At 47.0% G+C, this 60,948-nt stretch overlaps 2 protein-coding genes across 2 annotated transcripts in view; one reads left to right on the top strand and one right to left on the bottom strand.

Annotated features, from left to right (window-relative positions):
• The first annotated feature begins 16,359 nt into the window (after window positions 1-16,359).
• Window positions 16,360-30,485, top strand: RSPH1 (radial spoke head component 1). Its single transcript, XM_052647585.1, has 9 exons — window positions 16,360-16,438; window positions 18,618-18,731; window positions 18,834-18,939; window positions 20,233-20,323; window positions 20,790-20,925; window positions 25,890-25,961; window positions 28,409-28,568; window positions 29,506-29,646; window positions 30,433-30,485. The coding sequence occupies exons 1-9, from the start codon at window positions 16,385-16,387 to the stop codon at window positions 30,483-30,485; spliced, it is 927 nt and encodes a 308-aa protein (XP_052503545.1). The 5' UTR covers window positions 16,360-16,384.
• A 21,088-nt stretch (window positions 30,486-51,573) lies between these two features.
• The window catches only part of UBASH3A (ubiquitin associated and SH3 domain containing A), a 39,750-nt gene continuing 30,375 nt past the window's right edge, over window positions 51,574-60,948 (bottom strand). The window contains exons 9-14 of the mRNA XM_052647097.1: window positions 59,957-60,079; window positions 58,877-58,969; window positions 56,474-56,618; window positions 55,754-55,860; window positions 53,147-53,256; window positions 51,574-51,711 (exon numbers count right to left, since the gene is read on the bottom strand). Coding sequence (XP_052503057.1) covers window positions 51,574-51,711; window positions 53,147-53,256; window positions 55,754-55,860; window positions 56,474-56,618; window positions 58,877-58,969; window positions 59,957-60,079 — 716 coding nt within the window. The remainder of the gene's footprint in view (window positions 51,712-53,146; window positions 53,257-55,753; window positions 55,861-56,473; window positions 56,619-58,876; window positions 58,970-59,956; window positions 60,080-60,948) is intronic.

Genomic DNA, 60,948 nt, shown 5'->3' with positions numbered 1-60,948 from the left:
TGAACTGTGGTGTTAGAGAAGATTCTTGAGAGTCCCTTGGACTGCAAGGAGATCAAACCATTCAATTCTAAAGGAATTTCTGAAGCTGAAACTCCAATACTTTGGACACCTCATGTGAAGAATTGACTCATTGGAAGAGACCCTGATGCTGGGAACGACTGAAGGCAGGAACAGAAGGGGGTGACAGAGGATGAGATGGTTGGATGGCATCACTGACTCAATGGACATGAGTTTGAGCAAGCTCTGGGAGTTGGTGATAGACTGGAAAGCCTGGTGTGCTGCAGTCCATGGGGTCGCAAAAAGTTGGACATGACTGAACTACTGAACTGAACTACATGCACAATGAGCTCTATGTAGAAGCAGGGATTGCCATGAGAAATAAGACAGAGAAAAAAAAAAAAAGGACCTTCCACCAAGAAGCTCTGTCTCTGCAGGGAAACCATGAGGCATGGCAGGTGCAAATCCAGAGAGGGCAGACATTGCCTGGGGAGGGCAGAGGTGGGTGAGGGCCCCAGCAGGGAACCTTGAGGAACCTGGGCTTCAGAACACAAGAAAAGGCCTCCAGCTTCGAGGCATGGAAAGAAAGCATGAAATATTATTGGAGAGATAAGGAAAGGTAACATCAGAACATGTTTACTTACTGTGAAGGCATCTTGTTTTATCTCTACTGATCAAAAAGCAAGAATTCCAGCAGTGTGGGGTGGTCAACCAGTGCACCAGGGAGGCTTTTGGTTCAGTTACTAATGTTGTTGGTAAAGAACAGAATGAAAAACCTCCCACTAGAAGCATGTCCTGTATTGCAGGCAGACAAGAGTCCACATGCCAAGGAGTTGTGGTCCCACCAAGGACGGAGAAGCAGGCCTGCTAGGTCCCCAGGGGCCCAGAGAGAAGAAGGCCAGGCCTTCAGGCTTCCCTGGTGGCTCAGTGGTGAAGAATTCACCCGCCAACGCAGAAGACACAGATTCGATCCTTGATCCCACAAGACTCATAGCACCTAAGCCATGGCATCACAATCACTGAGCCTGAGCACTACAGCCAAGCAGCCTCACCTACTGACGTCCTTCACTCGGGATCCCGTGCCAGGCAACGAAAGGAGCCACTGCGGTGAGAAGCCTGGCACTGCAATTAGAGTAGCCCTCGCTCTCCGCAGCTAGAGAAAGTCTGAGCAGTAACGAAGACCCAGCACAGACAAAGGTAAATAAATAAAAAGAAGGCCAGGCCTTGGGGTGCTGCAAGCTGCCAATCTCTTGACTCAACCCTAGCTGACTCACTCTGTCCCCACCCGAGGCTCTCGTCTGGGATGGGAAGGGCCCAGGCAGTGGGGTTTAACAGTATTTAGAAACATTCTTAGGGAATGTCAGAGACTGAGCTCAGCTCCAAAACAAGAATGCTGAGAAGAGGTCTAAGCTGGACAGAACAATCTCAGGGAACTCATAGTTTCTTTAGAAACAGAGAAAAGGGTCAGAGTGGAGAGTTGCTGCCTCTGGGCTGTGAGAAGAGGTACAAAAAGGACCAAGCCATGTTTTTTTTCAAATGGAATAGTAATAATAATAAAATTAATGTAAAAAGAAAAAGATAGAAGGCACACACACACATGCTTAGCCTGGGCCATGACTCATTAGTGATAGGATTTTAGACCTCATGATACTGTGGTTCAGCTGGTAACGAATCTGCCTGCAATGCGGGAGACCTCGGTTCGATCCCTGGGTTGGGAAGATCCGCTGGAGAAGGGAAAGGCTACCCACTCCAGTAGTCTGGCCTGGAGAATTCAATGGACTGTATCCTCATGGGGTTGCAAAGAGTCGGACATGACTAAGCAACTTTCACATCCTGCGTTTCACACATTTTGCGGAGAGTAGCTTTGCAAATCCTGTGATAACACCTAACATGGAGGCACCTGCCCATTTGCAAGGGTGTGTGTTTTAGTCACTCAGTCATGAATGACTCTTTGTGACCCCACGGACTGGAGCCCGCCAGGCTCCTCTGTCCATGGGATTCTCCAGGCAAGAATACTGGAGTAGGTAGTTGATCCCTTCTCCAGGGGATCTTCCCAACCCAGGGGTCAAATTTGCATGTCCTGCCCTGGCAGGCAGATTCTTTACTGTCTGAGCTGTCCTGTGATAACATCTAACACTGAGGCACCTGCCCTTTTGCAAGGGTGGCCCTCGGCAAACTGCCTGTGCAAGACAGGGTCAAATGTCCCTGCTCCCAGCCCCCGGTGATGTTTCTTGCTTTTTTTCTGTGCTGTAATAAGGGGAGTGGTCCCTGGAAAATGCCTGAGAGCCCTGGGAATAGTCAGACCCTGGCTCCACAGGGGCTGCTGGATATTTGCACTGACCTATGCTTTCAGCCAGGAACCCCCCAGCCCCACCCCATGGCTAACTTGTTGCTGGAGCCTGTCTGTTGTAATTCCTTCTAGTTTTAAGCCTATAGGTAGTAGGTCAGGGAGAGGAAAACAGGAATCTGGCTCATCAACAAAGGAGTGGAGTCTTACCATGCTCCCCCCGCCCCACACCCTCTAGCTGAGCTAGTGCAGATAACAGGATAAGAAAGTTGGAATCTTTTTTTTTTAAGATTTTTTTGATGTGGATCATCTTAAAGTCTTTATTGAATTTGTTACAGTATTCCTTCTGTTTTTTTTATGTTTTGGTGTTTTTATCCCAAGGCATGGGGGACCTTAGCCTCCAGCCAGGGATTGAACCTGCGACCCTTGCATGGGAAGGTGAAGCCTTAACCACTGGACCACCAGGGAGGTCTGCAAGTTGGAATCTTTTTATGAGGTCTTCCACAAAGCTTGACATTTTTCAGTCAAGGTGTGGTTTGGTAAATTATGTGTTATAAATCACAGGGTCGAACTTTAAATTTCCCTCTGGGCCTGTATTTGGTGATTTATGAAGAGGGGGTACTTTTATTTGAAACAATACGTTAACAGCCTGGTGGGAGAATGCGGCTACAGTGGCCCTATTCACCTTTGGATTCTGCATCTATAGATTCCACCAACCAGTGGATGGAAAACATTAAAAATATTTTTAAAAAATTCAAGAAAGCTCCAAAACACAACACTTGAATTTGCTACACATCAACAACCATTTACACAGCACTGACGTTGTATTAGGTGTGAGAAGTCATCTAGAGATAACCTGACTTCAGGCTAGGCTTCAACACTATGTGAACCGAGAACTTCCAAATGTACAAGCTGGGTTCAGAAAAGGCAGATGAACCAGAGATGAAATTGCCAACATCCATTGGATCATAGAGAAAACAACAGAATCTCAGAAAAACATCTACTTCTCTTTTAGTGACTATGCAAATGGCTTTGACAGTGTGAATCACAACAAACTGAAGAATTCTTTTTTTCTTTTTTTTGAAAATTCTTAAAAAGATGGGAATACCAGATCACCTTACCTGGTTCTTGAGAAACCTGTATTCGGGTAAAGAAGTAACAGTTAGAATTGGACATGGAACAACGGACTAGTTCAAAATTGGGAAAGGATCACCCTGCTTATTTAACTTATATGCAGAGAATATCATGTGAAATGCCAGACTGGATGAATCACAACCTGGAATCAAGACTGGCAGGAGAAATACCAACAACCTCAGATATCTGGATGATACCACTTTAATGGCAGAAAGTGACGGGGAACTAAAGAGCCTCTTGAAGAAGGTGAAAGAGGAGAGTGAAAACGCTGACTGGAAAATCAACATTCAAAAAACTAAGATAATGGCATTTGGTCCCATTACTTCATAGCAAATAGAGGGGGACAAGTGGAAGCAGTGACAGACTTTATTTTCTTGGGCTCCAAAATCACTGCAGATGGTGACTGTAGTCATGAAATTAGAAGATGCTTGTTCCTTGGAAGGAAAGGTATGACAAACTTAGACAGCATATTAAAAAGCAGACACATCACTTTGCCAACAAAGGTCAGTAGAATCAAAGATATGGTTTTCCCAGTAGTTAGACCATAAGGAAGGCTGGATGCTAAAGAACTGAAGCTTTTGAACTGTGGTGTTAGAGAAGACTCTTGATAGTCCCTTGGGCTGCAAGGAGACCCAACCAGTCAAACCTAAAGGAAACCAAGCCTGAATATTCATTGGAAGGACTGATGCTGAAGCTGAGGCTTCAATACTTTGGCCACATGATGCGAAGAGCCAACTCATTGGAAAAGACCCTGATGCTAGCAAAGATTGAGAGGAGGAGGAGAAGGGGGAGGCTGAGGATGGGGTGGTTAGATAACATCACTGACTCAATGGACATGAATTTGAGCAAACTCTGAGAGATAGTGAAGGACAGGGAGGCCTGGCGTGCTGTAGTTCATGAGTTCGCAAAGAGTTGGACAGGACTTAGGACTAAACAATAGCAACAGAGATAAAGTATATGGGAGGATGAGTGTGGGTTGTATGCAAATAGGATACCATATAAAGAACTTGAGCATATTTAGAGTTTGTTATCTGCTGGAGGTGGGGTTCTAGACCCAACTCCCCACAGAAACCGAGGGGCAATTGCACTCATGTTCTCTCTACCAAACCCATCTTTTCCCAGCCAACATGGAGCCTGGGAAGGTCTGGCTGTGCACGGGGAGGCTCTCTGCCCAGGCAGCTGACTCCACCTTGCTCACCCCGGGGTGACAGTGCCAGCTGCCACCACAGCTTCCAGTGATGACCTTGGCACTCACTTGGTCACTGGAAGGCTTGGCCCTGGGCTCCCCCAGGTGCTACCTTTTCTAGACCACTAGGACATAGTTCACTCTAGTCACCCCCTGACTCTCCTCTTTGAGGAGGGAGAGGGGAATGGCTTGTTTATGTCTTCTAACGACTGCTGCGTTTGCTTTACGACTGCCGAGAGGCTTGTCCTAGCAGCTAGAACATCAAAAACTAGACCCAGGGAAGAGAGAGAGACATACAGACAAGCAGGGATGCCAGAACCATAGAGGACAGGCCAGAACCTAGAGCTGAAAAAGGGCTTTTGAGGGTCATTCCACAGCTGGGGGAAGCAGGTACCCAGAGTAGACACGTGAAACAGCATTTGCTTAGTAACCCAGTGGAGTACAGTTTCCTCAAGTACCATCTCTATATCCTTCAAATGTGTATTGAACATTTCCACTCATTCTTTTATCAAATCTTGATTGAGTCAAAATAATTTTAAGAGGAGAGTGGAAAAAAGTTGGCTTAAAATTCAACATTCAAAAAACTAAGATCATGGCATCCAGTCCCATCATTTCATGACAAACAGATGGGGAAACAGTGACAGACTTTATTTTCTTGGGCTCCAAAATCACTGCAGATGGTGACCGCAGCCATGAAATTAACAGATGCTTGCTCCTTGGAAGCAAAGCTATGACTGACTTAGACAGCGTATTAAAAAGCAGAGACATTCTTTTGCCGACAAAGGTTGATCTAGTCAAAGCTATGGTTTTTCCAGTAGTCATGTATGGATGTGAGAGTTGGACAATAAAGAAAGCTGAGCTCTGAAGACTTGATGCTTTTGAACTGTGGTGTTGGAGAAGACTTGAGAGTCCCTTGGACTGCAAGGAGATCAAACCAGTCAATCCTAAAAGAAATGAGTCCTGAATATTCATTGGAAGGACTGATGCTGAAGCTGAAACTCCAATACTCTGGCCACCTGATTCGAAGAGCTGACTGATTGGAAAAGACCCTGATGCTGGGAAAGACTGAAGGCAGGAGGAGAAGGGGACGACAGAGGATGAGACGGTTGGATGGCATCACTGACTCAATGGACATGAGTCTGAGCAAGCTCTGGGAGTTGGTGATGGACAGGGAGGCTGCCATACTGCAGTCCATGTAGTCACAAAGAGTTGGACAAGACTGAATGAATGAACTGAAGTGAACTGAACTAAGGTGAAATGCCTCCCCCATTACTCAGTGGTAAGGAATCTGCCTGCCAATGTAGGAAGCACAAGAGGTGCAGGTTCAGTCCTAGGGTCGGGAAAATCCCCTGGAGGAGGAAATGGCAACACACTCCAGTATTCCCGCCTGGAAAATTCCACTGAAAGAGAAGCCTGGTGGGCTCACAAAGAGTCAGACAGGATTGAGCATGGACACGGGCGGGAACTTTTAAGATGAAATACTATTGTTCCTGAAAACACCTTTGAAGACATTTGGGTGCGTCACCCCATAATCGTAAGTGAAAAATAAAACTACTCCAATTAAAAACAAATACATCCCCAATTAAGAAGGCTGGGAGGATAAGCAGAGGATCCAAGAAGTCTTGGAAGGCAGGGTTAGTGGTCATCTTTACTTACCTCTTTATACTTTACTGTATTTTCCCAATTTTCTAAGAGCATTTAGTAATTTTAATAACCCAAGTCTAGGCTGTGTGCTAGACTGCAGGGGTCAAGGCCCTGGTCCCCCTAGGGAGGTTGACCCAGAAACACAAGTCACAACTAGGCAGGGGGGGCAACAACCACAGCCAGAGGGGTGTCAGAAGGAGCCAGAGAGGCGTCTCGCCATCAGGAGAGGCAGTCCCAGGGGTGACATCTAGGGAAGGTACAGTAAGTCCCCTATGTATGAATGAATGAGTTCCATTCCCAGTCCAGTTTGCTCATAAGGACAAAAAATTCAGCCCAGGTACCCAATGAACACAATCAGCTATATAGTACTGTACTGGGATAGATTTATAATACTTTTCACACAAATAATCCCCAAAAGAAACAACCAAAAAATAAAGAAAAAAAGGTTAGTATTATAGAACAGTATCTTGAAAAGTACAGTAGTCCAGGACAACAGCTGACATACGGGGGCTAGCACTGAGTGAACAGACAAGAAGAGTTACTGACTGGAGGTGGGAGATTATAGAGCTTCTGAAGGGTCATCAGCAATAGGAGACAAAGGGTGAGCTGCAGTTTCACTCAGGCCTGAAGTTGATGGAATGCATGTTTGCATCTTTGAAAGTTTACAGCTTGAAGATTCGTATGTAGGGGGATTACTGTATTAAAGCTGAAGAACTATCCCCCAGGTAGAGAACATGGGTCTTGTGTTTCAGAGAACAAGGAAACAACATACAAGGATCCATGAGGGTGTCTTGGAGAAATGTGATCTAAATAGTTGGCAATAGCTAATGTAGAGGGAGAAGGAGCCCTGGGGGGGGGGGGGGAGGGGGGGAGGGGCCTTATCTCCACAAATAATCAAGGAAATACAAAGTAAAGGCACTCTGAGAAGCTGTTTTGCCCAGAAAATTAGCAGAGAAGAGAAATGACTTACAGCAGGCAGGGGAGCAGCAGCGATCAGTCACTCTGCTGGAGTGGGCAGGACTGGAGTTCTAGAAGGCAATGCGGGAGTAGTTGTTTATAGTCTTAAGGTTCCTTCCCACTGCCCAGTAACCCTTCATCCTATACAACTGAATTCTACAGTAGAGTCGGATTTGAGGTGTGGACAGAGACCTATGCACTCAGAGGGTTATGGTTTTCCTCATTTTTTCATTCATTTCTTTAGTTGGGGGAGAGGTTCCCAGGTGTTCACTGAGTGACTTTGTTATGTCACTGACATTTCTGAATATGTATTCTTCTGTATGCATCAAATATTATATAATGACTTCAAAAGGTTAGTTAAACATACATGTTACATTTCCCCAGCATCTGGCGTTTCCAGAGCATTCTCATCCTCAACATCTTACTTGACCCTTATGACCTCCGACAGGTCAGGCAGCCTGATTCTGGGAAGTGTGGACATGTCACTCAGCTTGCAGCCTCCTCCTCTGCTCCTTACTCGGAGAGACTGGTCTGGCCCTGAAAGGTGCAGCCCCTTGTCCCATGGGGTCTCCCACCACCATCACTGCTGGCCATAGCAAGGTCACAGGTAATATCAGACGCAGAAACAACCTTCTTATCTGCTAGTCGGGAAGGACATTCATTTTAGAATAAGGCATTAACATGTAGCCATCAGATATTATAGCTTCAGTAAATTTTTTAATAGCATGGATTGATCTCAAATTTGTCCCAAATAAGCCTGTACTTTTTTTTTTCTCATTTCCTCATAACCCCTAGTATTTGACTAGGGACCCAGCACACACTCAGTCATAGTTATAACTGATATACTGAGAGAGCCCCTTGAAAATGAAGTCTGATTTAAGGAGAATTTAAAAAAACAAACAAGATATAAACTAGAAGGAAAAAAGAATGTAAAATTGATATATTTTACTTTTCTTTCCTTTCCAAGTGTTGCATAAAGTACAACTCTGTTGCAAAATGCTAGCTAACACCACTGAGATAAACTTCTTCAATTGAGGGCTTACTGTGTGCCCGGGACAGCTATCAGGTGGGGGAGGGGAGCACAGTCTGTATCCTCAAGCTGCAGCCCAACATGAAATATCTGTCCAACTTCCTGATGTTTCCCGTCTCCACCCTGGCTGACTCTACTAGACTGTCTGGTTGTGATGAATTACTGCATAATCCCACGACCTGAGTGGAAAAGAATTTATTTCCTCTCTGGACCACAGTGTTCTCAATATCCTTCCATTAAACTGCATAACTTGGGTAGGTGTGTAGGGATCTGTATTTCCTTCTTGTCAACTGCCACGCTTATAAGAGTGATAATCATAGATTATAGCCTGCCAGGCTCCTCTGTCCATGGGATTTTCCAGGCAAGAATCCTGTAATGGGTAGCCATTGCCTTCTCCAGGGGATCTTCCCGAGCCATGGATTGAACCCAGGTTTCCAGTAGGGCAGTCAGATTCTCTACCATCTGAGCCACCAGGAAGCTGTACTCGTATAAGAGACATAACCTCAAACAGTTAAAAGAGCTCCTTACACATAGAAACCTACTTATCTGTGTATTTCCAGAAACTTCTGTCTCTTTCCACCTTTATGGGTATTACTGGTATTGAATATAAGCATTAAACATCATCTGTTGTTCACAGAGTAGCTTCTGACTGTCACAATTACCTGGCTGAACCATGTTTGGCAGTTTGAACCTCTCCAGGAAGACACAATTGAAAATGACCAAGATAATCTGGAGTCAAAGGGTCCCCAGAGACCTGCTGATGAACAGAATGTGTTTGTTTCTATACGAGTAACCAAAGTGTAGTTATTAACAATAATAGTGAACATTTACTATTATTGTTGAGCAACAACAATGTAATTATTAATAATAATAGCTAGTATTTACCAGGTGCTTTACTGTGTGCTGGGCACACACTAAGCTCATTATAAACATCTTATTTAGACCTCACACCAACCCTAAAAGGACAGTGAACTATTGCCTCCATTTTATTCAGAAAGAAGCAAACAAAGCTAAGATTTCAAATTTGGGTCTGACTCCTACCCACTAAATGCCATAGAAACTCTATTTAAAAAAAAAAAACCAATTGCAGTGCCTGTGTTTTTATATCTATCAGTAGGTACACTTCTAAGTGTGTGTTTGTTTAAATATAGAAGTTCAGTTTTCTTGGGTTCCAAAATCATGGCAGATGGTGACTGTAGCCATGAAATTAAAAGATGCTTGCTCCTTGGAAGAAAAGCTATGATCAGCCTAGACAGCATATTAAAAAGCAGAGACATTACTTTGCCAACAAAGGTCCATCTAGTCAAAGCTATGGTTTTTCCAGCAGTCATGTATGGATGTAAGGTATGGATGTGAGACCATAAAGAAAGCTTAGCACTGAAGAATTGATGCTTTTGAACTGTGGTGTTGGAGAAGACTCTTGAGACTCCCTTGGACTGCAAGGAGATCAAACCAGTCAATCCTAAAAGAAATCCATCCTGAATGGTCATTGGAAGGACTGATGCTGAAGCTAAATCTCCAGTACTATGGCTACCTGAAGCGAAGAACTGACTCATTGGAAAAGACTCTGATCCTGGGAAAGATTGAAGGTAGGAGGAGAAAGGGACGACAGAGGATGAGATAGTTGGGTGCCATCACTGCCTCGATGGACATGAGTTTGAGCATGCTCCGGGAGTTGGTAATGGACAGGAAAGCCTGTCCTGCTGCAGTCCATGGGGCTGCGAAGAGTCAGACAAGACTGAGCGACTGAACTGAACTAAACTGAACTGCGGAGTTCAATTCCCAAGAATACAAGTATTTTAATAAACAAACTTCCATTTCCACAGTGAAGATGGGCCTGAATTCATTATGTTGAAGTCGGTGGTTTTTATCTGAGCAGTTTGTAAACAAACAGGGAACCAACCCTATTTGCATCAGTCCTCTGGGACTTTTCTCTGCCGCCCACGGTCCCTGGTGGCTCAGTCGGTAAGAAATCGGCCCACAGCGTGGGAGACTTGGGTTTGATCCCTGGGTTGGGAAGATCCCCTGGAGAAGGAAATAGCAACCCAGTGCAGTATTCTTGCCCGGAGAGTCCCTTGAACAGAGGAGCCTGGCGGACTGCAGTCCACGAGGTCGCAAAGTCCGACACTACTGAGCGACCTCGCAGAGCACTGCACTCTCCAGTAGGGAAGGGCCTCGACTCAGCCAGTCGCCATGGCAACTGCCTGGCAGCCCGACCCCGCTAGGAGGCGAGTCAGAAGGGTGTGGAAGATTGGAAGCGGACCCCCAGGAGGCCTCCAGGGCACTTTCCTCCCCCCGGGGTAGTCCCACCCTATAAGCACAAGGCACCTTTCTCAGATCCTCAGCGCCGAACCTTCGACTGGGTTTCCATCACTCCTTTTCGCTGGGGGTGGGGGAGGTAGAGAGAGGAGGGGCTCTCATTTATACTAAAGAAGAGCAAAAAGATAACTTCTGCCTGGGGGAACGGAGCTCAGAGAAACCGTGGTCCTGGCCTTCTCCACTCACCCGAGACCCCGCCGCCGCCGAGCCCCTCCCTTCTCCCTCGGAGGCCTTATCTGCGCACGGATGGGGCGAAGGGCGGGGTGGGGGCGGGGTGGGGGGGGGGGGGGAAGGGGAGAGCACGGGAACCCTCTCCCGGGGGGGTGATGGGAGGGGCCGGTTGGCTGGGGGATTATGGAAGTACCTCCAGGGCCAGGGGAGGAAGTAGAAGAGGACTTCTTCCCTTTACCTGGGAAGAAACTCCTAGTGATGGTCTTGCTGTGTGAGCGCTCTGCAGGCCTCCATAGTTGGAAAGCTCTGCTTCTGTGATCACCAAATGCTTGCTTGTCACCTAGGGGTTAAGGGTCACAGAGGCTGGGGCTGCCTGGGGTCCCATGGACCTAATGAGGCCTTTTCTGGTCTCTCCTAGGGAGAGAGTGGGTGGGGCTCTCAGCCTGACCTGAGCGACAGCAACTTCTTTCTGGAAGCAATCTCTGGGCTAGTTGCTGCTGCAGGAGGCTGGGGGGCCAGTCCTGAAGTTTACCTCACTTTACCTTATTTGGACAACTGCTAAACCTGCAGGGTAATGAAATTACTATAGATTGACTGAAAGGTATTTTTGAGGGATGCTGGTGATTTAGTCAGTAAGTCATGTCTGACTCTTGTTAACCCATGGGCTGTAGTCCCCCAAGCTCCTCTGTCCATGGGATTCTCCAGACAATACTGGAGAGTGTTGCCTTTTCCTTCTCCAGGGGGTCTACCCAACCCAGGGATCAAACCTGGGTCTCTTGCGTGGCAGGCAAATTCTTTACCAACAGAGCCACAAGGGACTTTGGGGGGCAGGGGGGACTCTGACTTATTTGCTTAAGGCATAAATCAAATTGTAAGTTTTAGGATCTAATAACTCAATGGCTAGACATCCAGCTGCTTATGGTGTGAGCCAGAGCAGGGTGTATTTAAACCACTTTCAGGCTTTTTTAATCAAAGGATCTTTGAGCCAGTGGTTCTCCACTTGGTAGATGGTTAAGGTCACTTCCAGAAAACCATAGTTATTCCTTTAAATCAGAGATCTGGGGGGAGGGCAGTAGAGTATAGTGATTAACAGTAATAGCTTGAGTCAGATGGCATGGTTTGAATCCCACTGGCTGTGTGATTTTGAGCAATGTCTTTTACCTCTCTGTGGCTTCTTTTCCTTAGCTGTACAAGGGGGAAATGACAGTGATTATTTAATAAGACAATTCCTATAAAATTCTTCAAACACTGCCAGCACAGTCAGAACATTATTACTTCCTGGCATTGTGAGAGAAAATTTGAATTTCTGACATTTTTTTTTAGTTAACATCTAGTTGCATATTCTTGATTGTATTTCCATTTCATTCCAGATTTCTAATATTTAAAATGTTTTGATGTTTTATTATAAAAAGACATGGTCCACTGAATTAAATGTGGCATCTGTCAAATATAAAGAAGAAAATCACAATCATCGGTCCTTCTGAAGTCCCCACTTTTTCCCACAAGAAATGTTGTTCATTTGGGGTGTTTACAATGTTTTTAACTTTGCAGCTAGCAAACAATATAATTGTAGGGTCTTGCGCATTAATTTGCCTGTACATTGTTTTGTTTTTCTAAGAGTGATGGATTTGGGTCTGAGATGTGGTTAAGACTGCAACTTTCCATTATGCAGCTGTTTCAGAGGGAAAGGTCTGTGTGTTCTGGAAGACCTGGGGATTATTTGTATATCTGCTTTATGGGTTTGGGCTCTGTAATGCTGCCAGTTAGATCAAACTCTGTGTTTCCTCAGTCACTGCTTCCTGCCCCAGCAACACCCACAACATGCCTTTAGGGGGAGGTGGGTATGAGAACTTTCTATTAATGATGTGTAATACTTTTGTAATATCTTTGTTGATAGCATTATATAGCTATCATAATAAATAATGTGCTAATAAAGTGTCATCTTTGATCCCCAGGGCAGCTGTTTGAATTGGGAAGGGTTTATTCCCCTCAGTTAACAGGATAGGGATGTGAGAGTTCGACCATAAAGAAGGCTTTATGACCCATAAAGAAGGGTCAAAGAATTGATACTTTTGAACTGTGGTGCTGAAGAAGACTCTTGAAAGTCCCTTGGACAGCAATGAGATCAAATCAGTCAATCCTAAAGGAAATCAACCCTAATGTTCACTGGAAGGACTGATGCTGAAGCTGAAGCTCCAACACTTTGGCCACCTGATATGAAGAGCCAACTCATTGGAAAAGACCCTGATGCTGGGAAAGATTGGGGGCAAGAGGAGAAGGGGGTAACAGAAGATGAGATGGTTGGATGGCATCAGTGACTCAATGGACATGAGTTTGAGCAAATTCTGAGAGACAGTGAAGGACAGGGAAGCCTGGTGTGCTGCAGTTCATGGGGTCACAAAGAGTTGGACATAACTTAGCAACTGAACAAGAATAGCAGGATAGGAAACTGAGGCTCAGAGGACCGGTGAATTCCCTGAGGTCACCAAAGCTAATAGGCTGTGGGATCCCAGACTTTAAAGTTGGGCATTTTGGCTCTAGGTGAGTAATATTTCCACTAAATGAAGATGACTCTAAGACCTGTTTTCCCTCCATTGGAGAGGGCACTGGTGACCCACTCCGGTTCTCTTGCCTGGAAAATCCCATGGACGGAGGAGCCTGGTGGGCTGCAGTCCCTGGGGTTGCTGGGAGTTGGACACGACTGAGTGACTTCACTTTCATTTTTCACTTTCATGCATTGGAGAAGGAAATGGCAACCTACTCCAATGTTCTTGCCTGGAGAATCCCAGGGACAGGGGTGCCTGGTGGGATGCCGTCTATGGGGTTGCACAGAGTCGGACATGACTGAGGTGACTTAGCAGCAGCAGCAGCAGCAGATCAATTTTTTAAAGTATTAGATTTAAATAATTAAAAATTGGGAATATTATTATTATAGAAGGTATTAAACCTTAAAAGCCACTAAGAATACCATGCAATATTTAGATTTAAGATAAAACACAGTTATTTGTATAATTTGCAAAAACACATTAAGAATTAGATATACAAATGTACAGTGGCCAAGCCATAATGAAAACTGAAGTTTGATCCACAACTTGCAGCAGCAAGCCCAGGAAACCAACCCACTATCTACAGTAACCCTCCCAGGAAACCACCCTACTGTAGGCCAGACCCGCAGGAACTCAGTCCTTTTCTAACTGATCCAGGAGCAAACAAGAACCCCTTTAACAATAGGCTCCAAATGGGGCTTCCCAGGTGACTCGGTGGTAAAGAATATGCCTGCCAATGCAGGAGACACAGGAGACGATCTCTGGGTAGAGAAGACCCCCTGGAGGAAGAAATGGAAAACCACTCCAGTATTCTTGCCTGGAGAATCCCATAGACAGAGGATCCTGGTGGGCTACAGTCCACGGGGTCACAAAGAGTCAGACACGACTGAGCACACACATACCGCCAAATGGCTAGGACATGATTAATAGCTGAGAGTTTACCTAATTTTTGCCCCCATTTCCAGCTTAGGGCCGGTCAGAGAAAGCTGAATTTCTACCCTCACCAATCACATAGGATGCCTGGGTTCTCCTGAGCCCTCCAGCAGCTTCCCCATACTCTCAGCCTCCAATCAGGATACTAAATTCTTACCTTTTTTCCTATATAAAGTTTTCCCACTCCTCTGCCTGCTTCTTAGTCTCTTTCAAAATATAAGTGATCATGACTGACCGTCTTACTAGAGCAAGCCCCAAATAAAAGTCTTTGCTTGCTCTCATTGGGTGGTCTTTGTTTATTTCCACATGCAAAATAGAGATGCTTCCAAGTATACCTGATAAAGGAAGAACATATTTGCATCTCACCAGGGGAATCTAAAGGCTCACGTGGACTGGATTTCCCTGGCTTGGTTGATCATCCACTGTGTGCAAAACACTTTTCTAGGTGCTGTGGGGAGGCAGAGATGAGGGCAGTGTGGCTCCTGAGTGTCTAATAATCAGACAACCACCTGGATGACTGTGACGTGAGACAGAGCTTGTCCTGCGTGTATGATAAAGATGGTTCAAGGTACAATGGGAATTAAGAGAAAGACAGTGAGAACAACTCACTTGAAGGATCAGAAGAAGCTGCAGGTGGAAGGTGTCCAATATATAGAGTAAAAAGTTAAAAATACAGAGAAAATATGGTTAATACATACTAATGAAAACTCACTACTTTAAATTTTGCATATTGTCACGCTCAGACCTTTAAACTAGATAGACAGATGGATAGATAGATAATAGACAGATGATACAGAGAGGTGAAGTCCTTTCCTCTTTCTCCAACCCTGCCCCCCTCTTCCTCCCTGGGGGCATCCTTATCATGAATTTGGAGCGTTTTCTGGAAGTGGTTCCTTAGCCAGTCTTTGAAGAATGGCTCTGGCTATAGGCAAGGCCATCAGAAGGAAGACTTCCAGGGGAAGCATCTGGCACAGGCAAAGGCACAGACGAAGGGAAGTGAAGGATGTACTGGGGACAGTGCTCACGGTTTGCTTTATCTGAATCATGTAACAAGTGTAGGAAGGTGTTGATGGACCAGGAGGCTGAGAGGATGACTTGGGATTTGAATATGGAGATAGTGAATACAGCGGTCTGCATGCAGTCTGGTCTGCACGTGGGTTTCCGAGTAGAGGAGGAGGATGAAGTGGTTAAGAGTGCCTAAGTCTGGAGACAAACAGGCTGAACCAGAGCCTATTGCCAGAGTTAACAAGGGGAGGAAGAAGGCCTGGATCAGGGTGGTGACAAGAGGAACTGGGAAGGAGATCATGAGGGGTCCTGGGCAGACCGAGTGTCAGATAACTGGAGGGAAGCTTAAGAGAGGCCCATTTAAGAGTGGGAATGAGTGTGAATGTGCGTGCGTGTGTGTGAGGGAGCAAGCTCCACTGGGAACTCCCAGGAGACTGGTCTCACATCTGGGATGGAGGAGGGCTGTCAAACCCTGACTGGCATCAGGGTAGACTTGTATCTGCTAATGAGTTGGAGCTGACTCCTTGAGTCAGGAGAAGATGCTTACAAACACAAGAAAAGATATCAAAGAACGCATCTCTGTGGACCGCCAACCTGGAAGGGTCAGAAGAGCCCAGAAAGGTAATGAGGGGCAGGCAGGGCCTATGGAGAGACCCAAGGAACCAAGGGCCAGGGCTGAGAAGAGTCAGTGTCCACCTCTAGGAGGGGCAAGGCCCTTTCCAGAGCTGGCCTTATGAGCTTCCTCCACCCCTTCTAGTTTCAGCATCACCCAGCCGCTGGTTAAAGGGGGTATCCAGGTAAGAGAGCAGGTGGGTACCCAATACGCCTCAGGCCCCGCCCCTTCCCTCCTCCTTGGGTGACGATTGGCCGAGGCTCTCCTTACGTTGTTATGACAGCACCTGAAGGCAGGCATTGGCTGCTTCCCAAGCCGTCCCGTCCCAGGCCCCACCCCTCTCTCTTCCCGGAAGGCAACCGGCGGTTGCGTCCCATTGCTATGACAGCACCCGAAGGTTAACGGTTACTCCTCCCCTGCCTCCCAGCTTCTCGGCCAGGGCTGGGAGGGAGAGAGCCTGGCCGCGTCTCCATGGCGACGACGGACGCGGTGGTGCAGGCAGCTGGTACCTACCGACTAGAAAGGCGCAGGCGGCAGCGGGCATCCAGACTGGGGCGAAGCCATGTCGGACCTGGGCTCGGAGGAGTTGGAAGAGGAGGGAGAGAATGATCTTGGGGTGAGAGTTCCGGGTAAGGGAGGAGCTCCCAGGGTTGCGTGGACCCTTGGAAACCGGGTTCAGAGAGTGGGGCGGCCTGGAGGCCCGCCACAGTCCCTCCGGGAGGCCCAGCCAAGGACAAGGACCATGCTGGCCACAGCGGGCGCTGCGTCCTGCAAGTTGGCTCTGAAAGGTGAAACGTTATGACGTCTGCTTACCACATCCCTTCTCGCTCCCCCCTCCACCATTCCTCCTCCCGTTAAAGGCAAAGATTTCCAAATAGAAGGCTTTGAAAGCGTCCTGCTGTTACCCTCCATGGAGGCAGTTTCCTTGAATGGCTGGTCATCCCAAGCTGGACTCTTCCGACCCTTCCACGATGCCCTCTTCTCCTTCTGCCCTCAATCTTTCCCATCATCAGGGACTTTTCCAATGCTGTTCACATCAGATGACCAAAATCCTGAAGTTTCAACTTCAGCATCAGTCCTTCCAATGAATATTCAGGATTGATTTCCCTTAAGATTGACTGGTTTGATCTTCTTGTTGTCCAAGGGACTGAGAAAGGTGCCAACCTTGCGGCTTGTTTTGGGTATAATTAGGAGTCTCTGGGGAAGGAAGGGGAGTCTTTTATACATTTTGATTTAGACTAACCCTGAAACAAATTTGTAAGGTTATAAAAGTTTGCCTTATATTCTGAGCATGAATTTCTGAGCCAAACAGTGCTAGAAAAGCACAAAAACTGCAAAAACGTTTTTTTTTCTGAAGCCCTTGATTTAATGTATCTGCTGCTGCTGCTGCTGCTAAGTCACTTCAGTTGTGTCCGACTCTGTGTGACCCTATGGATGGCAGCTCCCCCGCCCCTGGGATTCTCCAGGCAAGAGCACTGGAGTGGGTTGCCATTTCCTTCTCCAGTGCATGAAAGTGAAAAGTGAAAGTGAAGTCGCTCAGTTGTGTCTGACCCTCCGCGACCCCATGGACTGCAGCCTACCAGGCTCCTCCGTCCATGGGATTTTCCAGGCAAGAGTACTGGAGTGGGATGCCAATGTGTCTGAATTTGTGCTAATGTCTATCCAGATCCAAGTCCAGGTCAGATCATGCTCTGTGCCCTTGCCATTTCATTGTTTATTATTTACATGCTGCTGTTGCTGCTGTCACTTCAGTCGTGTCCGACTTTGTGTGACCCCATAGACAGCAGCCCACCAGGCTTCCCTGTCCCTGGGATTCTCCAGGCAAGAACACTGGAGTGGGTTGCCATTTCCTTCTCCAATACACCCATGTAATTAAGTGCTTGAGAAACATGTCTTTTATGAAGGATAGAGACAATAGGGAAATGAGAAGCTAGTATTGTTTTTTATTGATTTACTCTAAAGATGTGTGTGTGTGTGTGTGTGTGTGTATGTGTGTGTTAGTCGCTCAGTTGTGTCCAATTCTTTGCAACTTCATGGACTATAGCTCTCCAGGTTCCTTTGTCCATGGAATTCTCCAGGCAAGAATACTGGAGTGGGTTGCTATTCTCTTCTCCAGAGCATCTTCCCAACTCAGGGATCGAACCCAGGTCTCCTGCATTGCAGGCAGATTCTTTACCATCTGAGTCACCAGGGAAGCCCACTATAAAGGTAGATATGTAATTATTTCCTTATTGGGTTATAAGTGTTTGAACTTTAAGTCTCTTGGGTTTAAAAATAAGTTAAACTGAATTGAGTTTGGAAACTCAAGCTGACCATTGAGCCTGGTTCATTCCTCAGCTCCCCCTGTTCCTCTCCTGACATCAGAGCTTTCCTCCTGGTCAAAGCTGTCTCCAGGCCATGGACACCCAGGGATGATTTGTATTTTAAATTATGGATTATTGGAGGAAGGTGGGTTCAGGACCTGCTCCACCTGCAAATGCTATTAATACTTCCGACATGTCCTTGTAAAGAACACAACTTGGACCATCTTGCATTTTCCCCCAAGTGGTTGGTTTTGTTTACAGTGTAAAGGATTATCATAATAAAGTGGAGGGAAAGAGTGAAAGTCCGCCATGGACAGGTACCAGCTGTGTGAGCTTGGACTGATGCTCCATGTCACCCAGGCCTGGAGCCTACCTCACCTGTAAGACAAGGTCAAGGGTTGGGAGAATTGAGTGGAATGCTGTTGAATTTATGAAATGCTTAGCACATGGTTAGTGCTTAATAAAGAGTAGCTGTGATTATCTTCTGTCCAGGAGTATGAAGGGGAACGGAATGAGGCAGGTGAACGGCACGGACACGGGAAAGCGAGACTGCCCAATGGGGACGTATATGAAGGGAACTATGAGCATGGTAAAAGACATGGCCAGGTCAGAATCGGTGACTTGAGTGGGTGGTTTTCCCGATTTAATGCTCTATTAGCAATCATTAAATTCAGGAGTGATATAAGTTATATCATCACTGTGTTTCAGGGGATCTACAAATTTAAAAATGGTGCTCGGTACATCGGAGAATATGTTAGAAACAAAAAGCACGGCCAAGGCACGTTCATCTACCCAGATGGATCGAGATATGAAGGTGAAGTGTTACCACGAAGCAAACCTTCTTGCTGGGGGGATAGGGTGTAGGGAAGCTGTGGGGTGAGGGTAGACCCGGGGTAGTAGGGTGGACCCAGGCTGTTGGTGCTTGGTGGTTTTCTTCTCCTTGGAGTTGTTTTTTTAGATGATGATTCTTTCACTGAGGGCTTCTGCTCTGGGAGGTGTTCTTACCTCTGCCGTAGCTGTAACCTCTGTGTTACATGGCAGAGTTACGTCTCAGGAAGATTCTTGCCCCCTAATATGAACCTCACTGTTGCTCCCCCCACCACTGTCACCTGTGTGATGACAAGTGAAAAGTGAAAGTGAAGTCGCTCAGTTGTGTCCAACTTTTTGCGACCCCATGGACTGTAGCCTACCAGGCTCCTCCGTCCGTGGGATTTTCCAGGCAAGGGTACTGGAGTGGGTTGCCACTTCCTTCTCCAGGGGATCTTCCCCACCCAGGGATTGAAACCGGGTCTCCCACATTGTAGGCAGACTCTTTACTGTCTGAGCCACCAGGGAAGTCAATCCCAACAACAGATGAAGGCAGTTCTGACAGGCAGGGGTGGGTGGTGAGCTTTGCAAACCGTGTGCAAAGGTTAGACTCTGGGCTGCTTTTCTGGGCAGAAATTGTCTAGTTTTCATCAGATTTCCAAAAAGGTCTGTGAGCCCAACCCTGGAGCTGGGGTGACAATAGGTGTGACCTTATCCAGGGACCTCATTCCGCTTTGTTTCTGCCTCCTTCTATTAAGTGTGAGGACCAGATGGATTCACACAGGTGAGATGCTCAGAACCAGGGCTAACCGATGGTACTTGTTCAGTAAATGCAGGCGAGGGACAATGTCACTTGTGTGACAGCGGCGTGTCTTAGCTCGGATGCCACCTTCTCAGGGGGCAGGCTGGAGCAGCCTGCCTGCTGACCACGTGAAACCAGAGCTGAGGCTGCCTCGGGACTTCTACTGGAACCCGAGACCATAGTGGAGAGTGTCACTGATCTTCCTACTAGAGATGGGATTTCTCTTTTGTTTTGTTTCATGAATCTTAGAAAACAGGCTCCAGACATAGCTCCGTCTGCTTTTTAAATCAGCTCAAAGCAATTTAATTTAGGATTTAATTTAATTCTTTCAAATCCTTACGAGCCTAATCTCATTGCGGTCATTTTGATTTCAGTGTAAATGTTAATCTAATTTGAACAACATTCTATTTGTATATGTTATTACGTATGACAAGATAAAATACGTGCATATGTGGAGATATATATGTACATACACACATGTCTGTGTGGTCCCTCCAGGGGAGTGGGCAGATGACCTTCGGCATGGCCACGGCGTGTACTACTACGTCAACAACGACACCTACACTGGAGAATGGTTTGCCCACCAAAGGTTCGATTCCCTCCTCGGACCCACAGCTCGGTTCACGTCGTGAGCACACGACCGTGACTAAGCAACAGAGTCATGACCGGAGCCCACTGGGCAGTGTGGCCCTGCCGTTCATAGCTTTAGGGTGAGCCTGTGGGCAATGCCCTGCTGGTCAGGTGCGTTCCCCGGGAAACAGGCACAGGACAACCTGCTGGGGCTGAATCACAGCTCCCGGGAGCCCTGGCCCTTGCCTGAGCCAACCAGCTGATGGGAGGAGGTCGCTGCTGCCCAGCAGGGGTGCCCAGCCGGGGTGCCCAGCCATGCCTGGACTGTGAGCAGGATGTGTTTTGAATGAGCCCAGATATAGAAGCCATTTCGCTTGTGAGCCACATCAGCCTAAGGCCCCCTGGATTTAAATTTCTGTCTCATAAACCGGGAAGGGTTTTCACTGCAGCAGAACCAAGTGTGTTGTGCTCTTCGTCTTCACCAGGCACGGGCAGGGTACCTACTTCTATGCAGAGACAGGCAGCAAGTACGTGGGTGCCTGGGTGAATGGCCAACAGGAGGGCGCAGCTGAGCTCATCCACCTGAACCACAGGTACCAGGGCAAGTTCTTGAACAAAAACGTAAGTCAATGGGCAGTGACATATGCCACCCCCGTGCAAAGCAGCAGCCTCCGTGCCCCACCCCCCGCCCTGCTTGTGACTATGTGTGAGCAGGAAAGAGGACAAACTCAGGCAAACCCTCCACCCACTCCAGACAGGGAGACAGAGCTGAGCCTCTCTGCTACCCACAGAGGACAGCGTGGGCGCGGGGAGGCTTGGCTGGTCTCTGCGTCTCAGTAACATTCACACAGCCTCCCAGCAGTGGGAATCCTTATAGCATTGGGGCATGTTGACCTTGGTCTCATAAGTAAATTGGATGTGAAATACCTACTTGTACAAATGACTTAGCAGTTGGGCATGTGATGTTTTGACTTTCTTTCTCCTGAGAGGCCCACAACCTGAGCCTGGGAAGGAAGACCCCATGAGTTCCTCCCTTGAGCTCTGCACCAGCCCACCCACTCCAGGCTGTGGTGGGATTGGAGGGCTGCTCCTGGCTTTGGGCCTGGAGGTTTCCAGTTCACAGTACCCACGATGGATCATCTCTGTTTGGAGGATTCTGTGGCCTTGCTTGTCCTACTTCCCGAGCCCTAGTGGGATACAGAGAAACCCTGAATCATTTGGAACCTACCTACCACCCTGCATTTGCTATAGCTTTGATCAGGGGTTGAACAGACACTTTCCACAAAAAGAGAGTTTTTGGAGCAAATGAAGGGTGTTAGATGTTGACATAGGGAACATCCAACTGATTTAATAAAGTTGCCCCAGATTCCAGTTTTCATTCCCATATAATTCACGCCCCTATTACAGATTCTACTTGTAGTCTCTGTAGCGCAGGCAGCTTTTCCTCAAATCTATACATTAAACATGTTTGCTGTTTTAGTCATTCAGTCGTGTCTGACCTTTGTGATCCCATGGACTATAGCCTGCCAGGCTCCCCTGTCCATGGAATTTCCCAGGCAGCAATACTAGAGTGGGTTGCCATTTCCTTCTCCACTGAATATGTCATTTTTGCAAAATTCTCCTGGGATATTTCTTTGGCACAGGGAGGTGGGTGGAGGAAAAAGAATTTAACACAAGTTGGTTGGGAGGAATCAGTGAATATGGTGAACCTAAACCAACTTGAGGAATGAGAATGAAAGTGAGACTTTGTTCTGCCAGTTAGTAAAAGATTCAAAGTTGCACAGGTAACACACCAGGATGTTCCACTTGTAAAACACTCTGCCTCTGGACTCGTCCCCACCCACCTCAAGCGGCCTGGAGGTACAGATTTACACAGACAGCTCATACAGAAGTACAGTGTGGGGATTTTAACTACACAAATAGGACCACTCTGTTCAGTTCAGTTCAGTTCAGTCGCTCAGTCGTGTCCGACTCTTTGCGACCCCATGAATCACAGCATGCCAGGCCTCCCTGTCCATCACCAACTCCCGGAGTTCATTCAGACTCGCATCCACCGAGTCAGTGATGCCATCCAGCCATCTCATCCTCTGTCGTCCCCTTCTTCTCCTGCCCCCAACCCCTCCCAGCATCAAAGTCTTTTCCAATGAGTCAACTCTTCGCATGAGGTGGTCAAAGTACTCGAGTTTCAGCTTTAGCATCATTCCTTCCAAAGAAATCCCAGGGCTGATCTCCTTCAGAATGGACTGGTTGGATCTCCTTGCAGTCCAAGGAACTCTCAAGAGTCTTCTCCAACACCACAGTTCAAAAGCATCAATTCTTCAGTGCTCAGCCTTCTTCACAGTCCAACTCTCACATCCATACATGACTACTGGAAAAACCATAGCCTTGACTTAGTCGGCAAAGTAATGTCTCTGCTTTTGAATATGCTATCTAGGTTGCTCATAACTTTTCTTCCAAGGAGTAATCGTCTTTTAATTTCATGGCTGCAGTCACTATCTGCAGTGATTTTGGAGCCCAAAAAAATAAAATCTGACACTGTTTCCACTGTTTCCTCATCTATTTCCCATGGAGTGATGGGACTAGATGCCATGATCTTCGTTTTCTGAATGTTGAGCTTTAAGCCAACTTTTTCACTCTCCTCTTTCACTTTCATCAAGAGGCTTTTTAGTTCCTCTTCACTTTCTGCCATAAGGGTGGTGTCATCTGAATATCTGAGGTTATTGAGATTTCTCCCAGCAATCTTGATTCCAGCTTGTGTTTCTTCCAGTCCAGCATTTCTCATGATGTACTCTGCATGTAAGTTAAATAAGCAGGGTGACAATATACAGCCTTGACATACTCCTTTTTCTATTTGGAACCAGTCTGTTGTTCCATGTCCAGTTCTAACTGTTGCTTCCTGGCCTGCATACAGATTTCTCAGGAGGCAGGTCAGGTGGTCTGGTATTCCCATCTCTTTCAGGATTTCGGGACACAAAAATATACCCAGAGAAACATCTTCTATCTTTGTGAACATTTGGAAGTTTTTATGTTGGTTAGGTACTGGAATTGGGGAATCTACAAGTATTGATATTTTTTTTCTTACAGATGCTGGTGATTTATTGATGATTAGATGCAGTAAATGTTGTATATAACTTAGTTTCATTCTCCTTTAATAATATTGGATCATTTTTTGAGTAATTACTATGTGCCAGGTGCTGTTCTAAGTATTTTACATGTATTAACTCATATAATTTAAAATAAAAGTGTACCAATTTACGTATGAGGATACAAAAAACAAAGACAGGTTAAACTGAGGCACCCAAAGTTGTTCTGTTACGTGATGGAGCTAGGATTCAAATGCCAGCAGTCTACTGTTGGAGCCTATGTTCCTAGATTTGATATTTTTTTCAAACTGTTGATGTTTTAAATGATGCCAGATACTGCTGATTGTCCTGAAAAGCTGAGCCAGTTTATACTCTGATCAACAGAATATGGGAGTCTCTTCATCACATTTTCTCACCAACAGTGGATTTTATTAGTCTTTAATTTTTTTTTTCAAACCTAATTGGGTAAAAAATGTTATCTCATAGTTTTAGTGTGCAGTTCACTGGTTACTGGTGAGGCCCAGCATCTTCAAATACTTCTCCTGCTAGTTTGACTTTCTTCCTTCAGAGACTTACCTGTTCACATGCTTGCTGGGAAGTTGTGAAATATAGTATAAAGCTTCAATAATGAAGACAGTGTGCTGCTAGGTTAGAGATATACGTAGTTAGTGACTTAGGTCCCAGAGTAGACAGATTCAAGCATATACAATAATTTAGCACTTGAAGCGATGTCATTTCCACTTGAAAGAAATGGTGGGGAGAAATCAAGAAATGGTGCTGGGACAGCTTGATAACAATTTGGGAGAAAAATAAAACCAGAATTTGTCCTTCAGCATTTAGGTGAAGATACTGGGTTGGCCAAAAATTTCATTTGGGGTTTTCCATGTGATGTCATGGAAAATCCAAGCACATGTTTTGGCCAACCATACTTGCTAGAAGAAATAAATATTTAAATGTAAACAGAAAATCACAGACAGAAAAATAGGCATTTTTTTTTCCTTTTTTGAGAAAGATGGACTTTCTAAACAGAAATATAAAGGAAAAACCAAAAGATCCCACTTGACAAACATAATCCCATATAGATTAGAAAAACACCATAAAGAACATTTAAAACCTAAAGGACAAATGGGGTTGGGATATTTGTAACATGTAATATGTAAACCACTTATGTCAATCAACATGATTTAAATTTCAAAAATGTTGAAAAAAATTAAGCCTTGCTAATAATGTAAAAGATGTGACTTAAAATGCTGAGATCCTATTTTTTTACATATAAGAATGTAAAGATAGAACAAATGTTAATGCCCAGGAAAATATAGGGGTTTGAGGACAAAGGGATCTTAAGTGCTGTTGTGGGAGTAAAAGTTACTAGAGGCTCATTCTGATAAAATCTATCTATCAGATTATCTACCTATCTACCTGTACATACTTTTGTCCAGAAATTCAATTTCTATCAATTTACTTTGAGGAAATTATCAAGACTGTACCTAAAGATTTAGCTCAGAATATGGTTACGTAGTGTTTTTTGTCAAAGTATCAGCATAACAAATATTAACAACAGTGAGTAAAACAGATGATGATTCCTTGATGAAATAGCATACCACGCTGACTACTGATGTTATGGAAGAGTATCTCTAAATATGTTCATACTCAGTTCAGTTCAGTCACTCAGTCGTGTCTGACTCTGTGACCCCATGGACTGCAGCATGCCAGGCTTCCCTGTCCATCACCAACTCCTGGAACTTGCTCAAACTCATGTCCATTGAGTCGGTGATGCCATCCAACCATCTCATCCTCTGTTGTCCCCTCCTCCTCCTGCCTTCAACCTTTCCCAGCATCTGGGTCTTTTCCAGTGAGTCAGTTCTTCGCACCAGGTAGCCAAATTATTGGAGCTTTAGCTTCAGCATCAGTCCTTCCAATGAATATTTAGGACGAATTTCCTTTAGGATTGCCTGGTCTAATCTCCTCGCTGTCCAAGGGATTCTCAAGAGTCTTCTCCAATACCACAGTTCAAAAGCATCAATTCTTCAGGGCTCAGCTCTCTTTATTGTCCAACTTTCACATCCATACATGACTACTGGGAAAACCATAGTTTTGACTAGATGGACCTTTGTTGGCAAAGTAATGTCTCTGCTTTTTAAATCAACTATATTTCCATAAATATTTTAAAATTATTTATTAGTAGTCCTTTTCTAGCTAGTTTGACTGTGGGTGTTGACTAAGTAAAATTTCTGTTATAAATACTTTTGTCAAGAAATAAAATGTAGTTTTTTTTTTTTTTAAAAAACAAGTGTAGGGGGACCTACACTTTGCATTCCATTAGCTGTTCGTTTACAAAGCCATCTTTAATTTGTATTGGATTTCCCCCAGTTCCATGATATTGGGTAGAGTTTATGAAGGTCACATTTATATTTTATGTACTTTGTGTACACATTTACACACTTTGTACTTTCCCCCGGGTGTTGACACTCGAGAATGAAGTTCGTTTTTCTTTGCTCATAGCCTGTTGGCCCTGGAAAGTACGTGTTTGATATTGGATGTGAACAGCACGGGGAGTATCGCTTGACTGACGTGGTAAGTTGCAGAGTCTGTGTCTTTTTCTACATTCACAGGCAAATAAACTGTTCGATGAGGCTGACCCTGTAGATCTGTGTTGGGATCAATTGCCCTGAGGCAGTATAGGAAACGGAGTCGGGCAGAAGGGAAAGTTGGGTTGTGATGGGACCCTGTGGGAGCTCTGAAGTGGGATAACTCTTCAAAATGTCCTGAACAGGGCTTCCCTGGTGGCCCAGTGGTAAAGAATCTGCCTGCCAGTACGGGAGACAAGGGTTCGATCCCTGATATGGGAAGATTCCATAAGCCCCAGAGCAACTAAGCCCATGTGCCCCAACTATTGAGCCTTTGCTCCCAAATCCAGGAGCCACAACTTGGGCCACCTGCATGCCCTAGAGCTGGTGCTCTGCAACAAGAGAAGTGTCCATAGGGAGAAGCCTGTGCACCCCAAGGAAAAGTAGCCCCCACTCACCGCAACTAGAGAAAGAGCAGCAACGAGGACCCAGCACAGCCAAACATAAAAAAAATAATTTCTAAAAATGTTCTGAAGAGAGGCCAGGTACCTTAGACTCCCATGTGGACCAGTCACTGGCTGTGGGCTGCCCATGAACGGGGTGGGCATGAAACCTGGGCTGTGTGGCTTCCTTTGGCCAAGGGCAGTTCGTGGGAGGACTTTGCTATGAGTGACCAGCCACCCACCCTCCAGCAGCTGGAAGAAGGAGGGCCTGAATCATGAGGGGAGAGCACGTGAGCACCTACAAGTGATGAGACAGCAGACATCCCCTAGACGGTAGTTCTGCAGTGCAGTCCCTGGGCCTGCAGCTTTGGCAACACCTGGCAGTCTGTTCCACGTTCAGGTTACTGGACCTCACCCCAGACCTCCTGAATCAGAAACCCTGGGGCTGGCCAGCGATCTGTACGTTAACAGCCTCTCAGGGGATTGTGGTACAACTGAAGTCTGAGCGCCACTGTCCTAGAGTCCTGGTGTCACCCTTCCTGGGGGACAAATCTCAGAAATTTTTAAACCAAGGAGTGCAGTTAATTTCTGAGTGACTCAGTGGAAGTATTAGGCAGGGATCTGTCACTCTGTGTGTTAGATATTATCATGTTTGTGACAGTGAAGTTTTCCATATTTATAGGACTGATGTTCAAACCTTTGGAATTTTGTGATGGGTACAAATCTGAGAAGTAGACCAATATGCTTGGCAACACTGACATATGTGGCTGTTAACCACTGTTGGAATTATACATTATGATGGTGAGGGACAGGGAGGCCTGGCGTGGTACGGTCCATAGGGTTGCGAAGAGTTGGACATGATTTGGCAACTGAACTACAACCAATAAACTATTCCACGTTTAGAACTGATGGACTTTGTTTACTTTGACTGTGTTTTATTTTTTCTCTCCATAATCCTTGAGACTAGAACTTAAGAGTCCATGCCCTCGCACGTCCTTACGTGGATATCCTTGGGTGTTTTTAGGTTTTTGTTTACAGTGATGCTGATGCTGAATTTTGACCTCTGTCCACTCATGTAGAATTGAATCTCAGAGACAGGGTTTTGGTGAAGAGACTAGCTTTACTGGTTTGTCAGGCAAAGGAAGACATAGCGAGCTAAGGCCTTCCATAGCGTGTCCCAAGGCGGGGGAGGGGGGGCAGGGGGGGATTTGGTGAGTTTTATAGCAGTGGTTCAAGGGCAGGGTTTTGACAAGGATGGGGTGTGTGCAGGGCCTGCTGTCCTTTAACCTGGCCTCAGGTGTTCTCCTGATGAGTTCTGTGGTCCTCCATGTTATCCAACTATGACCTTCTCTCCAGAATGAAGAATGTTTCATCAGGTAGTTGACATCTTCCACTTGTTAGGGTTTCAATTCTACAGAAGAGCTCAAAGATACAGTTCCGTGTGTCTCTTGAAGCAGAATCGGGACCCTGCCCCACGGCTGCTCTGTTGTTTCTTGGCTGCTCCTCCCTCGTCTCTGCATCCCTTCCCTTCCCTGGTTAGCAAGTGCCTGAACCTGCCCTTGGGAACTCAGGGGAAGTCATAAAGGCTGGAGTCTGTTTCCTACAAACAAGAAATGGGGGACACAGAAAGATTTCCATGCCCAGGAGCCCCATGGGGTCCTACTTGCTTTCAGTGTTTGTTTTGTTATGTTTGAAGAATCTTAGAGCTGAAATGTAGCTGAATGGTTGCAAAGAGTCATTAGTTCTGGCCATTTAACTGGAAACCTTAGTCTGGAAACCTCTTGCACTGTCACCGAAATGAGTGCAGGAGCTGTATTGATCCCACTTTGATGTCTCATCCCTGTTGTGTTAAGCTCCATTTTCAGCTCTCGAATTATACCATTGACACTGGCAATTACTCTGATCACTGAATCCTGTTATAGAAATGTTAAAGCACCTTTCAAAACCTGTCCCATCTACCTGCACTGTAAATATCCCACGCATGTTGGTAAATTTTCATTTTTTAACTTAGGAAAGAGGAGAAGAGGAGGAGGAGGAGGAGACACTGATAACTGTCATTCCAAAATGGAAAGCCACCAAAATCACAGAGCTGGCCTTGTGGACCCCGACCCTCCCCCAGGAGCAGCCCGCTGCAGACAGACCAGGCCAGCAGGAGGCCCCAGGAGCTGAGGGTATGGAGGTCTAGGGGGGTGAGTGGAATGGGGCTCTCCGGGGAGCAGGATCTGAGTGCTTATCCTTGGCTTGTGACTGGCTGTGGGCATGACCTAGGCAAGGCTCTGACTGCAACTGGAGTGGCAAGTCCTTCCTGAAGGACAGTACTTCTCTGTGACCATCACAGGGGACTTCCTGGCAAGTCCTCAGGAGGCTGTGGAGGATCAAAGGTTACAGTGGGCAGGAGTCCTTCTGTTGCAAGTGATTGAAAGTGTTAGTCACTCAGTCATGTCCAACTCTTTGTGACCCCCATGAACCGTAGCCCACCACGCTCCTCTGTCCATGGGATTCTGCAGGCAAGAACACTGAAGTGAATTGCCAGGCCCTTCTCCAGGAGATCTTCCTGATCCAGGGTCTCCTGCATTGCTGGCAGATTCTTTACCATCTGAGCCACCAAAGAAACCCCAAGGGCTTGAAATCAACTCCAACTGGCCTAAGTGGAATAATACTGCTACTGGTTCATTGGTTCATCCCACTGGAGCAGTCGGGTAGGACGACCTCAGGTCTGGCTGGTCTCCACTTTCCCGTGTACTGGCTCTACTTGGTTGGTACCCCCTTCCCTTTGGAGACCAAAGCTCAGTGACTTTATCATATCGTCACCCAATCTGCTCAAGAACCCTGGAAAACAGAGAGCTTCTTTCTCCATATGCTCATCAAAACCCCTGGGATATATACTGTACACTTAAAAAACCCTTGGGAATTAGATTATCAGACAAAGGACGCATCCCTAAACCCGTCACTGTGATGGGGACGGGGACCTGGTGTCAGGCCTGGGTGGAGCTGAGACTCGGAGTTGGGGGTGGTCCCCTGATGGAGAGGTAGGCGCTGCTGTCAGCAGGAGGCAGCAGTGGGTGCTGAAAGGCGCCTGCTGATACCGTTTCCTTTTGTCCATCTCAGGTGGGGGCGAGATGGCGGAGGAGGTCCAGCCTCTGACCGATGTGTCAGAGGGGGAGTTAGAGTCGACGCGGCCTGGAGAGGAGGAGGGAGACGCCAGTAGAGAGGACCGAGAGGAATTCCAATATGACAGCTTAGACCAGGGTGAGCCTGTGCTTCGGTGACCGAGGAGGGCAGGAGGGGACGAGGCACTGGCACCCCGGAGTGGGCACAGCGCTTTCTGTGCCTTTGCTGGAGGCCATCCTTGGGTCAGGCCTGGGGATGGGATGTCTTGGGGGATCCACTCTGGGAATGTCACTCCTTCTTAGCTGTCCTGCACAAGGACAGCTGTGTGACACATGTTCTCTCTGACTCTGTCCTTGCTAGTCTCCATTTCACCAAACACCGCATGACTTGGGTTTCCCTGTAGATAATGATGTGGCTTCGTTTTATGACATGGTTTTCACCTTTATCACACTTTGTAATAATGCTCTGTGTAGAAATATATAGCATACACCTTCAAAATGTAAACCCTTTCAACATTTAATTTTTCATCATTAATTCACACAAACACTATTAAGGGGGTGGGGAAGGAGGGTGGGAAGTGTGGATTACAGCCTCTATAGAGATCAGAGTTTCAACAGTGTTGTTTATAAATTATAGTCCATCAATTTCATTACTGATCAGTGCACATAGGCAAAAGATAACAATGAACCTTACTCTCACTGACATGCATATTCTTGTCTTAGCATTTACTCTGAAAATATTTTTTGCCTACTTTATTACTGGTACCAAAGCAAAAACTATATAAGTCTGTCTAAGATAAAAGTTAACATTCCATGACTTTGCCTGATAATGTGTTTAATATTTATTACAAAAGATCTGCAAGCAAATCAACAGTTTTTAAATAGAAATAAGGTTAATACACTCACGTGTCCTTTTTCTTCTCAGGAAACGTTAGTTTTGAAGAAGAGGAAGGCAGACAGTCAGAACTGCTAGAATAAGATGAAGCAAAGCCAGGATGGTAGGCGATGGATCAGAAAGATGCTCTGACACCAGGATAGTAATTACTGATGTATCACTAATCTTTCTTACTTAGTTGTTTGTTACAATGTTTTATGATTGCAAATAAATTTATTTTCCTTTGTTTATGAAATAGCCTCTACTTCAAATTCTCAAGTTCTTTAAAAGTTACCAAGTTATTTTGGCCATGATTTTTTAAAAGATTATTTTCTTTTAATGTGGACCATTTTTAAAAGTTTTGATTGAATTTATTACCATATTATTTCTCTTTTATGTTTTTGGTGTTTTGACTGTGAGGCATGCGATAGCTCTCTGACCAGGGATCAAGCCCACATCTCCTGCACTGGAAGGTGGTCTTCACCAATGAACTGCCAGGGAAGTCCTGCCATGATTTTATTTTTAGTGCTGATTTTTCCTAGGATAAAGAAAAATATCCTACCACTGTGTCTGCGGTAAAGATGGCTAATGGAAATGGATTTTGGCTGAGTTGGTAGAGTGACTATATATGGAGATTTCTCTCTCAAATTTCCCTCAAGCCAGCCAGGAAAACACCTAGAAAATAAACATTTCTTGTGTGCAATGCTCATAAAACACAATGTAATAAATACGTCAGGCTCAGGTCAGAAAGAAACCAGCAGCTCCCATCTGTTCTGTACATCCGTTCAGCATCTCAGTATGGGCTTTGGGGTTCCTGACCGGCAGTCCCCACAGAAGGCTGAAGGGCAGGGGTGCCCACAGGTGCGGCTTTGCTTGTGTGTACACTCTTCTGGGCTCCTGGTGGGCAGGGGCTGACACTTAGGTCACATTCGAATTCCTTGAGTAACAGGCACACTTTGTTTTATTGTGTTTTGCTTTATTGCATTTTGCAGGCATTGTATTATTATTCAGTTCAGTTGCTCAGTCATGTCTGACTCTTTGTGACCACATGGACTGCAGCACGTCAGGCTTCCCTGTCCATCACTCCCGGAGCTTGCTCAAACTCATGTCCATTGGGTCGATGATGCCGTCCAACCATCTCATTCTCCGTCATCCCCTTCTCCTGCCTTCAATCTTTCCCAGCATCAGGGTCTTTTCTAATGAGTTGGTTCTTCACATCAAGTGGCCAAAGTACTGGAGCTTCAGCTTCAGCATCAGTCCTTCTAGTGAATATTCAGGACCACTAGAACTGTCTCCATGTCAGCAATAAGCCAAAGCCTACTCTAGAGCCAGGCCCTAACTCTCTCCAACTCTGTGAAGGCCAAAGGACATAGGAAGCTGCAGAAGAACAGTGTGAAGCTAGCAGAGGTTGGTTCATGTGGTTTAAGGAAGATGCCACCTCCATAACATAAAAATACAAGGTGAAGCAGTAAGTGCTGATGTGGAAACTGAAGCAACTTATTCAGAAGGTCTAGCTAAGTATAACAAAGGTGGCTTCTGTTGTTCAGTGTAGACAGCATAGCCTACATGGGAAGAAGATGCCTTCTAGGACTTTCATACTAGAGAGAAGTCAATGCCTGACTGCAAATCTGCAGAGGACAGGCTGATTCTCTCATTAGAGGCTAATGCAGCTGGTAACTTGAAGTCGAAGCCCTTGCTCATTTATCATTCTGAAAATCCTAGGACCCTTAAGAATTATGCTGTACAAATTACACAAACTAGGTGGCTTTAAACAACTAAAAGGGCTTCCTGGGTGGCGCAGTGGTAAAGAATCCACCTGCCAATGCAGGAAATGCAAGAGTCTTGGGTTCGATCCCTGGGTCAGGAAGATCCATCCCCTGGAGGAGGAAATGGCAACCCACTCCAGTATCCTTGCCTGGAGAATCCCATAGACAGAGGAGCCTGGAAGGTTATGAGAGAGCTAATTCTCAGGTAGGTTGAGAAGGAGTCTGGGGCCCTCAAGGAGGAAGAGGTCTAGGGCCCTTGAGAGGAGAAAAGGGGTCTGGGGCTCTTGAGGAGGAGATAGGGGTCTGGAGTTCTCAAGGAGGAGAAAAGGACAAAGGTTTTTTTCGTTATTGCTTTGTTTTAGTCAGTATAGCATCTTGCTTGAGGACATGTTTTTCCTTCTTAAGACCCGTCTGAATAATCCTGTCATCTTATAATTATATTATGGGAGCCGGTCTGGTAAGATCTATCATTAGTTCTTATTCCATTATCTTAAAATGTAAGTTGTGGGAGTAGGTCTGGTAAGATCTTTACAATCTTGAGACATTCTTTTGACTTACTGTTAATAAGCAATTGAAATGTATATAGCTCCCTTGCTAAGACTAGCAGCAAGGGGGGCACTCTCCATCCCCCTTCTGGTGTCTATGTCAGAAGCTTTCTCACTTTAATAAAACTCTGCCCCCATCTGAGAGACTGAGCATTTATTCATGGGTTTATTGGATATTTACATATCGCTCTTTGTTAAATGTTTGTTCAATATTTTCCCATTTTTTTAAATTGGCTTGTCTCACTTTTTTTGACTTTTAAAAGTTCTTATCTCTTTGGATTTAACCCTCCATCAGACATGTTTTCTTTCATGCTTGCTTCTTTGTTTTCCTGACCATCCTTGATGAGAAGAAGTTTGAAATTCTGATGGATCTAATCTGGGCAGACGTAGCCACAGAATTTGAGGCTCCTCCTTTCTGGCTTTTTCTGCTCCTGGAGTCTCTGCTCACCTTCCAGTAGTTGTGGTAGCCCTGAACTTGGTCCTCTGGCTCTTCAGATCAGAGGAGTGCTGTTTGGCATCCAGTCGCTCTGCGTGGCCACCACTGCCCTGGGCCAAAGTCATTATCTCCCACCAGAGACAGCATCTGATCCCACAGGGGAAGGACTCAGTCCCATGAGACTGCCTGGCCCTCCAGCAGATGCTGAAGGCCAGGAGTGGGTCCCCAGCTGACCCACAACTTCTGTCTGACGTTGCTACAAATCAGAGGTATCCATGACCCACCTCCCTTCTGGATGCAATAACTTTCAAGAACTGCTCACAGGACTCAGGGAAGCACATTTACCAGTTTATTAAAGGACGAGATAAGAGAAGCAGATTAACGCCCAGAGGAACAGGTACAAGGCTTCTGAGCACAGGAGCTTCTGAACCCATGGAATTGGGGTGCATCACGCTCCAGAAAAGCCAACTGGAAGAGCCTCAAACCTCATCCTGTTGGAATTTTATGGAGGCTTCCTCACATACGCACCATCAATCATTAACTCCATTTCCAGCCCCCATCCCATCTCTGGAGAACTGCGGGGAGCAGGGGCTGAAAACTCCAAGCTTCTCATCCTGGCTGGTCTTTCTGATAAGATCAGTTCCCATTCAGGAGCCACCCAGAGTCATCTCATTGGAAGAAAAGACCCTCCCATCACCCAGGAAATTCCAAGGGATTTAGGAGCTCTGTGTCAAGAACTGGGGTCAAGGACCAAACATTAAAACAATGATGCTCCTAGTTATTTTATCACCAAGAAAAACCCTGTGCCTGGAACAGAGACCAATTTATATATTTTCTGCTATTTCATCTTTACCTTCCACCACTTCACAAAGGCCTCCTTTGACCTGCTTTCTTCTAGACCCCTCCTTGATGTCCTGTCTCCTAGCCCTCTTTTGTTTTTCTTTATGCCTTTCCCATAATTTTCAATTCATTCATCCAGCAAGTATTTCCTGAAAGCCAGCTGCCTGCCAGGCAGTGTGCTGGAGGTGGGGCTTGGAGTGGGGCGCTTGTTGCTAGGATCTCCTGTTACACAGTGAAGCAAGAGCAGTCTGGCTTCCTTGACCATGTTAGCCAGTGCACTGGCCACCGAAAGAAGGCTTCCTCACTCAACACCGAGCCCTCGGCAGTGCTGGCACCTTTCCGTCTTTGACCATCATGCCCACACTTCTGGCAGTCAGTTTTTCTGACTGTCAAATTTTCTGCAATACAATACAAGCCTACTGCCAACAGATGCCGAAGTGAAAATTCCAGTCTTGCAAAAGACATAAGATTTCATGGAATCGATTAAGGTTGGAGGACTGCTCAAATCACAAACAAAACTACTGGGAGAGGTGCTGGCAAAGTTAGACTGAATTACAATCGGGTATAAGACCACCTGGAAGAGGGCATGGCAACCCACTCCAGTATTCTTGCCTGGAGAAGTCCACAGACAGAGGAGCCTGGCAGACTACAGTCCATGGGGTTGCAAAGAGTCAGACATGACTGAAGTGACTTAGTATGCACGGGAGACCACTGACAAAGGAGACATAACAAGGCCTTCAAAACACAGCAGCTTAATTCAAAGGAGAATGAAGAGTTCTTGGGAAAAATCACAGGCCAAATATTTCTGCGAAAAGGATCACCTTGGTGCACGTACTCTGTTGGTCAGTCACAGGATCTACAATGATGTGATGCTCTCAAAAACTTTGCCAGAACCATTATGAGAGCCCCACTGCCATCCCTCACTTTGGCTTATTCCTTATTCCAAGAATTTGAGCAGAAATGCAGTTCTGCCTAATTTACCTTTAGGTAAAAACCAGATAAGACTAACCCATGTTCATAATTTTTAGTTTATCAAGCCAGAGTCTAAATCAAAACCCATTTTTTTCACTCCTTACTTGAATTTTGGTTTCCGTTTCAGTTGGACTGTCTTTGTGGTCAGGAGAACTTCCTGATGAATTTTTAAATAATTGCTTTTGGAATGACCATCAGCCCCACTGAGATGAAAGGCCATGAGTGCACAGCCCTCTGAGATCAGGATCCCAGAAAGAAACAGACGGCTCTTTCAAAACAGGATCATTGGAGGGCACACCTAACGAAGGACCATCCTGAGGGGTGCAGGGAACTGACTGAGGGCCAGGAACTGGGCTGCAGTCCTGGGATTTCCAAGCCTTCATCTGCTGAGCAGGACTTAGCAGGCAGGCATCTCTTTTCTGCAGGTCTAGGGACCCTGTGAGCAAGGAGCCAGCAACATGGTTGCCCTGCTGTCCCTGGGCCTCCTCTCTGATGGTTGGGCACTGCTCTCTTCATGGGGGCCACATTATTCCCACCAAGATGGGGAATTCAGCCCCAACTTCACTTTCAGCTTGGAGAGGACAGACTCCCGCAGCTCCTTAAGGATGCCTTTTTTTTTTTTTTTTTTTTTTTTTTTGCCATCTGGCCTCTGGGGAGAGGGCTGCAATTAGGGGCTGGCTGAGTCAGCTGCGAACAGCAGACCCATTTCCACAGTTCTATTTCCCTGAGCCTTTGGCCTCTGTTCTGCACAGCAGGCCAGGGATTTCAAGCAGTTCTACCTCATTAATTCTAAACCACCCATGTTCAGGCTTCAGTGAGTCAACCTGGTAGATTATTAAACACCCTCTCAGGGCTTGAGCCAAATGTAAACCCCAGATGAGAGAACCTGTAAACATTCCAGCCAAATCTAGGTGTTTTTCCATCCACTTGGTCCAGTAGTCTGACTCCACGTCCACGTGGCCCCCCAGGCTCTGCTGGTGGCACCAGCTGGACCTGTGATCCTCTCCCTGGGGGTGCCATCTCCCGCCCCCGCTCCAGTGTGTATGCAGGGGTGTCCTGTGCTTCATCCCCTGGTCTCTGCTGGCCTCAGCTCTCTTCTAGGTCTAGGGGCCGTGAGAGGCGGTGGGTGGGTCCTGGGCAGAACAGGCATCAGATTGCAAAGCCACCTGCCCCCAGCAAGTGCTGAAAGGCTTTAAGAAGAGGTTGGCTTCCCTAAGGGAGGGACACACAGGAGTGGAGGAGCGAGGCTTGCGGGGAGGAGAAGGCGAGTGGAGCTTCCAGCGGGGTCCACGCAGGTCAGAGACATCCAGCTCTGCACCTGCGAACCCAGCCCTCACCACAGACTCTGGCACCACGTGCACACGCAACAGTCAACCTTGCAGGTTTGGCAGGAGTTGTTTTAGGAGCCCCACAGCGCAGGCGCCGTCCCACCTACCCAGGCAGGCCCGAAGCAGCGTTGCGCATGCGTGCTTCAGGCTCCTTGCTGCCGGTTGCGTTCCACTTGGTCGTCTGTCTTTCTGTCTTCTTCCTCAGACATCTAGAGGAAGATAAGAAAATGACAGTTAGTTGAAATGCGGTCTATGTCTCTGAAAGAAAGTGAAAGTGAAGTCACTCAGTCCTGCCCGACTCTTTGTGACCTCGTGGACTGTAGCCTACCAAGCTCCTCTGTCCATGGGATTCTCCAGGCAAGAATACTGGAGTGGGTTGCTATTTCCTTCTCCAGGGGATCTTCCTGACCCAGGGATTGAACCCGGGTTTCCTACATTGGAGGCAGACGCTTTAACCTCTGAGCCACCAGGGAAGCTAGCTTCCCTAAATTCAGGGTCTTCTTTTGCTGAGACTTAAAGAAAAAAAGGAATAAGTGGTTTGCTTAAGACTCCACCCAAGCAGCCCCACTTTCCGTTGGGTCCCTGGGAGTCCCATCCGGGAGCAAAAATCTGTGCACCCTTCCCCCCCGCCTGGGGGCAGTCCCCAGGGGGCCTCTCACCAAGACCACGTGTTGATGCTGGTCCTGTGAAAACAAAGCTGGCCTCCTGCAGGCTCATCAAACACTGCTTTAACAATTGCAATATTGTAATCCGGGTAAGTATGCAGTAATTTATTTTCCCACAACTGAATTTTGGCAGGAAGAACTTGCTGGTTAGTCTTTACTGAGCTCTTGGGAGTATCCCTCAAACTCCCAGGAACCCCCATGAAGGGTGGATGGGGTCCCAGGAGCTTCTCTGGGGAGAGGGGTCATTGCAGTGCAGAGCCTCAGACTGCAAGGTGGTGTGTGTATTTTTGAATTTCCGTGTAGTGAAGAACTTGTTATGTCTTCATCAAAATTGTAAGAAGGAACAAATATGCACATATGTAAATACATGATGTACACGATGAATACATATGTATATGTATGCATATATATGTCACGTCATGAGACCATTTTCTTGTCATATAGTGTCTTGCTTTTGAGCAAATCTGACCTGCTGGCCTCAGTTCTCTTCTAGGGCTGGGGGTGTGAGAGGTGGTGGGTGGGTCCTGGGCAGAATGGGACATGAACACCTGATCACCAACCTCAAAGGGCCAGCCTTCCTAATGGACTTGCAATGGGATTCTTTTACAAAGCTAAGTTCCCTCACTGCAGTGGTTCTCAAACTTAAGTGTATACTGGAATCTCCTGGAGGGTTGTGAAAACAGATTACCCTTCTCCACCCCAGAGTTTCTGATTCACTGAGTCTGCGGTGGGCCCCAGTGTGTTTGTTTGTCACAAGTTCTCAGGGGATGCAGATGCTGTTGGTCCAGGTGTTGCAGGAAGGGGGACCCCTGCCAGGGCCCGAAAGGGGGCTCTTGTCTAACCTCAGAAATGAATTGTCTGAAGAGACACACATGCTGATGAAGCCAGAGACTTTATTGGGAAGGGGCACCCAGGTGGAGAGCAGCAGGGTAAGGGAACCCAGGACTGCTCTGCCACGTGGCTCACAGTCTCGGTGTATTGCTGATCCTGTTCACAGTGCCGACCGTCTTGGGGTTCACACTGTTTGCTGAACCCAGGGTAGGCAAGGTGTGAGCTAAGAGGCTGGAAGGAGACTCGAGGAGCCATAGGAACTGCAGACACATTTATTCTCTCCTGACTGATGCAGCAGTCATCACAGTAGACATGCTATCTTCTCTCCTCCCGTGGCTGACCCAAAGGACACAGCTGTGACGCAGCAGCAATCGCCCCTGCTTTCTAGGTAGAGCTCACACAGGCAGCTGTGACCAAGCGGGTACCTTGTGACACGCATTCCCAGGGCTATAGGGATCTCTGCTGTTACATAATCATTATTTACAAAACGGGGGCAAGAGCGAGAGGCCACGGGACGAGACAGCCTGACCATGCCATCTTGGCTAATTTGCTCTTTCCCTACGCTCAGGTTTTATGGTGATGGCATTAGTTTCCGGTTGTCTCTGGCCAATCATTCTGACCCAGGGTGCTTCCTGGTGGTGCCTGCATTGCTCAGACAAGACGGATGCCAGCGAGGAGGATTCTGGGAGGTGGTGGGACATGAGGTGTCTCCTTTTGACCTTTCCCCAATTCTTCCGGTTGATGGTGGCTTATTAATTCCACGTTCCTTACCAGTACTGCCTGTCATAAAATGACTCATGCAAATGGTTACTGTGGTGCCTGGGCAGGGTGAGCAGTTTCAGTCAGTGTGCTTCTCCTAACGCAGGGACCAAACTTTGAGAACCACTGTCTTAGGGCACTTATAACATGGCTCAGAGTCATGGGGGTCAGGACAAAGGCAGATGCGTCCCAAGCACCAGAATTCAGACACCAGCCGTGCAGCCAGCTGGCATCATGATCGCTGCATGTTACATATTTTTTTTTCACTGTATATCTCAAAGAGTTGCCTTGAGGATTGAATGAGAAAATGTAGGTAATATGGTTATGTACCATGATGAACAGTCATTACTGTAGCTGTGTGATTAAGTCCACTCACATTCCTTTTATACACCAGTGATCCAGAATATATCTGCTGAATAAAATAAATTTATCTGAAAACAATATTCTAGAATTTAGATGAAAGTATGTGAAACAACTTACACTAAATTACTGGATTGTATTGCCTTTTGCAAGTTTAATATAAATATATTTTTCATAAGTGTCACAAAATTATGAAGTCACAAGCTATATAAAGTCATAAAATGTATTGTAAGTGGGCTATTTTAGGTTTATTGCCACAATAAAACCAACTACTGAAATAAAATTATAAGCCACTCTACTCAAGGGATTCTTTTATTTGCTTTTTCCATGACCACGACTTGCAGAATGGACTGTGATCAAAATATTGCTTGCAGTACGCACAGGATGGGTAGCTCATGTCCCATCCATATCCTATCACAGTGAGGAGTACACATGTCTGAATAACTCTAAAGTGCACACTGTAGGGAAGTGTGTGCAAGTGGTGCTGGGGAGTAAGGGGTGGGTGGTGCCCAAGGGGTTGTTGCTCTTGTTATTTAGTCACTAAGTTGTATCTGACTCTTTGTGACCCCAGGGACTGTAGCCCGCCAGGCTCCTGTAGCCCGCCAGGCTCCTGTGTCCATGGGATTTCCCACCCAAGAATACAGGAGTGGGTTGCCATTTCCTTCTCCAGGGGATCTTCCCAATCCAGGGATTGAACCCTAGGGTTCTGTTAATAACTCTACTGTTCTGAAATGTTTAATATTAAAATAGCCATTCCAGCTTTATTCTGAATGGAGCAAGCATGGTATTTCTTTCTTTATTCTTCTATTTAGAATAAGTTAAAAAATACATACAAAAGATATTTCATGTATGTAGCATATAGTTAGGTCTTGATTATTTATCTTATTTGTTTATCTATGCTTTTTAATTGGTGTGTGCAAGCATGCTAAGTCACTTCAATCATGTCCAACTCATTGCGATCTCATGGACAGTAGCGCTTGAAGCTCCTCTCTTCATGGAATTCTCCAGGCAAGAATACTGGAGAGGGCTTCCATGCCCTCCTCCAGGGAGTCTTCCTGGATCCCAGGAGGATTGAACTTGGCTCTCCTGCATTGCAGTGAGATTCTTTACCATCTGAGCCACCAGAGAAGCCCCTTTAATTGGTATGTCTTTTTTTAAAAATAATTTTATTTATTTACAACTGTTCTGGTCTTCATTGCTTGTGGCCTTCTCTAGTTGCAGATCTTTATATTTTTTATTATGTGGCTTTGCTGGTGATAAACTTCTTTAGCTTTTTATATTTGAAAAAGTTTTTATTTCACTTTTTTTTGATGCATGTGTTCACTTGGTATAGAACCTTATGTTGACAGGTTTTCCTTCAATACTTATAGATCCTTGTCCACATTCCTCTTACTTGTATTATTTCAGACACAAAGTCTGCAGTCATTCTTAAATTTGTGCCTCTGTATGTTTTGTATAATTTTACTCTTTCTACTTTTAAGATTTCTATTTATTCCTGGTTCTGAACAATTTGATTATATTTTTTCTCATATAATTTTCATTATATTTCTTGTGCTTGGAGTTTGTTGAAATTCTTGGCTGTGGGTTTGTACTTTTTATCAGACTTAGAAACATTTCAGCCATTGCTTTTCAAAAATATTTTTCCCCTTTCCCTTTCAAGAACTCCAGTTTTCAGGCACTAGCCGCTCAAGATTTTCTTACAATTTACTAGTGTTCTATTTTGTTGTCAGTCATTTTTCTCTGTTTTTATTTGGTTGGTTTTTATTGTTATGTGGTCTAATTTACCAGTCTTTTCTTCTGCAATGTCTAATTGACCATAAATTCGATCCAGTGTGTTTTTAAGCCTCAGTTTTAAAATTGTAGTTTTCATCTCAAGATACTTGTTTTAAGTAAGTGTGTTGGGGACTTCCCTGGTAGTCCAGTGGTTAAGAATCCACCTTCTAGTGCAGTGGACGTGGATTCTATCCTTGGTCAGAGTACTGGGATCCCACATGCTGCAGAGGAACTAAGCCTGTGCACCACAACTCCTGAGATTGTGTGCCACAATGAGGTTTGGTATACTGATGCAATAATGAGCCCATGTGCCGCACCTAAGACTTGAAACAGCCAAAGAAGTGAATAAGTGCACCACTGAATAATTGAAGTTTACCGTCCACACGTCCCTGCAGTTCTCTCTGTGCAACTTTCTTGACTGGTACTGGTGAATTCCTGCTGTTTTGTCACTGCAAACTCTCACTCCACCTCATCTACTCAGGCAGCCTGCTGGGCTTGCCTAGGCTCTCCCTCTCTGTACTATTATCTGACCCTCTGTCCCCAGGCAGTAAGACAGGCAATTGTATGGCCTACCTTGTTTATTTCTCTCTCCCAGAGTTCATTGTCCTCTGTTGCCTGGTGTAAAAGAGCTCAATAACCATTATGTTATGTATATATTTCCGTTTCTAGCAAGAAGGAAAGCCAATCCCTCTAATTCCATCTTGACCAAAGGCTGAATTCCTGTCTAGTAATTTTTGATTACATGTCTGACATTGTCAGTTTGATACTGAGCTCTGGGTTTTATTGTACTTCATTGAAGACTGTTGGAGTTTTTTTCTGTCTCACAGTTAAGATATTTGAAGACTGGCTTGATGTTTTTGTTTTATATTTGTTTAGAGCAGGTCTAAAGTGTCCTTTTACTCTGTATCTGTCCCACTGCTAAGATGTGACTCATGTCATTTATCAGTTGTTTGCCTCTCAGCTCCTGCTCCACCAGTGATTCTCCTGTGCTGCAGTAATGAGGCTTTAAGCCTGTCTCATCTTCAGTGGGACTTCCCAGGTGACTCAGATGGTAAAGAATCCACCTGCAATGCCAGAGACCTGAGTTTGACCCCTGGGTTGGGAAGATCCCCTGGAGAAGGGATTGGCTACCTACCCCAGTAGTCTTGCCTGGAAAACTACATGGACAGAGGAGCCTGGCAGCCTTCAGTTCATGGGGTTGGAAAGAGTAGGACATGACTCTTCTTCCTCTTCAAAAAGCACAATATTAAGTTTTGTCAGCAGAGGGTGCTGGAGGGAAATTTCAGGAGGAAAGAGCTTCTATTTCTGATTCTGGTTATATTGTCTTTTTTTTTTTTTTTTTTAATGCTGAACACAGTCTGATCACCAGCTGGATATGGCCCTTCAGACATGGACACCAGGCTTCACGCCACTCTGTTGGGAAGTGGACTTCCAATGTCCCATCCCTCTCCGCACACTGGCTCACCAGCTTTGGTCCATCTGTACCTGCAGGGTGTTTCCTGTTTCCATGGTTGCTGTGAACCAACTCTGGATTGCACAATCTAGCAAAGTTCTTTGCACCCGGTGACTTGCAAATACTGTCTCCAATGAGGTCTGAACCCCAGCCACAGGGAGGAAACCCTCTTCCCACAGTTGTCCATTCTTGGATATTGTCCCTCAGCTTTAAGTTGTTTTTTAGTATTCTCTTGCAATTTTTATACTTACTCCCCTGTTACAGTTAACAATTCTTTATGTTAAATGTTCCTGTTCAGATTATTGGGTGGTATCCTGATTTGTTGTTGTTGCTGATTTGCTAAGTTGTATCTGGCTCTGTGCAACCCCATGGACCACAGCATGCCAGGCTCCCCTGTCCTTCACTGTCTCCCAGAGTTGGCTCAAACACATGTCCATTGAGTCAGTAATGCTATTCAACCATCTCATCTTCTGTCATCTTCTTCTTCTCCTGCCCTCAGTCTTTCCCAGCATCAGGGTCTTTTCCAATGAGTCAGCTGTTCACATCAGGTGGCCAAAGTATTGGAGCTTCAGCTTTAGCATCAGTCTTTCTGATACATATTCAGGTTGATTTCCTTTAGGACTGACTGATTTGGTTTCCCTGAAGTCCAAGAGACCTCAAGAGTCTTCTCCAGCACCACAATTCAAAAGCATCAATTCTTCAGCTCTCAGCCTTCTTTATGGTCCAACTGTCACATCCACATATGACGAATGGAAAAACCATAGCTTTGACTAAATGGACTTTGCTGGCAAAGTGATGTCTCTGCTTTTTAATACCCTATTTAGGTTTGTCACTAACATGTAAGTTTTTTTGGCCCCTACTGAATGCCTTACATATTCAATGAGGACCTCTGCATGCTGACTGGTGGAACTTCAATGTTTCACACACACGTAACCTCTGAGAAGTATTTTGCTTATGGTTCAGTGGTCATTCATTGCCTGACTTGGTGGAATTTCTCTCTACTCTTGCTCAGATGGGGACTCAAGGGAACCTCCATGTAGATTCTAGACCTCTTTCTCTGTGTCTCCCTCCTTTTGTGTTCCTTGTCCTACCATTTCTCTCTGCTTCATCCATCACTCAACTGTGGAAGATCTCTAGATTCTGTTTGTATTTCCCTCCCTACATTCTGGTTTAGAAATTACTTCTAGGTAGAAAGCTGCAATGATATTAGGGCTCATTTCATTTTTGTTTGTTTGTTTGTTTTCCTTTTCAGTCATCACAGCCTCACACTGCCGCTTGTCCAACATCTGAAAAAATTCTACTTCATGTATTTTTGAGACCAGATTTCTAGTTGTTCACGGTGAGAAAGCAAGTCCCATAACAAGTTACCTTTAGGACTCATTCACTTTTGATGCAGACTCTGCATTTCCATCAAGCTCCCAGGTGACGTCCATCCTACCACAATTTTGAGAAGCAAGAGGTTAGATGGCTTATTCAGAGTTTCTTGCTTTCCTCAAAGGCTGGTTGTGTTTCCCCAGATTATAAGCTCTGAGATCCCCACTTTTTAATAATGATGATGTGAGCCAGGGTACAGTGTCTGCCCTTCTGTTAGCACCCAGACCAAGAAGAGCAAAATTTGTTCAAGGACCACTGAAGGCAGTAAAACATGTTTTCCAGAATCAGCTGCTAAAATAAGCGGGACTCTCTTTGCAGGAAGGGTTCTAGGGGAAAGCTTACCTATGGCTCATTTAGAGCACCTCTCTTTGGGGATTTTTTCGCTTTTGCGCTATAGTTTCTTTGGAAATTGCAGTATTTGGCCTATTGCACTAACAGATCCTCATCTTATTGTGAATGGAACAGCGTGAAAGATAATGAATTATGAGTTGAAAGAGACATTTTTGGAGGGAGAAGGAGAAATCTGAGATTTCCAGATCATTCATTTGGGGAATGATTTCTTCCAGGACATCTTTACTTCACTGAGAAGATTGTGTGTGTGTGTGTATGTTTGGTTTCTAGCATTTTGGAAGGCTGAAGTCTTAGAATAAAATGGTACCCAACAGCTGGAAATGGCATTTCCTTGGAACCAGACAGGAATGAGACGCTAAGGATTCTGGGAGTTTTCTGCAGACACTTGCAAAGACCTTTAGATACAGCTGGCTTCCTTTGTGATGGAGCAGCCTTGTAAAACTTACAAACTCTCTAAAAGTCAAGTTCAGTTGGTAGTTTGACGCCTCCACCTCCCAGAGTTCACTCAGCGTGTGGAGTATTTGGCTTTGTCTTGCCTCGGAGGAAGTGTGTCCGTTTCCTGTGTGGGGGAGGCAGCAGGTTGGGGTGAGTGGGGGGCGTGGAAGCAGGCGGCATCCAGTTGAATGGGGTGGCTGGGTACAGGCAAGGGGAGGGACTCCTTCCAGGCAGGGTGCAGGCGCCAGAGTCGCCAACTGGACTGGGAACCCAAAAGAGAGAACCTTGGAGGCTAGCGTTTCACTCTGAACCCCAGGCCCAGCTCTTCTGAGTCTTTCTTCCCAGCCCAGGGCCACGGTCTCTTCTGATCTGGCCCCTTCCTCCTGCCTCTCCCCATTTTGTGAAAGAGACTGGTTTTCCTCTGCAGGAAGTGGGCACCAGCCTGATGCACTTGTGATAGTGCCCACAAGCCAGTCAAAGCCCCTCCCACTAAGCCAACGGAGCATTGGTGCTCTCAGCCAGTTCACACCAGATCAAGAGAGTGGGTTTTGAAATTCTCACGCACTTTGTAAATCAACTGTTACAACACTGGTGGTGGCTCAGAATCAACCAAGGTGAGAGGAGTATTTGCCCCACGGAAATTAACAAACATCAGAGACACTCCCGATCAGTCCCCCTCCCCACCCCCCCCTCCCCCGGTAAGAGAATGAGGCTTCCTCCAGAACAGTGAGGGACGTTGCCGGTGTCACAATGGTGGGCCCAGGGCACACGGAGATTGTGTCTTCAATCTCATGAGTAAAGACAAAATTGGAGCTCACACCTGGATCCCTCGAACCCCATACATTTCCTCTGCTGGAGGAAATGTTTATACACAATGCTGGAGGTGATGTTTATACACGTTGAGTAATTAACGTCGCCTTCATTATGGAACCTATTTCAAGCACTTCTGTCAATCTTTGTGCATCCACACTCTCTGCTGGCCCTTGGGACTTGGGTAGAGGGGAGTGTAGGGAGGAACTGAGGAGAAGATTACTCTGATTTAGGATCATGTGCTGGTTCCAAGGACTCTACAGCCTTTGGGTGTTCATGGCAGACTTTCATATGATATTGCTTTTATGTGGAATCTAAAAATGCGAGCAAATGAACTTACTTACAAAACAGATACAGACTCAGGAAACAAGCTCATGTTTATTAGAGGGGTAAGATGGTGGAGAGGGATAAATCATGAGGTTGGGACTAACATACACCCACTCCAGTATCCTTGCCTGGAGAATCCCGTGGATGGAAGAGCCTGGTGGGCTACAGTCCATGGAGTCGCAAAGAGTCGGACACTATTGAGTGACTTCACTTTCACTTTCACTTCACTACTATATTTAAGATAGGTAATCAACAAGGACACATTGTATAGCACAGAGAACTCAATACTCTGGTAACCCATGTGGGAAAAGAATCCGAAAAAGAATGGAGATATATATTATATATATATAATTGAATCACTTTGCTATACACCTGAGACTACCACAGCATTGTAAATCAACCATACTCCAATACAAAGTTAAAAATTAACAGAAAAACAAACAGACTTTAAAGATCTAGAATTTGGTTGGAAGACTCAGTCAAACACACTAAAAAACTAGAAGCAAGGCTGGGCTGTCACCAGGACTGGCCACCAGGACAGAAAGCTCTGGCCACTGGACTCAGGCGCCTGTCAGAGCAGCGTATCCCTGCCACTCACACATCTGTTCACGGGCACCTCTTGCGCTTCGCATCATCACAAGCTGCTCTGCTCAAGAAGGGTCCTATTCATTCTGACTTCTGTCTCCATAGTAGCACGTGTACCCAGCAGGGGTTCTGCTGGCATACCTGTGTGGGTCCTGGGGAGCCTGAGTGCCTTGATATGTCATCACCCAGGACCAGGGTATTCAGCATCTCTGCCAAAGGAATGCATCAGTGGTTCTCAACCAGGGCTTTTTTGCTCCCAGGTACGTTTGGCAATGTCCAGAGACATTTTGGGGGCTTCCCTGGTGGCTCAGATGGTAAAAAGAACCTGCTTGCAATACAGGAGGCCTGAGTTCAGTCCCTGGGTTGGGAAGGTCCCCAGGAGAAGAGAATGGGTACCCACTCCAGTATTCTTGCCTGGAGAATCCCATGGAAAGAGGAGCCTGGAAGGCTACAGTCCTTGAAGTTGCAAAAGAGTCAGACATGACTGAGCAACTAAGCACACACAGACACACACAGACACACACACACACACACTTTTTGGTTATTGTAATAGGGAGGAGGGGTGCTTCTGGCATCTTACTGGGTCTAGACCAAGGATGCTGTTGAATGTCCCTCAATGTGCAGGGCACCTCCCCCACAGCAAACCATAGACCCTCCCCAGTATAAGTAGAGCCAAGATTGGGAAACCCTGGACCATGTGAATGGAGCAGGTTGGCAGATGCATCACTGTCTCAGAGGTGGCTGGGTGCTGCTCTGTGCCCAGGTCCTTGGCTTACAATGAACTTGGCACCCAGTCACTGTTGCACCCTCTGAAACAAGTGATGTCTACACAAACAAGTGACAGCAAACAGCAGAGCAAGGCAGAGCATGGCTCAGGGCACGGGGGTCCCTGGGGTACAGAAGGCAGAGGCTGGGAGGGTTGGACAGCAGGAGAGCTCCCGGGAGGAGGGGGCTGCAGGTAGGGAGCAGCGGATGGTTTTTCCAGCTTGTACTTTTAAACTTTGTTGAAGGTGCCTTTTAAAGCAGATTTGAAAAATGTTTTAGTTGAATTTATCTCTTTTTCCTTTTACAGTTCCAGATTTCTGTGTCATGGTTTTACAAAGGCTTTCCTCATACTCTCAAATACTTAAAAAAAAATTCTCACATGGTGTCTTCTAGTACTTCTACAATTTCACTTTTTACATTTAAATCTTTGATTTTTTTTTTTTTTTGCGATGAGTGAGGGATGACCCCACCTTTCCTTTCCCCAGATGGTGACCCCATTGTCTCAACATCACTGACTTAACCATCCAATTACCCCCAGTCGTCTCATCACCCAGTTTAACAAACATAAACCCCTGTATTCTATTTATACTTCTGCTCTCTCTGCCTGAAATCCAGCATGTCTGCCATACTGTTTTAACTACAGTAGCTCTATAGCGTGTTTACTATCTCTTGGGGTTAGTTCCCTTCCTCCACCCATCACTCTGTTTGGAATTTGTTCATTGTTCCTGGGATGTTTGTTTTTCCACATGAACTTTCAGCTCCACTTATCTCCCTCAAAAGTCATTTTTACAGTTTTCAGTTGACTGTGATCCCTCTGTGGGTTCATTGAGGAGACACATCTTTGTGGATGTTGAGTCTTCCTTTCTGTGTGGGAGCCACCCCAGGCTCCTCTGTGTCCCTCAGGGATAAGCTGTGTTCACCAGTCCTGTAAGTGTATTCCTAAGGCATTTACGTTGTGCTGTCATGGCCATGCAAACAGGACATTGCCTGCATTGTAGCTCCTAAGGATGTGGCCATAAAGAAAAGCTATTGCCATCTGAATTCACCCTTGAACTCAGCCACGTTGCTGAATTTGCTTCTTGGGGTGTGAGGATTTCAGTCTATTTCATGGGGTTCCAGGCTTGTGGTCCAGGCATCCGCAAATACTGACAATTGGCTTTCCATGTGACAGTTGCCTGGAAGGAGCAGGGGCTCTGCACGTGCATAGGTGGGAAGGATGTTTCTGTTCCCACGTCATCTTCCATGGCTCCTTGTGCTGATATGGATGCAGTGGGAGGAGCAGTTAGAGCTGTTTGTAGACCTTTGTGAGCCCCTGAGTCCAAGCAATAAAGGGCCTGGGAGAAGGTGAGAACCCCAACTTGTCTTTGTGCAAAGAGGTTCTGGGAGCACTGGCCGTGACCTAGGTGGGTGCCTGGCCCTCCTCTAGGTGGCAGGTTGGCAAAGACACCAGAGGCTCATGAACTTGGGGGCTAAGAAGGGCAGTGTCCCACAGACCCCTCCTCAAGCACCCGTGCTCCCTTGGGGACTCTGGGAAATACATGGGGTGGGAGGAGAGGAGCTCAGGGTGTTGGCACAATGTCCCCAGACCTCATTCTTCCCCAGGGCCAGCGTGAGAGGATCTTTGTGTGGCCTGGGTTCTTGCCTTTATTCCTTGCAAGAGCTGCCCACAGGGAGTCAGATTTTGGTGTTTGCTCTTTGAAAATAGGTACAGAAAGAGTCAGAATAGGTCATGCATGAATCTGGATGCATTAAATGGGTTCGGTTGGTGTGACTTTTATTATCTTCCTTGTGCGGAGCTGCATGCCTCTGGCTGGTCCAGCCCTTCAGAAACATCTGTTTTTGGCATTTGCATCAGTGTTTTTCACGCTCTGTATTAGTGTCCTGGGGCTGCCTTGACAAAGTGCCATAGGCTGGGCAGCTCAAAAAATAGTTGCTAATTACAGTCTTACACTCTGGAGGCTGGGAATCCAAGGCGGAGGTGTGGGTGGGGCTGGTTCTCCTGAGGCCTCTCTCTTGGGCATAGGGTTGGCCATCTGCTCCGTGTCCTCACATGGTCATCCTGTGTGTGTCAGGGTCCTCATTTCCTCTTCTTATAAGGACATCAGTCATCTTGGGTTAGGGCCCACCCCAATGAGTGCATTTCACTTTTATCACCTCTTTAAAGGCCCGTCCAAAAAAAAAAAAAAAGTCCTGTTCTGAAGTGCTGGGGTTAGGACTTCATCTTAACGAATTTTGGGAAGGGAAGACAGGATTCAGCAACACGACTCGTAGCTGAAGCTTCTCATATTTGGCTCTAAAATAAGACTGGCTTCAGTGGAACGTGACAGGTCTTTCTTCTCAGAGAAACTTAGCATTTTAGCAGGGACTTGTGGCCCCAGAATCTGCGGCTCAGTGCTTTTCCATCACGGGTACGAGTTCAAGATCCCCGGCTCCTCGGCAACCCAGCCCTAGGCCAGCTCCTCCTCCGGTTTCAGCCTCCTCCCTTCTGAGAAAGCTCAGCTGGGAAGAATCCCAGTCATCGTGCCCCCAGTTTCATAGACAGCGTTTGCTGAGTCGGGGATGTGAGTAAACCACGTTGCAGGGTTCCTTTCCAGTTTTGTTCCTGTCTATAGGTGAGGACATCGAAGAGATGATGTGAGGGGAGGGTTGGAGGTGGGAGCTCATGGGAACAGGATGTCTGTTTCCAGATCATATCAGCAGGGGGTCAAATGAGGCTTGTGAACCCCGAGGACCAGCAGGGCCAAAGGAAAGAAGAAAGTGCTCAGAAATTTTTTCTTTCCTTTTTTTTTTGGCTTATTAGTTCACAAAAAACTTATGCCAAATAATGAAAAGCTTCCAAAGGCATCGCACTCCGTGCCCCTCCCCAGCATAGTTCTGTTCTCCAGCCTTCTCCCACCCACTCCTCCCACCTCCCACTTGAGGGTTGTTCTAGAAGTCAAGAATGACAGAAGAGGGCTTTTCTACCTTTGTTGCAGAAGAGGTCTTGTCAACCAGCGTTATAGGATATAAAGAGAACTGTGCTTCCTGCATACTTGACCTCAAGCTCTGAAGTTCAGACCCATCTTGTTGTCTGGTGTAGACCCCCACAGGTAGTCCAGTGAGGAGGAGGTGGTGGTGGTCTGCCTGCTTCATCACTCAGGCCATGAGACCCAGAAGCCTCACTCCGCAGAGGGTGAACCCAGATATCTTGGGGACCACCCCAAAGAAGTGGCGACTATGAGCTTGACTTGTGACATTTTTATTCACCATCATGATTAGGAACGTCAGTGGGGCACTGGTGTATCCAGAAAAGAACAGAGGTGTTGGGGTCGGGCAGCGTGTCTCAGCATGACTGCACCCTCCCTCTGAGCACTCTGAGGGCTATTTCTTCTTCTTGGGCAAGGATGGGGTAAGAGGACGCAGCTGAGTGCCCCCTCCATTGACTGCCTGGACCAGCTTGTTCAAAGTCAGAGCACCCTTGGATGCACCATCCCTGGAGGCTTCACTGTGCCTGGGTGGGGGTCCTCTCTGGTTTCTCTCTCCTGATAGTCAGGGCGGGACCCACCCCCTCCATTTTTCAACCCTGGCCTCTGTATAAATAGCCCAATGTACTTGGGAGGACTGGGGCTGATGGGCTGAAGGGCGGCCCCTGAGAGGACTGGGGCCGATGGACTGAAAGGTGGCCCCGAGAGGACTGTGGGGTGATGGGCTGAAGGGCGGCCCCTGAGAGGACTGGGGGTGATGGGCTGAAGGGCGGCCCCTGAGAGGACTGGGGGGAGATGGGCTGAAGGGCGGCCCCTGAGGGACTGGGGGGTGATGGGCTGAAGGGCAGCCCCTGAGGGACTGGGGGGTGATGGGCTGAAGGGCGGCCCCTGAGAGGACTGGGGGGTGATGGGCTGAAGGGCGGCCCCTGAGAGGTGCACGCCCTGGTCCATGGTCCCGCGGCTGTGTCACATGGTATGGCGAAGGGGACATCGCGGGTGGAATTAAGTTAAGGGTCGTGAGATGGGGAGTTATTCCGATTGTTGGGTGGGTTCAGTATAATCTGAGGGAATTCCCAAAAAGGGAGATGGGAGAGTCAGCAGCAGAAGGCGACGTGGCTGTGTAGGTAGAGGAGCAGGGGATCTGAAGGGGCGCCACCGCTGCCTTTGAGGATGGAGGAAGGTGCCAGGGGCCGGAGTGTGGGCACCTCTGAAGGCCAGAGAAACAGAGAATCAGACTCTCCCTGAGGGCTGTGGAAGAAGAGTACTCCTCTGGCCCATTTCAGAACTGCTGGCCTGCTGGGCTGCAACAGAGTAAACGTGTATGTGTTTAAAACTTGGGTCTCTAATCACCACCGTGGGCTTACTCATTATAGCAGCAGCAGGTCACAGATACCTGGTCTGTGGACACCAAGCTCGGTTCCTGGTTTTGATCTGGTAGGTGGTTTCCTTGCACCATTTTATTCAATATTTTACCTCCTTCAGCCTGTGTGGAAACAGCCCAAAAGTGATTGAAACAGAAAAAGGAAAAATAGCTGGGAACTTGACAAAAACATATAAAGTGGAATTTTCCCTGGGGTAGGCTTGGGGTGGGTCTTTAAATCCTGGAACCAGAGTCACGGGTCCTCATCCCCCACCAAGTGGCACGGCCGATGCACAGGGTACAAGATGGTGTCCCCACAACCTAGCTCGCAGGGTGGTGGTTGGCAGATGGCCAACACTCGGGTGTCTGAAAGTGCATTTTGTGCTTCTACAGATCACTTCGGGGAGACCAGCATCCTTTCTAGATAGCAGTGTCTCACGGCCTCTGCGGAGTCCCTTCTCTCCAATGTGAGTCATGAAAACACAGAGGTGGCTTTAGTTGCCCTGGATCCAGTTCCTCCAGTTAAACGCAGAGTTGGAGCCGTGAGTCAGTGTCTTCACAGGCGGGTTCACCAACTCCCATTTTCCTTCCTCTTTGTTTTCTTCGCAGAAGCACATACCCAGAGACGGGATCTGGAGCAGAGTTAAATCAGTTATTAGTATTCCATACCAGGTCGATCGATTTTAGACTTGTTGTCAAGCCAACAGCCTTGAAGCCTGGCACGATACATCCATGCTAGCACTGTGACCTTGAACTTGGCACCAATATCCAACACAGCAGCCCCCAGGGGGACTCCCCGCCCCTCCCACAGCAGTGGGAAGTGTCTGCAGACCTCACTGAATGTCACAACTGGGGGTGCCGTGGCATCTCAGGGTGACGGAGGGCTGTATTTTTTCCTGGCAGTGCAGGGAGGGGCTCAGAGACCCAAGGGCTTTGCACAGCAAAGAAAGGTGCTGGCTGGGCCAGGCCAGGCCAGGGGCCTACTCTTCTGAAGCCCCCAGGCCACTTGGGGGCTCAGGGACACCTTGCTGCCCACACCTGCAGCAAACAAGCTGTGGCCAGCAATGATGCCGTGACCAGCTCAGGGACCTATTGCTCATCACAGGTGTTATCTGCACTGCTGCACTCCCAGCCTCAAGGCTGTTGGTCAATCAACTGATTAACTTGATGAAAGGACAAGGGCAGAGGGCAAATCTGTCCCTGAGTAGGGCTCTGGGGCAGGGAATGGGGAGGGCTGAGTCCTGAGTTTGCCTGCCTCCTTCATCTTGCCAATGGGAGGAAAGTCATCTCTGCTTTGCTGGGTGATGCTCCACAGGTTGGTCCACCTGTTATCCTTCTCTATACATCCATCACCCACTTGATTTTTCAGTATGTGTTGAGGGCAGGAGGAGAAGGGGATGACAGCAGATGAGATGGTTGGATGGCATCACCGATTCAATGGAAAAGAATCTGAGCAAACTCCCAGAGACAGTGAAGGGCAGGGAAGCCTGGTGTGCTGCAGTCCATGGGGTCCAGAGAGTTCGTGACTGGACATCAACAGCTGACCCCGGCCCAGCACCGGGCACTCTGACAGCTTCAACAAGCTCCTATGTTCCACGGCTTGATGACTCCAAAGGCTAGAGGGAGGGGCTACTTCCTGTCTGTCTCCAGCCTCGCCACTCACCCACCCCATCCCCGGAGCAAGCCAGCCCAGTAACTGCTCTTTCTCTTCTTTCTTAGTTTGCTCAACCCCCGCACCTACCCTCGCCAAATGGACCATGTGCTTGACTACTAGAGTGGTAAGGACTTATCATATGACCTGATTATAAAAGTCCTCTGTCTTGTTGTTTATATTAACTTGGCAGCAAATGGCCAAAGCTACCATGATGAGAAAGATGACAGACATCCTCTGATAGTCCCCTGCCTGAGGCTACCCTCTGCACAAGAGCCAGGGGACAAGGAGAGGGGTGGTTCCTGCTGCCCTGGGTTGTTCAGGACGTTTGTCTCTGTTCTGAGAAGGGGGTGTGGGGACCCGCATCCTCAGGCTGCCTGCTTCCGTGGCTCCAAGAGAAAAGAGGGGGCACGTACCTTTCTCACGAGCTGGGCGAAGTCTGCGCAGTCTCGGGGTGGCAGCCCGAGCAGCGGGCGAGTACAGGTGTCCAGCGCCGAGCCGTGGCCCACAACCAGGATGACGCCCACTGTGGGAGGAAAGCACCCCGAGTCAGGGCAGGCACAGAGGATGCCCCTTATCAGGGCCTCAAAGTGGTCGGGTGGAATACACTTGTGGTGCCCCGAGGCCTTGGAGACCCCGGGTAGAGGCAGGCTACTACTTCTGTAACAGGTTAATAACACTGGCAACTGGCCTCTGGTTTGCGTGTAAGGTCTTCTGAGCCTGTCACATCCTCACACGGGGCCGGCACAGACATACCTGCCCTCGAGCTTCTGGGATGGGACAGTGCCATGCTCTGAGCTGTGTCATCCAGGCCTGTGAACTTGAGCTTGATCAGCTGGTCATCACAATGGACCACAGAGGACTCTCACTCTATGGAAGGACCTCCAGAGTCCAGGGCAACATGTATGGGCAGCCAAGGCTGGGATGAAGCCAGGCTGGGGAGTTAGACTTGCTGCCGAGTCAGGGAGACCCTGGGGCTGTACCCACTGCACCACCTGAGGAGGAAACTGGAACCCGAGCTTCCTTGGAAAGTCCTGGCCCACAGAGTGATCCATTCGGGTTGCCCTAACGTGACTGTGAGGACTTCACATGCGGCATAGTGGTAAAGAACCACCTGCAATGCAGGACACACTAGAGACAAGGGTCCAATCCCTTGGTTGGGAAGATCCCCGGGAGGAAGGCAAGGCAGCCCACTCCAGTATTCTTGCCTGGAGAATCCCATGGACAGAGAAGCCTGGCAGGCTACAGTCCAAGGGGTTGCAATGGCACTGTGACTTTGGAGGCCACCTCTTGCATTTCCTGCACTGCAGGCAGGCTCTTAACCACTGAGTCACAGGTGAAGCCCATAACATTCCCGCTATTTCAGACATATCTGCCCCTTTCCTCTAACAACATTCAAATCCCTTGAGGGTAGATTATGCGTCTTCTTCACTGAGATTTTCCCATGATGTTCTATTTGATGCCAGACACATAGCTGATGTTCACACTTGCTAACTTAAATCTTATAGGGTTGGCTTTTCATGTTTCACCATGGACATTTTCATATATACCCCAAAGGCAGGTCTGATGAATCCCCGTGTCCTCATCAGGGAGCTCCAACAGTTGTTGACGTTCTGCCCATCTGGTATCATCTGTCTGTTACCTGACATCCTTCCCCGTGAGGTATTTTTATTTTTACTGAAGTATAGTTGATGTACAATATTATATAAGGCATAAAATATAGTGATTTGCAATGTTAACAGTTATACTCCATCCATAGTTACTGTAAAATATTGGCTATTTTCCCCGTATTGCACAGTAGATCCTTGCAGCTTATTTTATACCTAGTAGTTTGTATCTCCTTGGAGAAGGCAATGGCACCCCACTCCAGTACTCTTGCCTGGAAAATCCCATGGATGGAGGAGCCTGGTAGGCTGCAGTCCATGGGGTCGCTAAGAGTAGAACTCGACTGAGCAACTTCACTTTCACTTTTCTCTTTGATGCATTGGAGAAGGAAATGGCAACCCACTCCAGTGTTCTTGCCTGGAGAATCCCAGGGATGGAGGAGCCTGGTGGGCTTCCATCTATGGGGTCGCACAGAGTCAGACACGACTGAAGTGACTTAGCAGCAGCAGCAGTTTGTATCTCCTACTCCCCTCTTCCATCTTGCCCCTCCCTACCCCTTCCCTCTCCCCACTGGTTCATTCTCCCACCACTCATTCATTCTCTATATTTCTGTGTCTGCTTCTTTTTGTGTTATATTCACTAGTTTGTTGAATTTTCAGATTCCACATACAAGTGCCATGTTTGTCTTTCTCAGTCTGACTTATTTCACTTAGCAAAATGCCCTCCAAGTCCATCCATGCTGTTACAGATGTCAAAATTTCATCCTTTTTATGGCCAAGTGGTATTCCATTGTACATATGTACCTCATCTTAATTTGTTGATTGAATGATGGACACTTAATGCAGTTTTTAAAGCATAGCCCAAACATAATGCTACTTTGCAGGATGTACCACGGTTTGCATCTCCAAATGAGGACTTCTCATTTTTACACAACTGCCATACCATTACCCCACTAACAAAATTAACAGTGTTTTTTTTTAATATTTCCATATTCATCTTCGATATTTAAATTTCTCTAATGGTCTCAGCCATCAGCTTAAACAGATGTTTTGTTTGAATTGTCATTTAGTCATGACCCAACTTTTGGTAGTTGGTTCTTAGATTCTACTTTTATTTCCTGGGAAGTAGGCATGGGTGGACCCATTTGGTAGTTGGTTCTTTGCTTCTACTTTTGTTTCCTGGGAAGTAGGCATGGGTGGTCTGTGTTGACCCTGCTATCCTGGGTCCCATTGGTTCCAGAATTGGGGGCCCCAGGTTTGGGGGGCATGTGTCTCTACAGAGGCAGTGTCTAGCATTCTGGAGGTGGGGAAACTGGAGGGGAGGTCAGGGCATTCCTAGGTTCAAAATCAGCCATTTCCAACTAAGAGGTAGGGGACCCCGGCCCCCGCTGCTGGTACCAAGGTCGCTGGGGCACTTACCATCCTGTGGGCAGGTGCTGACGATCTGTTCCATGCTCACTGCACACCTGTGCACGTAATCATCATAGCTCTCGGCCGGCAGGAGAGAGGCGAGGGGGAAGGCGGGCCTGGAGGAGGGGAGGGGAGCTGCCATTCTGGCCCACATGTCACCAGAAGGAGCGAGATGGCTCTGCCTCTAGCTAGGGCTCACGGTCAGCAGTGAGCCTCCAGTTTTGTGCCCAAAACCAGCAAAGGGCTGGTGTTGGGAGCTGCAGCCTGCATTGTCACACAGGCTTGTGATGGCAGAGCCAGCTACGGGCGGTTCTCTGGCTGACAGATGCTAGCTGGGCTCCCTGACCTTCTTCTCCGTGGGCCTGACCTGTAGGCTTCACGTCCAACCTTGTGGACCAAGTTCAGTCAGAACCCCTCACCCCCTGTATCTGACCACCCTGGATACCTGAGCAAACTCAACTCCCCCTCTACCTCCAGACATGTCTGTCCCCCACCTGTCTGCAGTAAGGATCATTTAAGGTCTGCAAGAATCGCCCTATTCTTATATGAACTGCCTATCCCACCCCTCTCCTGGTTGAAAAATCCCCACTGGGTCTTGTATTTGGAGAGGAGTCCCATCTCTCTTCTTCTGCCACACCCCACTGCAGTGGTTCCTCGTGAATTATACCTTCATCTTCATCTTTAACAAGAAGGAGGAAGCCTAGTTCCAGACATCATGAGGCGGCTCACCTGTAATCCAGGCTGACGTTGAAATCCGCCTCCTTCATCTCTTCCAGGGTCATGAAGGTGGGGGTGGTTTTGCCGGCCTCCCATTTGGTCCATTCAAAGATGCCAGGTTCCACTCTTATCTTAACTTTTTTCTCCAGTTTGAACTCTGAATTCAACAGAACACAAGTATTTATCATCTTCAGGGTTTATTTTGGCTTTCTGTAAATAAGTCTCTTTCTAGGTCTAAATCAACCCTCTGCGGGGGGTGGGGGTGGGGGCGGAATGTGATTTTATTTCACTTCGTGAATATTGTCCTGTGATGATGCACAGTCATGCTAGTTCTCAGACAAGAGCCACTGGGCAGTTGGAGGCTAACAGGATGACCCTCTGTCCATCAGGAAGGACCAGAGTCTCCTGGGATCTGGGAGACACCAACAGCACCCTGGTGCTCATCCTATCCTTGCATGTCCCACTGCACACGGCACCTGGGCTCATTCTCAGGTTAAGAAGGAGCGCACCCACGAGGACTTGGCCGGTCCACTGATCCTCGGAAAAGACGAACAACCGGGGAGCCTGTTAGTCACACAGAAGCGCCATCCTGGTCAACACTTAGCCCAGACCGAGCCAAAGCAGAGGGTGGATGGGAGTCATCTTCTCGAATATTCTAACTCTCCCAACTCACCCTTCCCTAGGATTTTTTTTTAATGAGAAAATAAAAAAGCTCCACTTTCTATTGTAAATTAGAAAACTGGAAATGGAAGTCATGATCTGTTTTGCCAAAAATAGTACATATTTTTGCTATAGAAAAACATATTCCATAAACTGATTTTTTTTTCACACCTTCAGTAACTCCTCCTCCAATGACATCCTTTCCACCACTCTTCTAAGCTCAGCACCAACCTCTCTCTCCTCTGTGTCCAGCCAACCCTCCTTTCTCTGCAGCTTCCTCCCTCTTGTATCTGACTCCAGCCCTCCTATTGCCTCCTGGGATTTTGGTCCATGGAGCCCACTCTTTTCTTTGAATCATTCACCTTCCCCAGCCTCTAACTCCCCTCTTAGGCAGCTTAAAATCTCAGCTCTGTCTCCTTGGCCCTCCTTTGTACCCCCTTAGCATCTCTTGCCCTTCCCTGTTTCATTGTGTTCACTTCTTAGACTTGTCCGGGGTGAGCCTGGCTCCTCCCTGCCCACACCTGCCCCAGCCCAGCTGATGGGTCTTGACCTCAGGCCGTGCCCGTGGTCTCACGTGGTCACCCTGTACTTCCACGTTTCTGTCCCAGTCCCCTTCCTGATTGGCGTGTCCCAACTTCAGTGCCTCCTGCCTTGTGCTCCCCTGGTGACCTGACTTCTGTGTCCCTGAGAACATGGAGGCAAGCCCCCCGCTCACTCCCGCCCCTGTGTCCATGCACTCTGTTCTTGGTCCCATCGCTGCCATGCTCCCAGGGTGACCCAGGTCGCATGCCCTCTTCCCCATTTGGGGTGGGGGTTGAACTGGGGCCTCCAGGGCAGCTGCCCCTCTGGCAGGGACTTGCTTCTTCCTGTAGGTAGACACTCATATGGAAGGGTCTGCTGCTGGCTTCCTAACATACAGCAGGCTTTGACAGCGCTGAACAGCTCCCAGGAGCCCCTCCCCTTGCTTCTGGGAGGCCTGCATTTTAGACTTTAAAAAAAAATTTATTTATTTTAATTGGAGGCTAATAACTTTACAATATTGTAGTGGTTTTTTGACATTCATTGATATGAATCAGCTATGGGAGTACATGTGTTCCCCATCCTGAAACCCCTCTCCCACCTCCCTCCTCATCCCATCCCTCTGGGTCATCCCAGTGCACCAGCGCCGAGCACCCTGTCTCATGCATCAAACCTGGACCGGCGATCTGTTTCACATATGATAATACACATGTTTCAATGCTTTTCTCCAGATCATCCCATCCTCGCCTTTTCCCACAGAGTCCAGAAGTCTGTTCTTTACATCTGTGTCTCTTTTGCTGTCTCGTATATAGGGTTATCGTTACCATCTTTCTAAATTCCATATATATGTGTTACTATACTGTATTGGTATTTTTCTTTCTGGCTTACTTCACTCTGTTAATGGGCTCCAGTTTCATCCACCTCATTAGAACTGGTTTAAATGTACTTTAGAAGGGACCAGAGCAGTTCCCAGTTCTCTGGGAAGAAACTCACCCCCAGGTTTTTAAAAAAACGCATGCATAAGTTGGTCGAAGGCAAATTAAAATCTTGACCTACCAGAAATGCTGACAGGCTCAGTGCCTCCTCACAGTTCTCAGGGTTCGCAACTGTCTTGTAAATTTAGACTGTCATTCACAGCCATCCACTCTCTTTGCACCTCTGCTCACTGCCCTCTCCCCCCAGAGAAGAACCATGAGGTCACAGCCACGTGAGAAGGTCGCTGGAGTTCTCACTGACCTCCCAGTATATGTTTGGCCGTCTGCACACAACGGAGGGCGGGGGAGCTGAAGACCGAGGTGATCCTGATGCCACTGTCCAGCAGAGCTTCCCCTGGAAAACAGCAGTGGGAAATGTGCCCTCTTTATCACTGTAGCCGCCCAAGGGGGCAACTTCGGAGGGCAGCTTACCACCTGTGGAAAGAAAGCTTTTTGTAGCTCCATGATCCCACCCCCAGTGTATGCACCCCGTACAATTGTGCCTGATGAGTGGGTGGAAACTGTGATTAAGGTCAGCTAGCATGTGCCCAGGGAGGAGCTGGTTTTAGTGTGTTCCTCCAGTTAACCAGTGTGTGACTTGAGGAGCCCATGAACCTTTCCGATTCTAGATTTGAGTTTCTTAATTCATAGAATGCAGACCAGATGAGCTCAATGGCCTAGGTCAATCATGTGAAACCAGAACTTCGGACAAAACAAAAGCCCAAAGGGACAGATTTTGAAATAAAATCAAAGACAGGATGTATCTTTCAGTTTTTATAATGACATCCTTAGTGTACACAGTGGTCACCGATTTTTTTTTTCCTTTTCTCTCTTGTTCTTTTTGTCCCTTTCATTCCTCCTGACTTCCCCACCAATCCATTCCTGGGTCAAGTCTCTGAGCTTCCTACTTGCTGTGTGATCTTGGGTTGCTGTGTGATCTTGGGTTGCTATGTGATCTTGGGCAAATACTTAACCTCTCTGGGCCTCAGTTTCTTCATCAGCAGAGTGAGGATAATGTTATTACTGCCCTCAAAGCACGTGGCAAGGGCTCAGTGCAAGTGACTGATAATCACTGCTAGAATCAGTTACTATTCTCTTGGTTATTGCTGTTTAATTGCTAAATTATGTCTGACTCTTGCAACCCCATGGACTGTAGCCCGCCAGGTTCCTCTGTCCATAGGATTCTCCCGGCAAGAATGCTGGAGTGGGTTGCCATTTCCTTCTCTAAGGGATCTTCCCAATCCAGGGATTGAACCCTTCATTTCCTGCCTTGGCAGGCAGATTCTTTACCACCGAGCCACCCGGGAAGCCCCATTCCTCCTAGGTTGAGCCTCAAACATACCTGCCATCCTGCACTGGAAAATTCCACAAGACGATAATGGAGGATCATTTTCAAAGTCTTTGATGCCGCGGCTCCGTTTGGGCAGGCTGCGAGGGAAGTTCAGGTCTGGCCGGTAATATCTTCCTACAGCATAAATAAGCACCAATTGTTCAGTTCCATTAAGTTAGGTCATACCTGCCCCACTAAATGCTTAAGATCAAGATCCACATTTGAAGCACAGTAATTAAACTGTTGTCAATGGTGTTTTTTTTTTGAATGCACCCTGCGATGTAGATTGAATTTCAGGAGGAAATTCTACTCTACTCAGCACACATTTCCTCAAACTCGGAAAACCTGTGTTTCATCTGCAGGCACCACCAGACCTTCTTCATCCTCTCAAAACCCCTCCCAAAGATACACTCTTGCAACTGCCCTGATTAAGAACAAGTATCTCCATGACTGACTTAGCTTAACTCAATACGAATCTCAAATTGGCATTAATTAATTAGGTGCAATTCAACCCATCTCCATGGCTTTAAGGTGTCACATTGCCTGTGGGCCGGAATACAGGTGGCAGGAGCAGGTCCTGCATTGTGTGTTATTAGTCAATTGCTTCAGGCTGGAGAATTCCACGGGCAGAGGAGCCTGTGGGCTACAGTCCACGGGGTTGCAAAGAGTCCGACAGGACTGAGCAACTTCATGTTCACTTTCACTTTTCAGGGGGTAGTGGACGTCAGGGGGATTCACTGGGACTGCCCTGCCTTCACCCCAATCCATTCAGAGGCTCAGAGCACTTTGGTTCACCTTGAGTTTGACCTTGAACTCTATGCTTGGATGGTCTGGTGCACATTCTGGCACCACCAGTGACTAGTTGTGTATTAGGAGCAGCTGACTGACTCCCCTTATCTGTAAAATGTGGGTGATGATATAGTTGTTTGAATGAGTCAGTAAGAAGATGCCTGGAGCCCAGAGCCTGGCTCAGAGTAAACAGTCAGTAGGGTTAGGTCTGATCT

The sequence above is a fragment of the Budorcas taxicolor genome, chromosome 1 (assembly GCF_023091745.1).
Source record: "Budorcas taxicolor isolate Tak-1 chromosome 1, Takin1.1, whole genome shotgun sequence".
NCBI lineage: Eukaryota > Metazoa > Chordata > Mammalia > Artiodactyla > Bovidae > Budorcas > Budorcas taxicolor.
This window is presented reverse-complemented; position numbering and strand designations above follow the sequence as displayed.

Coding starts and splice junctions, on each gene's coding strand:
- RSPH1 (XM_052647585.1), top strand. CDS start 16,385: ATGTCGGACCTGGGCTCGGAGGAGTTGGAAGAGGAGGGAGAGAATGAT. Junction 16,439..18,617: donor AGGGAGAGAATGATCTTGGG/GTGAGAGTTCCG, acceptor TCTTCTGTCCAG/GAGTATGAAGGGGAACGGAA. Junction 18,732..18,833: donor ATGGTAAAAGACATGGCCAG/GTCAGAATCGGT, acceptor ACTGTGTTTCAG/GGGATCTACAAATTTAAAAA.